Below are 72,089 nucleotides of genomic sequence, written 5' to 3'. Positions count from 1 at the left end.
GTAGGAAACTGTCCTGTGGAAAATTTCTGACTCCTATTTTCAATCATTTTAAAATTTCTTTTACTGAAAAATCCCCAAAAGAGAGTGCATCAACTGTGTTCTAAAAGGCTTACTTTGAAAGGAAAATTTTGAAATTTTTTAATGGTCACTGGTGCTACAAAGAAACTGTCTCTGAGTCTAGGAGGAAAAATCTTCATAAAAGCCCTGTCACCCCTAGGACTCCTCGTGACCAGTCAATGTATGTGACACCCTTCACCATTCATCCCAGAAAATCAGCCTCTAAATTTCCTTCATCCAACCTTGAGGTCATCACTCTGCTTGAGAACCTCAAACAACATATCCTGCTTCTAAAAGATGGCTTGATGATGACCATGACTTCTGATCAATAAGCCATCTTCGTTGCCAAAAGGAATTTGCTCGTACCTCCCATTCCTCCAGAAAATGAAAATGTACACCGAAAGGAGCCTAGAACTGAGCCAACCACTGAGGCTATTTGTGAGGACCCGTAATTTTCTTAATTTCTAGGTTTTAATTTCTTTTAATTATACATTTTTTCCACCTTTTCTTTATTCGAAAAATTGTGCAAATAAATGTTATGAGTAAATATAGCTTTTAAATGATTTTTCTAGTATCGGTTAGTTTTTGAGAAATTAAGAGCGTATATTGGACGTGGGACCCGCTAGTGCGGAAAGTTCGGTAAATTTCGGCCAACTAGGTTAAGTTTTGGATACTGGAATTCATTTACCAGGTGTTATGAGATATCTAGAGGTTGCCAAGTGGATTGTTGTAAGAGAGACACAAAAGTTAGGCATACATTTAATGAAGGTGACATGTGTCACCATATGATTAAATCTTGTTTTGACTTACTATTCAACCTTTTACCATTTACCATAATAACTTCAAAAATTGACCAAAATATCTTCATTTCTAAGCTTCATATGGCCGACCACCTTCAAGCAATAAGGGAAGAAAAGCTCTCCAATTTCTTTGCTCCAAGCTTGCTTAATCTTCACTTTTAACCGTTTAATTTTAGTTTTACTCCATAAAACCTCTTCACTTAGTGTTTGTGAGTTGTTTGGTGGAGTTGTTTGGAAAGTTAATGTGACCAATAGCTCTCTCTCTCTTGTTTTCAAGGTAAGTTGTGAAGAACCACCCTCCTCCTTTAATTGATGCTTAAATCATGCTTAGTGGTTGTATGAGATACAAATTTATGGGTTATTTCTTGATTTGTGGTTGAAATGATGAAGTTTTATTATTTTTGGAGATTTTTCTTTTTTAATATAAGAATGATTGTGTGGCTATCTATGATGATTGGAAATGGTCTATAATGACTTAAGGAGGTGGGAAAGGTGATTAATTGCAACCAATTTCTGTTTTGGAAGAAAATTGAAAAACCTAGGGTTCTTAAGGGAGCATTCTGTCCGAATTTTTAGGTCCTAGATAGAGGCCGAACTGGCCTTAGCTCAAAACATGAAAGTTGTAGGGAATTACATTTTAGAGGTGCCTAAAAAATTTCAGGTCAATCGAAGTATTGTAGAATGAGATAAGTTGAAATTACTATTGCTGTTCTGGTTTTACCCGAAATTGAGAACTGCGCCTGTAATTGGTTGTTTTGCCTGGCATTGCTTCCGAATTGGTTGTTGAGGCCTTCTGATGAAATTTATCCCTGTTTCTTAAATTTCAGCTGGTTTTGGAATTTCTGGATTTGGACTTGTAGAGCCTGAGTTATGATGTTTCCGCTAGAATGCATTTTGGTGAATCTGTTTTACGTTGTTGATGTAGTATCTTGAATTTTTGACCTGTTTGCACTCAAAACTGGGTTGAGTGACCTTATGTGATGTTGTAGCCCTGTCTTTTAGCTTCGATATGGTGGGTCTTGCACCCTCATCCGATAAGCGTAGTGAAATTTGTGCCATTACCGCAAAATGAGGACAAAAACTACTTTTTTTCAGGGCCAAAGCTAGTTACATTTCCGAAATTTCTGGTTTCCTCTAATGCTTATATATGCTTATGGAACCCTATTGTGATCGTGTTGGCATCGGTTTATGACTTGTAATCGAGTCTTCTTGTACTTAGTGGAATATTCTAGGGCTTGACTTTTATTTCCGGTCATTTTCCTAGCTAACTTTTGTACTTGGATAACCTTGAGCCTATTGAACGGCTGTGGTGATGAATGTATATTGAGTATGACTTTGGGAGTTGATTGAGGAAAATAATGAAGCCGTGATGGCTGGAAAAGTAAGAAATTTAGGGGAAGTGCTGTCCAATTTTTTTCTAGGCCAATTGGTTCCTTTAAGTCTGAATTGGCTTGTGATAGAAATGAAGGGCTTTTGGGTTGTTGAACCTAGGTCTTCATGTTACCTTTTTATTCCCAAAAATCATGTTTTGTACCCTTGCATTAGTAATTATTTGGCGAGACATACGACTAGTAGTCGAGCCTCACATGTGTATTTTGTTTACTCGATTCTGGATGTGAAACCTTCAATTGGTTTACTTTGATTATTTTAGGGTTTCTTGGCGATTAAAGCCAATGCGAAGTGAAAACTTTTGAGGTATCTGTACTTGAACCGGTGAGTGTACCACTCCCCTCCATTGCTGTTTAACTTGATTTCTGCTCTGCAATCTGTTTAATTTGTTTGAGACGAGGGTGTACTTTATCACACTCGTTCTCTTGTCTGTTCATATGCCAATTTTGGTGTCAATCTGAATCTGTATCTATATCTGATATCTGTATCTGTTCGGACGTCGTTTGGAAACTTGTAACCAACGACCTTTCTGTGACTTATGAGCTCAAATCCTGTGGCTAAGTTATTCGAGTTGGGCCGGCAAGGGCCTGGACGATTAGATAACGAACCACGGTAGTCTGTTTTGGGATCTTTGGGTATTGAGACCCTTGATTCCGGTATACTCGAGTATTACCATTTCTGTTTCTGTTAAGGTGAGCGGGCCCGGTAAAGGGGTGTTTGGTGGACGGAATTTGGTGTAAAGTGGGGTCTACGGACGTGTTAGTTCTATATACGTTGACGGAGAGTCAACCGGCTTGGATCAAGTACTGCGTTGGAAAGCTGGCTCCTGAGAGCCACCTGTATCCTTCCTATTTGAGTTCTTGTGTTTACCTGTCTTACTTTATAGCGAGCATGTGTATCTGGTTTGTATAACGTGAAATACCTGATTTTTCTGCTACATGTTTGGTACCTCATTGGGCGTAAGCTCACCCCCTCCTCGTTATCTTTGTTTCCCTTACAGGAACCTCTTTTGGAAATCATGATTTTGAGAAGCGAGTTGAGCTAGTTAGAAAATCTTTTGTTCTTTTGTATAGCTCCTCGAGAATGAGCAAACCCTAAATGTATTTCGTTTCACTGGTTCCATTTGAATTGTAAACCTAGTGACATGTATATATGAAAGCGTTTTCCCCATGTTTAAGCTTGGCGGTCTTCAAACGCTTATTTCTTTTGGGTTCTCTCGCGTAATATCGGATTTGTGTGATTCGACTCCGTAGTCCTGGCGAGAGCTGGGCAGGTGGTCCGCTGAACCCTTTGGTTCGCCTTAGGGTGAGGTGGGGCTGTCACACTATTCCAGAGTACCGTGCCTCCAGTTCTCAACCACAGGACAAGGGAAAAACTCCGGCAACTGAAGAAGAAATTGAAGAGGAGGACGATGATGATGAGGATGAGGACACTGAGAAAGAAGACCCTGCTCAGTTTCGTCTGGCTAGAAGAAGGCCTGGATCCTCCAAGATCACATTTTAGGCTCCCCTAGGCATATGCACCTCATGGTAGTTCATAATAGGCTCTTGGCATCCCTTGCATTTCAAACTTTATGTGTTTTGTATTAAGACTTCTACTTTCCCTTTCACTGCTGGTCTGTAAGAATATTTGGATATTTTATGTGCTTTGAACTCATGATTTGTTATTCCTATGGTTTTGGATGAATGTCTGACACTGTTTGTTGTTGGACAATATTGTTGGTAATATGGCCATGGTTGATTTAATGATGACAAAAAGGGGGAAAAATTGATTAGACATGAATTCTCTATGAGGGGGAGTCATCCTTTTCTGAGTAAACATGGATGAACATTATTCTGAAGGGAAGTTGTACTTAAATTTTGTACTTAAGCAAAGAGGGGATGATGCATTAAGTAAGGGGGAGCTGTATTTAAAACTTTTTGTTCCATCCATTGTTTTGACATTATCAAAAAGGGGGAGATTGTTCATCCCAGTCCGTATCTTTTGATGATTACAAAATAAATGGAAGTTACTAATATTCCCTAAATAGATGTTTTCAGATTTGGAGCAAAACAGGCTAACATATGTTGAAGCATGTGTCGGACGAACAAAAAGTCTGCATCGGCCGTCCGACAACCTTCCAGTAACTTCGGACGCATAAGGAACTCACTCTCGGACGTCCGAAATTAATAAGTCAAGATTCTCTAAACTCACTGACTTCGTTCGAACGAACAACACCTGAGTACCGGACGTCCGACAAACGGTGTGACACTTCGGACGCAAAGCATTGAAGCACTGGACGTCCTAAACATTTCAAGAAAATTTATTGAACTCACTGCCTGCGATCGGACGCAGAAAACCAGCCTATCGGACGTCCGACACCACCAACAGTTAGTTGATTCTTCAGCTGCCTTCTATCCGTTGACAGCATTAATTGGAGTATTTTTTGGTCTCTTATAAACAGGGAAAAGTCAACCACTTCAGAAGCACTTTTGCACATTGAGACTACATCAGATCTTGAGTGATTCAAGTGTGAGAATACTTCAAAAGAAGATTTGTATTCTTAGTTGTGTAATTTTCGATAAACTTTTCAAGTGTGTTTTAACTTCTTCAATAGTGTAGTTTTGTGAGAGTTATCCGAGAGATTGTAAAATTTCCTTGCTTGATCAAGTGAGGCTTGGGGCAAGGAGGAAGTGATCCTTCCTTTGTACACAAGAGATTGGTTGTAAGTTGATCAACTTGAAAAAACTTGCTATACAAAGTGATATTCAAACTCAAGTGGAGTTTGAAGCTTGGTTTGCTATTCTATCTTTTTTACTTACTGTTTTGCAATATAAATTGTCTATCTCTTCTACTCCCAAGCACTTGTGCTTATTCATCAATTGCTCCATTGTGTGGTCCTTTAGAAAAAGAGGGCAAGTTCTAGAAAAAGTGACTCATATCTTGACTAGTTTTTAAACCACCTAATTCACCCCCTCTCTTAGGTTGTTTTCGATCCTTACATACATTACATCTTACAAAGTGTTGCAATAGTTTTCTTCAAAAACTCTTAAAAAAATTACAATCCAAATAAAGGGAGATTCTACAGTTCTTTTGAGTATCATATTTACAAGTGAAATTCACCGTTCGATGTTAAAAGATATGTTATTGACTCTTTAATTAAACATTGTTAAATATTTAAAATTTAAACTATTATCTTTAATGAGACATATAAATTGAGTGAATGATATCCAAAAAAAACTATAGATTTTTTCCCAAACATTACCTAAATATAGGAATAAAAGCTTAAAGAAATCCACAAAGCAAGTAGCCCCTTATTACTGGTAATTCGCGGGCAATGGTTTGCGGCTACCGAGTCCCAAATTGGTCTAAAGAACGCCCAAACAGGCCTGTTTACGGCCAGCCGACCTAGTGCCATGAGTCAAGAGCTAGTAGGGAATTTAGTCTCAAAACCCAGGATAACGTGCCATTTGAACAAATTTATTTGAAAAAGTTTTGGAAATTCCTTTTAAGGGCTGATTGCACTTTGCATCGCTCAACAATTATCAGAAGTTGAAGATAATTAGTCACAAAAAATTTTAAATTTACAGTGTAAAGACTGACTTGAAAATAGTTGAAGGGTGAAAAGTATAACTATTTATTTTTATTTAGCATACATCATCGTATGATAAAGTGTCAAGGTGAAAAACTTTTCTAAAAAATGCAATCAAAATTACTAAATGGACTAAACATTTTTCAATATTTATTGACTCCATCCATGTGGCGACCCCACTTCCCCCTAAGGCGAACCAGAGGGTTGGCGGCCGTCTGCCTAACTCTCGCCAGGACTCACGCAAGCAATCTAACCCGAATCTTTTCAGTGAATAACCTAAGCTATTACAACAACGAATCTCCCAAGATAGACCAGTTGCTAAAGACACATTAACTTCAGCGATAACAGCATCTGAAGATAGCCAATCGACGGCTCTTAAACACTTCACGCGTTACTTACAAGGATTAAAGTCATACCATCCCAAATAAAAGTAATTTCACACAACAAAAACATATACATACCAGCCAAATGACAGAATTAGGGTTTACACATTTTTCAACTTCAAGTGGCAACCCAAAACAAGACTACCTTGTTTAATTTGGAATTCATTACAAACCGCAAATTGAATTTAAATCGTTCAATTACATTCACAGAAAATATAAGCAGCTCAAATTCTCTCAAACTTCAAGACCTGTAAGGAAAACAAATGAACGTGGGGTGAGCTAAAGCTCAGTGGTGCCCCAAAAACATGCAATCAATTAAAACAATTAACACGTATTGATTCGACTGAAGTAAACAAATAGGGAAGCGATAATACTCGAGTATACCTTAGACTGGTCGAGGGATTCACCCAACGACGTTACGTCCAACACTTATAGACTGGTCGAGGGATTCACCCAACGACTTTACGTCCAACACTTGATTTTTATAGACTGGTCGAGGGATTCACCCAACATGAATCCCAACGACTTTACGTCCAACACTTGATTTTTTATAGACTGGTCGAGGGGTTCACCCAATGACTTTACGTCCAACACTTGATTTTTATAGACTGGTCGAGGGATTCACCCAACGACTTTACGTCCAACACTTGATTACCAGGTCAGGATAAGAGGCCCTCCCACCCTTAAGGTGTGGTACATTCCCATGCCTAGTAATTTAGCACTTAGCAAGCGCAAGCAAGATATTCACGGAAAACACTTCAAGCAAGTCACCACTCGAAAGGCTAGTGTGATAAAGTACACACTGCTCACTTCGATGGATCAGCAATCATTTTTGGCAATTATCACATAACGAGTCGATAAAGCACTTTAACCAAATAGTCATAAAACAGGTAGGGACACTCACCAAGAGTGAAGTTACAGGTCATGCTGGGAGTCAAAATCCGCTTCCTCGCTAAACCCTAGAAAATTCAAGTTTTAAAATTATAAGTTTTCTATTCCAGTTCTGGGTTTGTGAGTGTAAAAGATTACCTAATATATGACTAGTGTATTTTTTTCTCGAGATAAGTCGACCATCCACTTAATATTAAAACTGGCAAAGGTAGTAAAATATTTTTCTTTCTCAACATGCAACTAAAACTACTTTACTTGAATAAGTTTCTTACTGAACAAGTTTTTCCCCAGACACTAGGTGGAAACAAATTTTTAAGAAAAGAAAAGGGAATAAAGTAAGACTTAGGGTTTTAAAAACTAGTGAAATTATTTTCTAAAAACATTAGGGCTAGTTTAAACTAAAGGAAGAAAATATCGAGTCGGCAAAGTTTTAGAAAATCCCTACACAAAATTTTCTAGCGATATCGTACAATACTAAGTGTTATCGCTCCATACTAGCGCGAAGATATATTTAAATAGCTTGTTTGAAACTTGCTCCAATTCAGGGACCAAAACGGATTTCTTATTCCGATACTCAAGCACATTACATCTTAATTGGCCATCATAGCGAAAATAACATTTCAAACAGAAATCTCACTAGGGCTTCGTCAATCATTAGCCCTAGGATTCCACAAATTCATTTCAGATCACATTTAAACAAAATAAATGCAAGGCCTCCAAGCAGTTCCATCAACTAAACCACAAGGGTTTTAAAAGTACTGACACTCGAATTTTAGCATTATCGTATCAAGCTCAATCTCTATAGCTTAGTATTATGACAAAATTATTAAAATCAACTTTGACCTTTTGAATACAAATATAACACTTTCAGTTTCTATTCAACATTTTACTTTTGGAGCTTGTTAACTTTATTGTTATCATTATTATTGTTATCCTCAAACCTACCTATCTTCACGTTTATAGCTTGTGCAACATTCCAGTTAATATACTTGCCCAGTCGATTATTTAGTATAACTTATGAATACCCCATTATCCTTTGTAACTTACTAGACTTTAGTTTTGCTTATTATTTTTATTTATTCTACTTCTCTAGCGTTTCACGTTTTGAGTTCTTTAAAGTATCCCAAATAAAAGCGAGAGACTATAACTGTGGTGTATATATATGTGTAACTTCAACCATTAATCCTAGAATCTCGAAACGTCGTAGAGACTCTAATTTCTCCCTTGATTCAATAGTCAAGAAAAATTCCAGCAATATAACGGTTTAACTTATAGTGCTTTGTCCGTAATTTTCTTCAGTTTTTACTTCGACTTGACAAGCAAAAAGGTGACTAGCAAGCTACAAGAAAATCTTGATCATCTCATATGAAAGTTTCAGCTATAACTCGAAGGAAAACTGATCGGATGCTCAACCAAATACACATTTTCCTCAAGTAATCTCTTCAATTTATGTTCAACTTTTTCACGCAAGTTCAGACCAAGCCGATATAGAAAAATCACAATTCAAACAATCAATTCCACCAGGGCTTCATCAATCATTAGCCCTTAGCATCCAACAATTATTTCTTACAGCAATATAGTCCAAAATTTCAAACATTCAAAATCTCTAACATGTACCCGTATTCAAAGACAAGATTTGTAACACGATCTTTGTCCAGGATTTTAACCAAACTTTCATGGTTAATAAACAAGTACAGTTTAAGAACTACATTTCCAATTCATGTTCTCGGAAATTTTCATTTCACCAAAACAGATTTTCTCAGCTCCTTAATTCATCATCCGACTGCACAAAATTAACATGCAAGGCCCTAATCAGCTTAATCATCCAAGTTTTAATTAGCTAAACACGATTTCATGCTCAGATTGTCGAAATTAAGCAGATTACAACTGCATTTTTCATCTCAAGCTCACGGCAGAAATCATTTTCACTGAATCAGATTTTTCTCAAGCTCCTAATTCCTCATCCGAACACACAATCCAGCATGCATACTTTAATCATTGTGTTATCAACTTAGCTAATCACAACCGTATGCTCAGATGATCACAAATAATCGAATTTGAAACTGCATTGCCTAATTAACCTCTCGGCAAAGCCGATTCTATCGCACATCAGATTTTCCTTCCTCAATTCATCATCCGAAGGCATAGAATTAACATGCATGTCCCTAAATAACTTAGTCAGCCCCTAAACAACTCATTCTAGTTCGAAGATTACCTCCGATAAGCGCTCAGCTCACGCACGAAGATGCTATCAGATTTCCTCCTCTCTCGCTCTCGGCTTGCGCACGCGACAGTTGGTTCTGGTTGTGGTTGGTTGAAGCTGTGGTGTTGTTGCTGGAAACAAGTGCAGCTAGTTACGGTGAAGAAAAGGTGAGGAAGGAAGCTCCCGCACTGTTTCTTCCTTTCCCTCTCTTGGTCAGTTCCGAAATTTCCAGCTCGCACGAACTAGCTCTCACTCTCGGACGAAACAGAAATGTTGCTCGCGGTTCCTTTCCTTTCTTCGATGATAACGAGGTGAAGTGTGAGATGAGGTTTTGTGGTGGTGTGAGGTGAGAGGGTGGAGAGTGAAATGGTGCGCGGTAGTGATGGAAGTTGAGTGTGGAAATGGAGAATGTTTTTCATTCGGCCGAGGGTGATGAAGTTATAAGGATTGTCCGAAATTGGGTTTTGTGGTTGCATGGTGATTTTTTGAAATAGTTCAAGGGTAGTTTAGTCATTTCACATTTTCACCAATTATCTCCTTGAGTCCTTAGTTCTAATCAAATACAAAGTATACCCCAAACGTGATTTAAACACTAATAATATCCTAATCTTGCTAAGATTCAATTATCGAAATCCTTACGTCCTAAGTATACTTAGGATACTTGTATCGTTTTTGTCTAAAATTTATCGATTGCATCTTAATACTAAGGTTTCTATTTACACTTAACCTTATTCGGGAATAAAATTAGCTTTCGAAATTTAAGGGATTTATTTTTAAGGAATAAACTTAATATAACTCAAGAATTATTAATTTAGTGTAGCAAAGCTAAGTAATTTAATAGTTTAGCACAATTATATTATTTTGCACATGAAAATTATTTTTACGTACTTATTTAAAACAAATGAAATAATGCTAGAATTTATGAAAGAATAAGAACTACGAATGAAATATGCACTGATATTTAAAAGCAAGTGAAAGTAATGCTAGAAGGGATTAAGGAATACGAATACTAGATAAAAATGAAATTGAAGTATGCATTGGTATTTATCTGCAAAATTCAAGGTTCTCACAATCCATGCCACGCCAATCACTGATGAGGACTCTTGGCATCCATTAGTGCCTCTGTTGTAACATTAGCGGTTTGAATTGCATATTATTTACACCTTAATTATATACATTAATTTGCTCGTATTATCAACACACTTTTTAATTATATTTTTATTTCATACACATCATATCAAAAAAAATTACAATATATTTTTGACAAAATTATTTCAAATAATCTCCCGTCCAAACACACTATTGAGTAAGTTAAGCAGGAATTGTATCTGTAAAGTACTACTCTACAATCTACTGCCTATCCCATTCCCATCCAAAGGCCCACGCCGCTCTTTATCGGTCAAATTTTATACTACTGTGACGTAGGTAGACAAAAAACTCAGCCAGGATCAGAGGTACACATCGTACAAATTCACGGGAATCGTTATTAATTTGAAGTCCACCACCAAAATAAAAAGGTTAGTTTACACTTTTCCCCCCTGAAATTGGGGATTGTTTTTATTTTGCCCCATTAAATTCAAACAATAGGCACATTGTCTATCTCAAAATATTTTGTCAGGAATAGTAACTAAGAAAATATTTAGTTTCGAGTACTTTCCCATGGTTTTTTTTTGTATTTTGAGGCCAACATGTTGTTCGCTATACACGTGAAAACGAGGGGGACAAAGTGTTTTATATCAATGTACACAATTCAAGAAAACTTAAGAATGGCCACCGGTAATAGTGAACCGATGACATTTCTCATAAGTCTTTTATCTTTGTGCAAAATTTATATTACGTTCCAAACATTTTTTAAGAATTATTAGTTTGTAAAAAGAATCATTAGAACTTAGAAGTTACATACACATTTTTTCATCTCTATAGTAATTAAATCTCACAGAGTTGGGGGAGGGATTAATTGAGTGGTTCGAAAGGAAAAGGGAGTGTAAATAAGAGATCCTGCATTAAAACCCTTTCACTTACACTGAAAAGGAAAAAAAAAAATCTGATGGAGTCACAATGACTATAACGACTCATGTTTAGAGAAACAAAATGCCTATTTTTTAAATTAAAAGCAGCAAAGTAAAATAATTCCCCAATTTTAGGAGGGGTAGGCAAGTGTATTTTTATTTTAAACAATGGACAATGCCTATTCTACACTATAAAGGGGAGGGGAACCAGTTGATTATACTATGGACTAGAGGAAAAAAGCTCATGCAGTCATGTTGACCTAAAGGTTTCGAACCCCCACAATCTAAAGAGGGATTAGATTAGTAAAATCCCGATCCACAGTTCAAAGAAAGATTTTAGGCCATCTTACATATGATAAGTTGGTTAGGCAACAACAATAAAAAAAAAAGAAAAAAGAACAGAGATTTTCTATTGCGCCTACAAGTCCAACGCAATAATTTCATGGGACAGGCTAAAAGCTCTTATTGCATAGGCAATTCCCCACTAAGAACAGCTGGTCGGTGGTCGCTAAACTTGGGATCCAGACCTGCTGACGACTAAATATAAAACATGTGCAATCTATGTATGGGGCCTATTGAAAAATAAATGGTTGTTAAGGCTCTAGTACTTGACCTTTTAATGAACAAACTTTTTCAAAAAAATTTAATAACTAAGAAAATATTAATGACACTTTCTTAGTTGTTAATGACACTTTTCAACATTTTGATCTTATGAATTAGACAAAAGTATCCCTATCTTTCACTGAAATTATGATCAATTTCTTTTTAATTAATTTAGAATTAAAATGAAGAGCAAGAGTTTTTTATGCTTTCGCATGATTCAAAAAGTTATTAGGAGAGTAGCATTAACATTTTCTTACAATCAAGAAAAAAGTAGACATCTCCGTTTGTTTAGAATATGTGCAAAAAATAAAATTAAATATTATTCAACTTACATTATAATTATAAATTATAATTATTTTTTGTTTTACATAAATCATATCACAAAAAATTTTACAGTGTTATTCTAAATATTTTTTTTCAGATAATGTCCTATCTAAATACTTTGTTTCCGGCTTAGCAATTCAGTTTCCGTATGGGGTTAGTAGTTACCACTCCACTGTTCTAGGCTAATCATTTGTCAAATTAGTGGATCACTGGATTGGCTTTGATTCCCAGTACCCCGAGAGAAGATTGAAAGTCATACCCACATTCGAACGCATTTTACAAGGTTATTTATTATTTTTCTTAAGAAAAATGAAACTAACGCCGTATCGTCCATTTCACACGCAACCGCATTTTCCCCGGATTCCTCCCTGAAATTCCACCGCGGGCTGCGTGGTCTGTGGGCCCCACTCAAATTAATCCAACTAGGATACTACCTCTCAACCTGACATCTCCACATATTTTTATCTAGGGATAATTTCATAAGATTACATGAGGTTTTTTCTAATATTAAGTTCTCTTGAGGTCTCCAAAATCTACCTCTCCTCGTAGTTTGACAATGCTAGATATCTCTTTTCATGGTCACAAATTAAAAATATTATCGTTGCAATCTTAATAATTATTTAACTAAGAATCCCAAACAAAAAGAGAATTTTTAACCCAAAATATATAAACAAAAAAATGACTATTCAATATTAGTTCATATTTGTCTGTATCCAAGTGGTGGAGTCAAAAAGGAGGTGATTAAGTTAAATTTTATTAACGTCAACCACTTAAACCAATTTTGATAAGTAATTTATATCTTAGAAAATTTTATGGGATGAATTTAAGGAAGTTGAGCCATGTTTTTAGGAAAATATGTTTTAATACATGATGTATTAATCTTAAAAAAATCTTGGTCGAGAAAAAAATCTTAAAATAGAATTAAAAAATCTTGGTCGAGATGTCCTCCCGTGTTAAAATGAGATCATTTTTAACAAATTTTGTCCTCCCATGTTGGTCGAGATGTCCTCCAATGTTGCCTTGTTAATCGTCTTGCTAACCAGCTAAGATTTCAAGCATAATGCAGAAATAGAAAATTTATTATTTTCTTTGGCTATTTTGAAGTTTTAGGATAAATAAATGAGTACTACTTTCTAAGATAAAAAAAATATTAATAATAAAGAAAATCTAAAGACATGGTTTCTACTTAAGATTTATTAAGTTTACTCCAGTAAGAATGACAAAGTTTCGCATCATGGCATGAATTAGACACAAGACAATTCTCCCCACTTTTCACAGAGTTGATTATGGATTCTAGATTTTATTAAGAATTTGTTAGGGGCTCAAGCCTAAGTAATCAAACGGATCTTTAAAATTCATAGGGTTAGGTAATAAAAATGTAAGAGCCTGTTTATATTGCAAGTTTTTAATATTTTTATTAAAAAAAATATGCTATAGCAAAATAACGTACGTGAGCTAAGCAGATAATTGAAAAAGACGGTAACAAAATTTTTCAGCAGGCAATCCAAACAAGAACGTGCTTGTATACTTTAAATGCACTAAAACCGGGTTGTATCCTCATACAGAGTGGCATGCTGAAACGCAATAACTGGAATAATTGGATTGGACTTAGAAGGGCTTTTTTTTTTGTTGAGGGATTGGACTTAGAAGTTAAATCCAATCAAACAATAAATATGGGAAACAAAAGTGCTAGCATACTAGAAGAATTCATAGACTAATAATTGATCACAGAACATTTTGACAGTTGACCAGACCGTATCGATCTACACTCCACAAATGCTGTAGTGTGCAGTAGTCAAGGGTACAAATTATCTGCCCCGACAAGAAAATTGTTCGCGTGTCTTTATGCTGGAGCTTAGCGGATGTTGCTGCGGTATGTTTAGATGTCAAAACAGAGGTGTGGAAAGTTAAGAGAAAAGACATTCAAGCATTTGTGGCCACAAACGGTAGGGGAAATGTGTTGGCTGGGCACGTGAAAAGGGCTTTTGTGACGTGCAACCGGAAGAGCTATTGGGCGTTGAAGGGGACTCCAACCGCGAATGTGAAATGTGGAGGGGGCGAAATTAAGCAACTAGGAAAGTGAGGGTTTGTACGCGAAAGTACGGCAGGGAAAAAAGGCGCAAAGCTTACTGGATAAGCTAAACAGTGTAGGCGTATTAGAAAGGAAGAAGCGCCAAAACCGGAGCAGGAGGAATAGCAGAAGATAGGGATTTGTTATGGAGCTGGCGGCCGAAATAGATGCTTCGGATATGCAGTGGGATAGTGAAGGAGAAAGCGAAAATGTAGTATCGCTGATGCATGAGAGTGGAACACCTTCGAATTATAAAAGTTGCAGCAGTGAAAGGAAGGCCATTCGTCGGACGGCGGAAACAATGGTAAGCCACTCAACTCATTCCGTGAAGAATATGGTGAATTGGCTCTCGGATGAGCAGCGGCAGGCTGTCAGAGAGTTTGGATTCGGGTCAATTTTGAATGTGAAGGGAGTAGAGGTTGACGAAGAGATGTTGAACTAGCTGGTGGATAACTTTGATGTAGATCGGAGGACACTGAACGTTCATGGGTACTGTCTACAGGTGACAGCCGAGGATGTGGAATGTGTACTTGGCTTGAGCAGCCATGGGAAAGATATTGAAAGCGAAAAGCGAAGGCAAGATATGGAGACAGAGTTGGAAAGAGAATTGAATATCAGAATAAATAGCGGTGAAATTGTAGTAGAGGAATTGAGGCACAGTATATGTAGTTTGCATAACGAAGGCTTAGAATTCAAAGTGAAGTTCGTACTGTTTGTTGTTGGTAGGTTGTTAGCACCAAGTTTGGATGACACAGTGAGCCGGGATCTGGTGGCTGTAGTGGCTGTAGTGGCTACAGAGGAAAATACGAAAAATTTGAACTGGTCGAAATTCATACTAGATAATTTGGTGAAGAGCATCCGTGATAGAGACGGCAACGGAATAGCGGGATATGCACTTTTCTTGATGGTATAAGAAAGACGCACCATTTTGTATTAGAGATAGGAATTGCTGGAATAATGAAATTAAACTTTGATATAAAGGACCTGTAAATGATGGTAGGCGTTTTTGTCCGTGCAGATTTACTAACTGGAACGATTCTATATCGAGGGTGAGGACGAGTTTCGCAAGTTCCAGCCGAGAGGGCCGAGGCTAAGATTTTGGGGAAGGTACGAGATTAATGAAAACGTGCGAATATTGAGGAGGAATCACATATTTGAGGGGGAACAGGTAATGTAAAATCCTTTCGTGTGAATTGTTGTTGAAATTGCAATCTGCATTTTGTGACGTTACTAGTAGTACAAAACTGAAGGTTTGTAGTGACAGGGCAATGTGCAGTTTTACAATAACATAAGCTCTAGAGAAGACATTGATAGAAGACTGAGTAAAATTGAATGTGATAATAAAGATGTCAAGGATAGTATTGGTAGAATGGAAGCAATGATTGAATGTCGTTTTGAAAGGCTGAGGAGCATGTATGAAAGTGGAAGGGTGTGCAAAACAAACCGGACGCTTGGTGTGGAGGGTGGACAGAAGGACGATTGGCGTGATAATGTTAAAAGAGGGAGTGAGTTACATAAAATTAGTCCTACAACGCCAGATGTTAGGTCTAAAAGCAGGAGTAAAAATGATAGAGTAACTACGAATAGAACTGTAATGGGTGAAAAGAGTGCATTGAAAATTACAAAGTGGAGGAGTAGAAAGAGACTAAGGATGGACAATACGGAGAAGCCTGTGTGGGAAGACAAACAAAACAGAAGGCAAGGTAAAAGAATAAAGGTATGCATCGGTTTGTGCCAAGGTATTTCGTAGCATTAGAAAAGTAAAGTATAAATTGTAGTTTTATGTACAGATGGATAGCAGTGGGATGAACGAGTGTCAAACGAAGATGGTTGCTTTATTGGCAAAGGTGAGTATTCCAACGTTCCAGAATTACTAAAGTATGGGAAAATATAGAAAATGAAAGATGACATATTTTTGTGGTAGCAGGAAACGAGGCTGGCATCTATCGGCGAAAAATTGAGTGAGGGACGAGCAAAAATACTGAAGTTCTTGTTTGACACTCAGCTGTCGCAAGGGTATGTACTGGATCATGGATTTGTTAAATCAACAGTTCAATTTTGTTTTATCCTTTATTTGAAATTGCAATGGCAAAGGGGACAGAAAAGTATTTGTAATTTTAAGGTTGACTAAATTTGTAGTATGATTATCCCCATAGGGGAGAGGGCATAGGAACGAAAATCTTGGAAGCAGTTAAAATTGGTTTACAAGTGAGCATAAAACTTACAATTTGTGTGCTGTCAATCATGCCTGCTTATATAAAAAGCAAGGATAGGTAACATGCTTGCATATAGAATAAAAGGTGAGTATTCCAGAAGTTTGAGAATGGAACTACAATGATAACTCAATGACGCTTATGGTGAGTACATAACCGCCTTAAGTTAACTCAATGACCCTAAGGACCGATTGAGTCATTGAAACCGTGATTGCTGGTTGTATTAGTGAGGAAGAGCGAACCTACTCTGGCCGTTTTAACTCGAGTCATTGAAAATGATGATATCAAGTTTGTAGATTATGAAACCGTAATACACATAGGGAAAAGATTAATGTACCCTGTTGTAATGACAGGGAAGTACTGGTGTCAATTAAGGGGCAGACAGCAAGTCGGGATGCAATGGGGTCCTTGCTTCCTGAAAAACCCATGGCATGTGATGTGAGTAAATCGAGGGATTGAAATTGGGTGGTGTTATGTGGAGTGTTTCATGGAGAACGAAGTGATGTGACTTGAGTTTGGTGCAGATAATAAATTGCTATTGTCCGATGAAAACAGCAAGGCAGCAAAGGCGTGATGTAGATCAGTCAATTCGATGGTGGTTCATGCCAACTTGGTTTCAGGTACAAGTGTTCGGCCAAAGTTGGGGGGTGTGAGTACGTACATTCATATTAAAATGTCATATTTTACTGTCGTGTTGTAGCAAGAGATTTTGGAGTTCAAGAAATCAGCAGACGAGCTCTATTGTACATATCTACAGGAATGTAAAGTAGGAGGTAATATAAAAAAGTATGAGAAGGTACGAGAAGCTGCCCTGTTATGTAGCATAATGGAATAGATACAGATTCCCATGATGATGACTAACTAACCGCTGCTATGCTTCAGATATTCGTGCCAATGTGGCACGATGAGCATTGGTATATGTGTGTGGTGGACATGGCAAGCGAAGAAGTATTAATTTATGATTCAATGAGAGGACACGAGCAAACGGATATGAATAGGCGCAGCTCCGTGGAGACAATGGTAAACTAAGTTGGTTTGTCAAACATTTCATGAACACGACCATCACCCTTACAATTGGTGGCAGTAAACTTAAAATTGCATATGTTTTTCTTGTATGGCCCTCAGATTGAAAGGTTGGAAGCAGCGCTGACTTATGGTTTGGAGGGGCAGTATTCGTCATGCCTTTGGCTGTACAAAATAAAAGCTGCAGCCACATGTCCACAGCAATTGAATGCGTAAGTTGCATGTGCATAGGTTTGGAAGTTTTTTCCATAGTTCAACAACGGTTGTGTCTAAATTTGTGGTTATGGTTTGTAATGCAGGTAGGATTGTGGGTTATTCATGCTGAAGTACATGGATATGTTATCAAGTGGAATTGGAAGCTGGAAATGGAATTAGGTAAGGAAAAAGGAATGGCGTTGTGTGCTGTAACAGTAAGTGTGTTTGCTTGCTTTGGTTGCGAACGATGGAGATAGTAACAAATTTATCGGTGTAGTACAATTCGGAGCAGGAGCGGCATAAAGTAGCACTGTCTTTGGTTCTGGATGATGCCAACGTTGTCCGTCATCAAATTATGCGGAAAGCAAACATGCACAGGAGGTTGGAGATGAATAAAGTTGAGGTTGGATGAAGATGGCAAGATAGAGAGACAAAGTAGCGGCATTTTGTGGAAAGGGGCATGTAATAGGGGCTGTCATACTCGGATGCACGTCGTCGTAGCCCAAAATGTAGAAGACGGAGACAGAGAGTCCAAAAGCTGCCATAGTAAGGCAAGCGGTTGGTGTGTATCTATGAGTTTCATTAGAGGAAGGGAAAGCAAAGTTCAACCGAGCAAACTCGCCGGCGGTGGTGTTGGGAGACCTTGCCATGGGGATAACGAGTACCACAATCTTCATGTGGTCGAGAGTTAAGAGAAGATTTGTGGTTGGTCATGACTAACGTACAGTGATCCATGGTATGCACTCATTAGAAATAAATGAAAAAGATTGAAATATTTGATTTGTGGTAATTAATAATTAACGCGTTTAAATTTATGTTTCGCGAGAGTTTATGAATTAGGTGTCTTGACGTATATGAATCAATTTGTCTTAAAACGGAGTTTAAACCTGCAATAGGTTAGTTTCTTGCTTTGCATTCTATGCTAACGGGTAAATGGCACTCAAGTATAGTATCGATCCGATTTTATCGAACAAATAAATTAGCCATACATAGCTGGTGTTTTATTGCAAACCGTGTTCAATTAAATTTTATCCGATAAGTGAATTTGAAAGTATGGGATATTGGTACTCTGTTGTCATAGTGGAGGAAATCCATAAAGAACCGGTGTTTTATTGGAAAAGGGGTTCAATTTACATTTAGCCGATAAATGAATATTTTTTTAACAGAAAATGGTTACCTTGTACTTATAACGGAGAAAGCCATAAAGAACTGCTCTTTTATTCGACAACGGGTTTAAGTACATTTCATCCGGTAAATACATTTGTGTTTAAGGCACCTGGATACTTTGTCAAAAAAACATGGTCGCAAGCCATAAAGAGCTGATCTTTATTCAACAACAGCTTTAACTATATTTCATCCGATAAATACATTTCTATTTGATGCACGTTGGGGACTGTGTCAGTTTAACGGAAGAAAGCCTTAAAGAGCTATTCTTTTATGAACAACGAGTCTATTTTTATGCTTTTCGATAAATGAATTTGTATTTGAGGAACTTGGGTACTGGTGACTGTATGAAGGAAGAAAGGCATAAAGAGGTGGACTTTTATAACACAACGTCTTTAACTATATTTTGTCTGATACAAAAATTCATTATTCCCACTATATCCTAAAATAAATTTCTAAATGCACTGTAAAGCTTTCTCGGTGGCCCTGTGTCATGTACTTTCTCAACTTCCAGCAAGTTGAGAAATCAGAAAACTGGGCTTTCTTCCGTTCTTCACCCATAATTCACCAATAACTAATATTTTTCCGTTCTTCACCTATAATTCACCCGTAATTCTCTTGTTCCGTTCTTTACCCGTAACTAATATTTTATATAATTATAATTATATAATTTATTAATATTATATACACATATATATTATACGGGATAATTTCACAAATCTCCCCTGAATTAGCGTATGGAAAAATGGGAAACTGGATAATTTATGGAGGAAAGCCATAAAGAGTTGGTGTTTTATTAGAGAATTGATTTATTTTTATTTTATTCGATAAATAATTTTTTTTATGGAAAAGGGTACTCTGTTCTTATAATGGAGAAAAGCCATAAACAACTGGGGTATTATTGAAAAACGAGTTTTTATATATTTTATCCGATAAATAAATCTATTAATGGAAAAATGGGTGCTTTGTTCTTATAATGGAGGAAGGTCATAAAGAGCTGGTCTTTTATGAGAAAGTGATATATTACGGAAGTGACCGCGATTTGGTTTATGAAATTATCCCAATAAATTTAGAATTAGTTTATTTATTTATTTAAATAATTATAATATATATTTATATGATACATTATATAATTGTACTAATATTTTTTATAATTATAGAGAATATTATATATTAATTAGTATAATTTTTAGTATATATTATTATATTTATAATAACAAATATAATTATAATTATATAATATATTATTACTACATACACATATATATTATAAATATATGCACATATAATATACATTTATAAATATATATGTGGAATCTCAATGAGCTGAAGGTTAACATTTGAGTAAAATTGAGCAAATAGTTCAAGATGCAAGAAAAAAATATCAACTTATTATTTGGAAACGCAACTTATTATTATTCACCTTGTAGGAATGCATATGCAATTGTTTTAGAAATTTGTCTTGCTCAAATATTCTATTTATTGGAACAAGAAAACTAATCTTTAGACTTTGATTTAAAAATTGAAAGGGCAAATATGTAAAGTTGCATTCTCATAAAATTCTTTCTTTCCACATCTCTCCAACTCTCAAATAAGGGAAAGATATTTGTTTTCTTTTCTTTCGTTGAACTCCCAAACGAAATATGCATCTTTTCCTTTCTTTTCTAAGTTATCTCTTCTCTTCTCTTCTCTTCCTTCGTAAACTCCCAAAGTAAGTCTAAAGCCGATATCTAAATTTTTGTTTTAAGAGAAAGAGGTATTTAACCGTACATTCAGAAACCTAGTGCTCGCGCGTGACGGGGCAAAACAAGTTAAGAACCCTGTTACTGGTGGTCCTGACGAAGCTATCAATATTGCATTTCGTGTGAATTTAACAAAATTCTGCTGTTCTACGCAAACCAGATAGTGAAAAGCTATGGAAGTGGGTGTAATGAACAATAATTTCATGTTAACAATCAATTGAATACCAAACCAAGAGCACCACCACAGCAGTCTTGCTCTGCTACAAATTGCTTCCATACCCTGCACGTGTCTCTATACCCTTGGCATATTTACAAGAATATAATAGCAGTATTTGTTGCTGGAATCATAGAATCCAGCCAATTACATTTTTTGCATGAAACCGTTCAACAATAAATGCATCGCTTGCACTGTCTACACAAACACGACTCTGGGCAAACCACAAACTTCCCATGAAGTTTCTCCAGTTTCAATATTCCAATAATAGACTGAACCATTTTCTTCATGCAAGACAACCTTCCAGCCTGAAGTCACATCCCCAACAAGGGGTATGTCCAAGCTGCTGGGTATGTTACCTGTTCCGTCAAACCATTTGCATCATGGGAAACATCTGTGCCTGCGTCATGTGCATCCCTTCAATAACGTATTCCAATTTGTCCAACGAATGCATCAATACAGACCCACAAAAGTATTGTAAGTTCTCTAAGCCTGTCAGTAGCATAGACATCGCCATTCAAAAGTGAGGCAATCTTAAGCTCCTAGTCCAGCAGCTAATTTTCACTATCCAATGACATATTCAACCAGGCGTTAGCTAAAGGAATACATTACTCATACAGACTTCGTGTTAGTTAACAGATTCCATTGTTGGACTTTATTTTGGTACAGACGCAAAGCAAGGAGCCTAGCTCAATTAATGTCAACCATTGCTCCCTGACCAACTGTTAGTATTGCACGTATCCGAGAGGTTAACCAGACGGACAGATTTAGTGAGTGATATTTAGATCCTTAATGTTTAGACGAGAAGTTGCCAACAAACAATTAGAATGAAAACAGGCTAAACTTACTACATGCCAACGTTTGTAGCAGGAGTATATGGCTGACGCATCCTGCATTTGACAGCAATTACAGCCATTATCTGATAATTTTTCCTCATGTGAATTCGGGAACCTGCAGACAACATACGTTATTCCCAACTTCGACATTTTTAGAATTTGCATAAAAAAAACTCAGCGACGGCCCTTTGCAAACAAAAACAGAAGTAAGGGAAGAAAGTAGTACCAACATATATGAATTAGACAGGCCCAGTGTCTCACTAAAGCACAACAGTTTTGCTTGTGTGTCCCATCAGAAGAGAGGTTCTCTCCTTCCAATGGTTTGGAGAAGCTTCCATACAGTGAACGGTCCATAAACTGATCTTCCTCATGCTTTCAAATTTTCCTTTTTTTCTTGCTCTGTGCATATGATCAGACGCAATTTTAGCTATCATAACGAGGTGTTGAACTATTGTGAACATATTCGTAAACATGAATACAATGGATACCTCCGAAGAATATCTGTTTGGGGCTTCCCGTTTGCGCGTCACTTGCTTTGCTATGTTCTGCAGTCCAAGCTTGCTGACAACATTAACATAAAAGTTCCAATCCACACTGCCTTCTGTTACGGGTGATTGTCCAAAACGGTTTCGCTTAATGAAATCTTGTACATTATCAGCACTGGCCAATTTCTTCAGGTGTCGTACAAAATCTCCTTCAGGATCTGCAAATAAGTTTTGTATTAGGCTAGCTAAACACCCTGTGCTTACCGTAGCAAAAGCCACATTTCAAAGCATCGCGAACCGCGTCTTACCCAAATAATTGTCTTGTACAGTGTAACATGTATAAGAGGTGGGGAAGATGGCATTGTACAGCTGAAGAATGAGTAATATGAAAACAGTTAGCCCTGATCATGTTATTTGTGCATACCGGAACATATACAACATAACGATCAGTGGGTATGGTGCACTTACAGAATTAAGGAATGATTTATATGGAGAATCATCGACTAATATCGTGTTAGAGCTGTTGTACGACTTATATTCTCCCCACACATGTTTCAGGTCCTTAAACATCACCGTTTTGTCTGGATTTTCCCTAAGGCTGGTTTGTGTCATAGTGCACCGCGACTGATCCTGCACAATATTGATTGTTCCCGACTTTCATTTACTAGAAGTCTTACACACGGACTGACTACACATAATCGAAGTAATTTGTGAATGACATCTCACCCAAACAAATAACAGTCTCTGCTCCAAACGTTCATTCATTTTTTTGGATAGACTGTCCAACACTGGTTGAATATTGTGGCTGCAGAAAACACAAATGTCTTGAATTTCAATGATAACAGAAAAACTTGTGGACGTTCCAGTTAATGAAGTAATTCAAATATAGGTTGGTGGATACCTTAGATTTGATGACCAAACAGCCACCTCAAAATATGACAAACAGGCCTTCAAAAATTCAAAGCAATGTGGTCTGAAGTTAAAGTCCCGATTTCTGGTCATCCTTGTAAATACACTGCCCAGAAGCACTCCATTCAAATTAAGAATAAGAAACTTCTTCTTTGAATCATTGGCGGATGCAAGTTCTGGCGGGCTTTTTGTTACCCTTGTACCTTCGACTGGGGAAAAATTGAAGGCATACAGCATTTCAACACATGGATTTTGCATGTGAGATCCAATTTGAATGTCATAATGCGAAATCAAACAAGAGGAATTGGAAAGTATAAAGCAAAGTTCTGGGGTAGAGAATTTATTACAATGTCGTGAGCAGCAGCCCTGCAATAATGGAATAGCGGGAGTAGAAAAGCAATTTCTGAATGCGATGGTCACGAGGAGATGCATCGGAATAGAGGTACATACACTTTTTATGGTTTCCTTTATACAATGATTAATTTCGTACCAATAATTTGCTACAGCCCTAAAGAATTTAAAATTTAATATTGCCTTCATATGCAACGAACTAATTACAGTAAAGGTGAGACATAATGTACCGTTCCCTGTTTCCTGATGCCTCACATCCTTGGTAGCATCATCTTACAAATCTCCTCTGGTTACAGCCTCATGTGCCTGTTTATTTTCTATCAGGAAAGCAGCATAAGCGAACAGGTCCGCAAGTTTCCCTAAAGCGATCTCCCAGGCAATAAATTTTCTAGCAATGACAACATCAAGTTGTACATACATTCAGAAACAATGTCAGACGCAATAAAGTGAGCTTACCACAAGGGGTTGTCCATTTGTGCACTTACAAATTGTGGCCGACACCCCTTTGCCCAACATTGCGCAAACTTCAAGGTGAAAACCCCGCAACTTGCCGTGTCTATCCGTATTAGTTTGTGTTTTACAAGAATAAATGTCCAGGGTTGATTTTCGTGGAAAATTTTCACCAAAATCCATTCCTAAAAAGGAAATAAATACAACAAGTATCGAATGTTAGAAATATGCTACCTTCTTCGGAAATGAAACTAAGGTACGATTTTGAAGTTTACTCACCACAGATTGCATCAAACCTTGGTAGAAGGTTTTGTAATTGTCCATAGAATCAACAATGTACACTTCTTTGTCCTTGACATGTGCAATCATGAGCAACATACCAAAAGGGAGATGTGTTCTCTTATTCTCCCTGCTTTTAATCTTCCTAATCATGTTGAGCATTGTTGCAATGATCAAATTGCTTATGTTGACGGGTTGTTTGTGTAACATATGCCACAATATAACTCTTTCTAATGCACTAACGGAAGTGATACTTCCGGCTTTAGGTACAATATTATGAGTTATTATCATATGTAACAGCCGTGGCAACACTTTCATATACGGCGCATAAAACTTAGTTTTTTTGCCCATGTTCATAACTCTGTCACCATTTTGCCTAATCTCTCCAAGAAATTCTAGGTCATTGTACCCCTTCACAGCAACCTTATCTACATTCTTTGCGCTAATCCGTTTATAGTCAACAGTGTATCCACTGTCAACCAACCCAAACTCTGAACACAAAACCTCAGCAGACAATTCCATGTGTACATTCCTAACCACTGAACACAGAACAGACTTCTGCTTATTTGCCCTACAGTTAGCATAGAATTCCCTAACCATTGCATCATAGCACTTGTCATTATTTGCCATCAAATTTAACAAATTTTGGGCATTAAGATATTCCGTGATATCAATACACTCACCAGCGAGAGCTTCTACGTCGACCCACATGCCTGCATACACTGGAAGACTCATACAGGCCTCCATGTTACTGCCTATGCTTGCTTCGGGATGCGATTCAATTGTTGAGTACTTTGAGCAACAAAGGAAGCGAACGCGATAAATCCGATTTATTTGGACCTTGCCGCCTAAAACTCTTCGAACTGCTCCAAATTTCAAAAGGGGGGGAAGTTTAAATCAAAGCTTTTCAGTGTGTTTACACAACAACGGAGCTTTAGATGGGCTTAACAGGAGAAACGATGCGAAATTCAAGAAAGACAAGCTTTTTGTGGGATAATTGATCAGGCGGGGACGGGCGTGGAGGGGAGGCAAACCCGATTTAGTCAAATGAAAATCAACCCGATTCGGTATTCGAGCGTGTATTCCGAAGCGGGTTATGCGCAAGCCAAATTACAAAGGGTTATATTACAATCTATTAATAATAACAAATGTAATTATGTATTTATATAATTTATTAATATTATATACACATATATTATAAGGGATACTTTCAGAAACCTCCCCTGAATTAGCTTATGAAAAAATCAGAAAATGGATAATTTATGGACGAAAGCCAAAAAGAGCTGGCATTTTATTCAAGAACTTGTTTATTTTCATTTTAATCCGATAAATAAATTTGTTTATGAATAAATGGGTACTCTTTTCTTATAATAAAGGAAAGCTATAAAGAGCTGGTCTTTTATTGTAAATCGAGTTTATTTTTATTTTTTTCGATAAATAAATTTAGTTATGAAAAAAAGGGTACTCCGTTCTTATAATGGAGGAAAGCCATAAAGAGCTTGTCTTTTATTGTAAATCGATTTTATTTTTATTTTACCTGATAAATAAATTTATTTATGGAAAAAAGGGTACTCTGTTCTTATAATGGAGGAAAGCCATAAAGAGCTGGTCTTTTATTGTAAATCGATTTTATTTTTATTTTACCCGATAAATAAATTTATTTATGAAAAAAGGGTACTCTGTTCTTATAATGGAGGAAAGCCATAAAGAGCTGGTCTTTTACGAGAAAGTGATACTTTACAGAAAGTGACCACGATTTGGATTATCAAATTATCCAAAGAAATTTTAGAATGACTTTGTTTATTTAATTAAATAATTATTATATATATTTATGTTATGCATTGTATAATTATACTAATATATTATATGAGTATAAAGTATATTATATATTTAAAATATTTTTATAAATGTATATTATATGTGCATATAATTATAATATATATGTGTATATAGTAATAATATATTATATAATTATAATGATTCCTATTACTTATACGTATACTAATACATACTAAACATTATAATAAATATATACTATACTTCGTACCATATAATATATTAGCATAATTATATAATGCATTATATGAATATATATAATAATTAATTAATTAAATTGACAAAATCATTCTAAATTTTCTTTGGATAATTTCATAAATCAAATCATGGTCACATTCTGTATAGTATCACTTTCTCTTAAAAGACCAGCTCTTTATGACTTTCCTCCATTATAAAAACAGAGTACCCTTTTTTTCATAAATAAATTTTTTTTTCAATCTAATCTAGCATCATTTCCTATGTAGTTAGTAAACTTCTCACTTCAGTACAGTATCCGTCACGTAGATCACTGTTGAGGAGTTCCCTCTTTACCTTCTAACTATCATCCTTTATTCTTACTTTTCATACACTTTTCTCTACAACGGTGTTTTGTTGAGTTTGCATATGTATGCAGTAATGTACTGAAGGTACTTTTACGTGTATATGTACATTGCTAAATATAGACCGTAACGAGCCCTGCAGACTACCGCCCAATCTCCTCCGACGATGGTGACACATTTGTGCGGTCAATTCAGTTGCCAAACATAATTAATTTGTACACGATGGTGACACATTTGTGCAGTAAAAGGAGTTCTTAACATTCAATCTTATACACTAACGATAAGGTAGGGCAGCACAAATTGCTCCAATTTCTTCATCGTAAGCGCAGCCTTCACATGTACTCTCCTCCACGTCATCGGCATCCATAGGCCATGAAGATGTTTTCCTCTCATGTGTCATGGCACAACAAATGGGCGTTGGGTTTAGAAACACAGGATTCTTGACCCATATCATCCTCAGCAGTGCTCGCAAATTGTCACGGCAAAGTTTCGCTCTGCCTTTCAGAATTCTGGATTTCTTCATCCCGCTCAGCAGTCTCATACCTTTGCGCTTTAACTCATCCCCACCAACAAAGATGTAAATTATTCCCAACGCATATGCAGCATCGGCATGGCCTGAATTGGCAGCTTCTTCTAGGCATTCCAATGCTGAGTCCTCATGCTTGTCCGTAAAATAATCAACCTAAGCAGTGCAAGGTTGATATTACAGTCTTACGTAAAACTGATTGAAATATTAACGAAAAAGTTAAAATGTGCAGGCGGAATAGTGGCGGCGGGACAAAAATTATTTACTGGGGCCCAAAGCTGCAGTAACCTGTTGTAGGCCAATCTTTTGGAGGTAAAGTGTGCAGACCAAAATCACAATGAAGTTCAAATGAAAGAGATGATGTGAGCTTAGTCTAGAAATTTTGTAACTCAAGTATGCTTATGGAATATTAGTTCATTACTATTCCATTTAAAACATTACCGAATTTTCCCACTTATTGCGTCTTACGTTCCAAAGCAACCCAACTTGTCGTAACGTTGAGCAGGAGATTTACTGTACATCACTAAATTGTTCATTAGCAACTTCAAATAAAAAGGCAGAATATTCAAGCAAATGGGAGATCGGCCCGATGCTTACCACTCCTTTTCGATACAAGGCTTCTGGATTTTTGCTTTCTCTACACTTCTTCAAGAACCTCGACACTTTGTCATTTTTTTGCAACGGAACGATTTCAAACTTGTCGAGTGACACCCGCTGGTAAATATTGTCTGCCTCCGAAACTTCATAAAACAACTTACAGCTGCAAAATAAGAGAAATGATCCATTAAACTCAAACGAAAAGCACATGTCAAACAAGAATACACCTCTTCCTGTTTGTATCATCAATAGCAGAACGAACCATAGTTTTGCCCGGAAAAGATCAGTGGATGAAGAAGATACGACACGTGCAAGCACCTCGGATAGCACCTCGGGTTGAAGGGAGAGGATGGAGGTTCTTGAACTCCCTTTTTGTTCGTTGGCCATGTCCGGTTAACTCCTTTTATTGGGCACAGTTGAGTGAATCCTTTTACTGATCATTGGTAGTTATTTCAAACAGTTTCTGGGAGACCGACTAACCGTAGTGATAAACGAACAGAAATGGGAAAGTGGCGACTTCTCCTGCAAACGACGCAACATTCTGTCATCAAAAAACTCTCATCCGAAACAATTTTACAACCCGACCAACGTATCTGTCAATACGATTAATTCATCCGAACCGTAACAATACACCGATAGCAAGGGAACATGAACAGTCATGAAGTACACGTACATCGTAAATTGACGGACGTTCATCGCAGAGCAAAGGAGATTCCACAGTGATAAACAGTGAGGGTTAGTTCGTACCTGTAATGGGTCGTCAACCAGCTTCCAGAAGTCGCTAGCACAGATTTGGCAGACAGGTCCGGCGGGGTAAATGGCAACCAAAAGGTCGCGTCCGATGCATACACTCCAGCCAGACTGACTCCTCGTATGCTGCCACGAACGTCCTAACTGGAACCCATTAATTGAGAAAATGCATAAAGAGCTGGTGTTTATTCGCCAAGCGCGATAAATGGCATAAAGAGTTGGTGTTTATCCTCTGTAAGGCTTTTCTCTATTATAAGAACTGAGTATTATTTTTTGTTATAAAACTAATAAAGTAAAATACTATAATTGAATTGAAATATGAGAGAAAATGAGTAGAGGATTGTACCTGTAATGGATTGTAATTTCTATACATAATATAGCAATAAATCATGAATTAATTCTCTTGGGAATACAAAGGGACATCCACACTTTTAGTTGTTTCATAACATTTTTTTATTTTATGTAACTTTCACATATTTGATTTATGTTACATAGAAAACATACTAGGTTTCCTTTTGGCCGCTATTAAACCATTTTTTCCTATAAAGAGCTGGTATGTTTCCAAAAAAAATTTGATACAAAACGTACTACAAAACATGTCAGTTTCCCATACTGTACATGTCCGGTATTTGCTGCTATAAAGAGCTAGTATGTTGCCCATAAAAAGTTGGTACAAAGCCCGTTTCAAAACCTGCCCGGTTCCCATAAAGAGCAGGTATGTTATGCGTTTTTTCTTTTGTTTTATTAACGTTAACATATTTAATTTTTTTAAATACATAAATTGAACTTTAAGAAATTGGCGCGATATTACTTCTTCTACTGCCGCCTAGGAGTAATAATTTTTTAATCACCTTCATTAGATATTAAATTTCTGTTATTCTAGTTAAATGTAATTACCAACCAGCAGATACATTTGTCAATTAGTTAACGTAAGTAAAATTTAAAAGGTGATATACTAATATTTTTACAAAAGAAAAACTAATAAGTTTTGTATATAACATAAATTAAATACGTGAAAGTAAAAAAAAAAAAGGCAATTGCACATAAAATATATCCGTTTTGTATAGGTTTCCTCTATTACGAGTTTCTTCCATTTAATTAGTTTAATTAGTTACATATTTTATGTTAAATAGATAACCTACTAGTTGACTTAAAATTTATGAAAATCGGCATTTTTCCTGGCACATCTGGTGCTTACAATTTTTTGTATTGTACTTATAACCCCTCAACTTTAGTAATCATTCTAATAATTTATTCTTCTTTCAATCTTCTACTAATACAAGGATCAAAGGGGCATCCATGGAATAAAAATACCTTCTCACACATGAAAATAATATTGTAATCAGATTTGGACTGCATTGTTACCAAAAACTCAAAAGTAAGGGAGGTCAGTGAAATTTTGAGAACCTCAGGGGATGCCAGTGAAAGTGTCAGAAACCTCAAGGGAGGTTTCTGAAATTATTCCATAAAAATACCTTCTCACACATGAGGAGAAGATATTGTAATCAGATTTGGACTGCATTGTTACCAATAACTCAAAGGCAAGGGAGGTCAGTGAAATTTTGAGAACCTCAAGGGATGCCAGTGAAATTGTCAGAAACCTCAGGGGAGGTTTGTGAGATTATTCATATTTATTGCATTCGTTCCGAAACATCAACTACACATGATGGGAGACTCCAAGTACTTAACCAAACAATAACCTCATTCCAAACCCAAATAAGCAAACAAATGTGTTGACTACTGTTGGAGAAAACCTATTCCCTCCAACCCCCAAATTCTTGTTAAAGGCGCTGTCCGTCGACACCGTGGGAGCGCCGTGTCCTTGTGTTTGGCAGAGATAAAGTTAGGCGGTGTAGCGAAGGAGATTAACCTTTGCGAATGGCTTCTTTGTCTTCAGCGGGGTCGGTCAATAGCACGGTCTGGCCTACATTATATTGCAATTGTGGTCGAAGCTGTGCAGTTCGTGTTGTCTGGAAGTCTGAAGCAAACAGGGGGCGCCACTACTATCGCTGCGCTAACGCCCTGGTAAGTTCTTCTGTAGAACTGTTTCGAACAAAAATTTTGGATTGCTAAGGTAGTTGTATTGCAGAGGCCTTGTCGAACGTTCATTGGCTGGTGTGATGAGTTTGCATGAGCCACGGGGTTTGAAGTTCCTGATCCCGCCCCCGTCACCAATACACCCGCGACGGAGGTGTCTGCCATCATAGCTGAACTGAGAAGCATGCAAAGGAACGTGATGATCCTTAACATTGTTGTGGTAGCTGTGGTGGCGGTAGTCCTTGTTCTGGTTCTCAAACCGTGAATTAATGTGTTGGTGTTGATTACATTCCCTCCAAACCCCCCCTGTATAGTACTGGACTATGGTGTCCGTAAGGATAGAATGGGCATTTAGGCTCGTTTACAGCCTCTTGTATTTTTGGTTGCTACTGCTGTGGCATTGCCTTTTGTCCATCCGTTGTCAACCGGTGGTTGCCGCATGTGCGACTGAGTTGGCCCAACCGGCGGAGTGTTACTGTTTAAATGGTGATTTTGCGTTATATAACATACTAGGTTTCCGTATTTGGTTTTTGTTTACATTGTGCATTATGTGGTTTTCCGAAATGCCTGTTCCCTTTGTCCGCCGAAATATGTGTGCGGATGAGGTACTAGGGATCGTTGATTGATCGATGAACGTCATTAGTCACTGGGATGGCAATCGCTGCGTTGTTAAATATGAACTTCAGCTTAGCCAGGCAACTGAACAAGCTGAATCTTACGTACAACCAATTGGGATGTGGCACAGCATTGTTAGGTTTATCACAGCGAAATTTGTGGAGTTGAACGACGAAACAAGTTCTTACTTATGTATTTGGATTTAAGTACATCCGCTTACATATCCGACAAACGGTGCACTCTTAATTTTCAGGCCTTGCATATTATCATCCCCTAATCCCTACCCTTCATACGCTAACAATCAAAACCATGCATGGTACGCCCAATAACAGCAAGGGCCATGAACAAAAAATCACCCACAATCCAAATATGATGTTGAACAAAAAAAATTAAAAGCACACTGTTGTACCTACGAACATTCACTCGAAACACTCCACAATAAGACCAAACATAGGGTTTAAGGAGGCAACCGTGGTAGCTACCCTGAGAAAGCTGCGATATTTTTTACGCCGCACACTGAGGAGAAGACTATCAGTAGCATCTCTGTCTTCAAACGTGATCTCTACAGCTGATGGATTCCAGCAAATGGTTGCGGTGTGAAGGTTGTTCGCAATGGCAACGTTGCGTGTCATACTGGCGGGATACCCCTGTTCAGCCAAAAATCGTGTTACAGACCAGTCTGCAAAGTTGGCCCCGAAAAGGATCCACACGTCGGTATGGAGCAGTGGTTTTAGACCGAGGAAATGTGCAACAAATTCCTCCTTGTCCACAAACTAGGCATTGTAGGTCATGATGTAAAACGCCTTCAGGTTCTGCATAAGGGGGAGTGGACGACAGCGCCACTTGACCAGCGACCGGAATACTTCCTCGTTCGCAATGGGGTTGCGAACGGGGATGCAAGACACCAGCATCGACTGCGGAAACTCCGCTCCGGGAAACCTATCTAACCGAATCAGCACTTCCTCAACTATCCACTTCACTCCAATGTGATGAAGTGGTAAGACCTCATCTTGAAAGTAGCCGACCATGCCTCCGTTGTTTAGGACATGCATTTCAGGAAGTCGTCCAAGTGCCATGAGTCAGTCTGGAAAAGGATTATGTTACGAGGAGGCTGGTCGGTTCAGGGGTTAGAACATACAGAACGAAGCGAATCTTTCATCTAGTTACATGTTACAGGTGGTAAAGAAAGATACGAAACTTATAGAAGGTGGTTGTATGAAGCTGAAACGGCATGCAATAGCGAAGGCTGTTGTGTGAAACCAATGCGGGGGTGAATGGGCATGCAAGGAAGAAGTTTAGTTGTGTGAAGCTCTTATAGGAGGAGATATGGATAACGGACCTGAGTTTAAATGGAGGAGCTTGCAATGCATCGACTGAGTGGTTAAGAGCAGTTTGACCTCTTTCAGGCATCCTTTTGCGGACTACGGTTAACGAACTGTATCATTAGTGAGCCTAAGTTAGGTTAGTGCGATAATAAGTCACAGTTGGCACTGCATCTAAATTTTTATTTGGAAAAATTAGAAGAACCAAATCGCATGCATATTTCTGAATTGCACTACTCCGCTGTAGAAGACCAGCTGTGGACGGGTTCGGTAGGAATATGAGAACAGAGTACCCATTTCCGTAGACAGACATGTTTTTCTGAATACAATAATAACAATGATTTTTCTAATAAAATACCAGCTTTTTATGTGTTTCCTCCATTAGAGCAACAGGGTACTCATTTTCCCTTCTACAAATACATTTAGTTGTGGGTCGAATAACAATGCAACCGTTTTCGAAGAAAATACCAGCTGTTTACGGCATTCCCCCATTACAACAAAAAGAGTACCCATTGTTCCATACACAACTTAATTTAAGGGATAAAATACAAATAAAAATATTTCTGAATAAAACACCAGCTATTTTCTGCCTATCCTCCGTTATAAGATGACGGTACTCATTTTCCCATTAACGGCTTCAGTTTCTCCTTTGGCTGAAACAATAATAAATCCATTTTGGTAGCAATAATAATTATTTTTATGGCTTTCCTCCATAAAAATAACAGGGTACCCCTATTTGCTTGGAACAAGTTTGTAGCTTGCTTATTACAATAAACGAATTGAAGACGGTTAAACAAAACCGACTTTATGGCTTTCATGTTGCATAAGTAATACTACAGTGCACATTTAAGCAGAATACCACTAACCAAATTATGTATTTGAGTTATAAAGTAACCCTTGTCCACTTCAACATACGCTTTTCTTGGGTTTGCTCCATTGTAATCGGAGTACCCATTTTTAGGTATCAAAGTGAATTTGCTTGAATTCGGAGTATCGTCCCCCGAAAATAATTTGAGAAGGTTAAAATACCAGCTCTTTAAGTCTTTCCTCCTTCATGACCTTTGACTACTCGTTTTTCCAAAACGCCTTATGAAGTTGGGACGACATAAAATGCCAGGCAGTTCTCGCATAAAACACCTGCCATACTTGGCTTTCCTCCATTCAAGTAAACAAATATGTATCCTAATATAGGTTGAATGGGCCATGCAAGAGAGATTTTTTATCATCAGTAAGAATACATTTGTATCACTTACTGTATCTTAATCTATGTTGGATGGGAGCCTACGGAAGCCGTTGTACGAATTAGTGGGTTAATAAGACCCAACTAGGTTCAACAACTGGTGAAAGGCACACCAGTTGTATTTTTTAAGGCAGCAGAAAAATTGGCTCGGGTGATCATACGAGTCACATGGGTTACAAGGAGCTTATGTTAGAGAGCAAATTTAGCTCGGTTGGGGTGTAATTCCCCAAGATGACAAGACTGGCGCCAGTCTTGCTTATAGGAGAAGATGTACAAAGGTGTACGGTTGGACAGATAATGAACGGTAAGGCAACAAAGATAGCCCACCTTTCAATGTCAATTCCAATGGCAACGTTTTTGAATGACTACTGCAGCGTGCCCCTTCACATTTGCTTAGGGCCGGCAACACTGGCGGTGCCAATCGCGTATGGCGAAAGGACGAAAACATGTTCCCGCCTTGAAATTTAGTCCAATCTTTACAAGCCATATGCACTGTCCAGCCGCAGATATTAGCCATGACACATCAGCAAATTCACAGTTTTCTTTACATTTGATAAACTTAAGTGTTAGTAATTCACAATTCGCGGCTTGTGAAGATTAGCGAAAGAATTAAAGAGTTGGGTTCAGCAAATGGGTTGATCATTTTATTTGTTTGCAAGGGTAGAATAAGCGATGTTGTTCATTTTATTTTGTCATGGTCCCCTACGAGTTGATTGCGTAAATTGAAATTTACAAATTCGGCTGCTGAATCATCCAAAAAAAAGTTTCATTATGCTCCTTAATTATCCAACAATTATTCCATAATTTTTTCCCAAACTTGTGCGTAGTTCGACACAGTAGTATTTTGACACGTCCTAGGCCCGGGATTGTATTGAAAATGAAAATAATATTTTTACATCTTTTATATTGTGGTGCAGAATAATAAATAAAATATATATACATATGTATATATATACAGAAAATTTGAAATAAGTGATGCATGACATGCTAAAAAAATTGTAATGTATAATGATTTACATAACAGAAGGATTGTTAAATACAGTGAATGAGAGGGTTAGGTTGGTTGGGAAGATTAGAAATAGTTTTAAAAAATGTATCGATATCCGACAAATTATATTAAGAAATACCCATCTACCAGTACTTGCACTATTATAAAATTTATAACTAATTTGATCATTGCATTTCTTGACAAACAAGTGTAAGTGGTATGTCGTGGCCATAGAATTGTTGACTGTGAATATTTACGGTAGCAGTTCTGATAAATCTGAACACAAATTTTAAAAAAAAAGTTGTTTACTAATATGTTCGGGTGAGTTTTAAAAAATGTGAAAACGCATCTTCATTTCCTTCTTCTTTTATCTGTCCCCTATCCATCATACGCCTCCTAGTACTTTCATATCTTATATCATGGTACAACTCTCTCTAAATTTTTTTGCATCATGTTGTTCATATTCCTATAATCCCCTTTATTCTTCTCTCCCTTCTCCGCCCTTCCTTGAAACCCATAATTTTTCAACCCATCTTGTAACTTTTGAACTCCTCACCATTTTCTTCCCTCCCTTCTCCCTCTATATGTAACCTCTAAATTCGAATCCCTGCGACCCAGTACATTGTATCTTACGTGTCATGATGGAAGTATAAGAATGATAATTGATTGCATGTGGTTGCAATTATATATACGATTGATAATTGATTACATGTGGTTGCAATTATTTTGATGTAACAATGGACGTGTAAAATGATAATATCCATAATATCATCAAGTACTACAAACGACATGTATATATATACATATATATGTATATATGTGTGTACTCTACATAGCAAATTCATATTGTCGGACTGAAGTATATATATGAACGTTACATGACCATACTGATTATTGAAGTGTGAATAACACAAAAGGAGTGGTAATCGTCGTACTTTCTTAATTAATAACAAAGTACGAAACAATGTTATATTTGTTATCTGATACAACAAATGTTGAAATTCCAAATAATGAAAAATTGAGTGCTAATAACTCCATTTTCAAATAAGAAGTGACTTCCATGGCTTTGTAATTTGAAAAAGTAATGACGCCCTTAAATATGCGAAGTTGGTATGAAGTTGACAAGTGGAAGGGTAAATAATAGGAAAGCATCGTCAAACTTATTAGTAACAGAAAAAACTTAGCTGTTAATATTTTATGAAGTTAACTTAATAATCTTAAGTAAAAGAGCAAGTTTAACTAACAAATAAAAGGGAAATAATGTCATGCATTTAAAAGATCAACAAATGTGGCAGTATTAAAATCCAAAGTAGTGCGTACAATATTGTGATAAAACTTTAGTTTGGTATGGAAAGAATATAAAAAAGGTACCATTAGAGAACATTATAGATCAGTACAGAGAGATTATACACTCCACATTCAAAAAAGTAACATTATACTTTAAGAGAAAGATATAGTGTGAGGACCCGAATTTTTCTCACTTATAATTCTATTTTTATGGTTTAATTAATTATTTGCTCACCCGTTTTCTTCGAATATTATTTTCTAACCCCTTTAGACCTAATTACATGGATCTATAGCTTTATTATATTTTTAAAGTGTCTCGTTTCAAAAATTAATTTTTGAAAGCCTGTTAAGTGAAAATAGTGCACGTGCGTTTGGAACAATAACCGATTTGAGGATACACTGAGCTTGAAAATTTGGAGATACATGCATTAGTCTTAAAATAGGTATTTTTATGATTAAGTACTCAAGTGATAGTTAGTTGTACCATCGTTATAAGAATTTCTTAGAAATTTCGCTTTATCACGTTTAATTTGAAAATACGCGTTCTCACACGCACGATTTAATTGAGAGATTTTAGACCATTATTTTGGGACAATTAAGAGTAAAAAACAATAGTATGTATACAAGTGCATTAGAGGTTTAGTGCACTAATGAAACAAACCCGAGAAGAAACGAGCACGAAACACGCGCGTTCGCGCGCTATTGAAAGGTTGACTTTTGGAACCAATTTTGGCCACAAATATCAAAGCTTCCCACGGAAGCTTATCATCAGCCACCATTCTTCTTTTCCTTCTCAAACCAGCCGTGCAACACCAAGAGAAGGAGACCAAAGTTCCTTCTTCATTTTTCCTCTCAAACTTGCACCAAATCACTTGAAATTTCTACCACAAACTCACAACAACTTGGAGATTCACCTAGGCACGGAGAGGGGCTTCATTTCCATGGTTTTCTTGGGCATTCATTGGACAGAAAATTCTGTCCTAGTTCATCAAGAGAGGTAATGGACGATCAACCCCTCGAATCTTAGTTTACGGAAGTTCTATTACACGTATATACTCATGCATGTTAGTGGGTAGCATTATTTTTGAGGAAATTGGTTGTGTGGGCTCTATGAACTCCCACTTTTGATGGAAGGACTGATTTGATGTTGGATGATGAAATTAATGGTGGTTTAGTGCTTATATTAGTGGATTAATGTTGTATTGTTGGTAGAAAATCAAAAGAGGTGCTTGGAGCAAAAGTGACCATTTTACCCCTGCCTTGTCCGACCCCTTTTGTGCAAACTTTTAAGGTTCTAATGGCTTGTTTCTGTTGTTTACATGTTATATGAAGTGTGTAGAAAGTTTCATTGAAAAATAACATGATTTGGTTGGTCAAATGAATTGATTTCCAAAGTTAGCAAAACTGGAAAATGATTCCCGTATTGCCCAGGCAGTCATTTTGTATCAGCCATAACTCTTTCCTCCAATGTCAAAATCAAGTGCCGTTTGCGGCACTGGAAACTAAAGAATCCCAGATTTCCATTGGTATAAAATGGATGACCTAGTTCCACTCGAGTGAGCCAATCCATTCATTTGAAAATTGCTGTTCTGTTTCGTTGCTCTTCAGGAGGCAGGACATGAACTGTAACTTGATGCTCAAAAAATGAGTTTCTTGTGAATAGATTTTGAAAATGGTTTCTTCTGAAAAATTCTATCTTTATGAAAGAGCTTTTCAATGCCACCAACTGCGCTCAATTCTGAGTTGAATTGAGTGATTGTGTCCATATTTCGAAACTGATGCAGTGAGTAAAAATCCTCTTTTTGGCTAGTAAAGGCCTCACCCTTGGTTGGGACTTGTTGTTTTGAAATTCTTGGTGTTAATCACCTACCAAATATATATTAGATTCTTATTAGACCTGGTTATCACAAATGAGATATGTTTTAGACATTTTATTGGCTAAAGGTTTTAGAAAAGAAAATTTGAAGTACAAGGCAGATTTGCCTTGGAAATTCTTGAAACTTTGATGGTTTTGTTAACCAACTTGCCGAATGAATTTTCCTATGAAATTTGACAGAGGAATAACCCTTATATGGTAGTATAATACTGCTAATTTTGGTGCCATTCCGAGTCTATTTCAATATCCAACTGAAGTCCCAAAGTTCATGTTTTAAATCTGAAAATTCTTGATCAAGGAGGAATTTTTAGCCAACTTTGAGCTGCTATATCTTGGCGCTCAAAACTTTGATTCTTGTTCCGTTTGTTTTGTTTTAAACTTTGAATGTAGCTCTAATTGAGTTCCAAATTTCGGAGGCTAGTTTGTATTGTGAGAATTTTGCCAGATTTTCAAAGTTGGTCAAAAACCAACCCCGAAACTGTCTTAAGTGCCAAAACAACAACTTTGAGCCTCTTTTTGAATACCTTCCATTTGGAATCATGGAAAAGTATATTCTAAGAACTTTTAGTACTTTTGAAGAGGTTTCCAATGGTATCAAGTTTTCCAATTTTGGACCTATATAATGCAAGATATGATTTTTTTAAAATCGACACCCAAAGTTGAAATTTGTCAATTTTTTAGAAAATAAGATTTTTGAAACTTGCCTTCTTTTCTCGATATCGATTGAACATTTTGAACTCGATTTCGTGAAAAATGCTAGTCTTTCTCTTTAGACTTTAAAACTTCACTCTTGAGCCTCGATTATGAATAATTAAGACCCAATTCATGAATTCTCTTTAGATTGTACAACCTTCTTTGATAAGTAGGGGTTCTAAGTGATAGTGTATAATAGTTGATGGTTAATTGCTCAGACGCTCAAGGAGACCTTCAAGAGGAACTCGAAGTGGACGCCCAAACGCTTGTTTGAGTACTTAATCACTTGTTTTGAATAGATGAGTGTTCCATATAGGAATACGTAATTGGAATAAGTCTATGACATGCTTAACCCATGGTCATTAAGTGTTAAGTGCTATATGTTAAGTATTTACCACGCTCATGCATATTTGAATAAGATATACTTGAATTACTCGACATGAAATACCTGAAGTATGTATATTTGAACTATTCGATATGAAATGCTTAAAGAGCATATTTATGTGATTACTTGAAATACTAGATACGAAATGCTTGGAAAGCATATTTACGTGAAGTGTTTAAATGATTAATTATGCTATGGCTGCATAAGTCGGTTGGAGTGAACCTCCTCGACTCTTAAGTGGTAAAAGTGAGAAACGGCCAATGGCGGCCTACTAAAATGACTAATGTCTACCAATTAACCGTAATTACTTACTGTTTACCAATTTACTTGATTACCATGAATTCCGTGTTCATATGAAATTACGGCATATTCCTTACATGTTTAGACGTTAAGTGTTACCTATACTTGCTCTTGTGAAATTGTCAATGTCTTAAGGCGAGTGTGTACTTTATCTCACTCGACCTACCAAAAGAATAAATTTTTACCGTTCGCCAAGTTATTTGATTACTTGTGCATGTTGTAAGTTCTAAACTGAACTTGGGCCCTGCCCTTGGTTACTGACCTACTCGAGCCAGGACTGGGCTCGATCGGGTAGGTTGGAACCTTGGACCACCGTTTCGATATACTCGAGTACTACCACTGGAGGGATAAGGTGATGGCCAGACAAACCGAGGGGATCCGGAAGTTATAAGGTGCAGATGACCGAAATGGTTCCACTGGAACATCATATCCTTCAATGTGTGTTTATTTTGCATAATGATAACCGTTTCATACAAATGTGCCGTACCTGTGATATGCTCAAATTACTTGTACAATGATTATTGTCTCAAGTTAATATGCCAATGTGTAATCTTGAACCATACATATGATATGTTCAATTACTTGATTTATTAGAACTGCTAGAGTGTCTTGGAACCTCACTGGGCTGTGTAACTCATCCCACGTTTTGGGTTTCTTTAACAGGGTTCGAGACCAAGAGTGCTCGTGAATTGTACTAGATTGCCTTCTTTTAAAAATTTAAAATTGTATTACAGCAGACGGCTGTAGTAAATATTCTTTTGGATTGTATTAAGCTTGAGAGCTGATTAATTGTAAGTGTGAGATATTTGGAGTACTTTAATTATGTATTGAAGTCATTGAAGTATTCCGAGTTTTTGAATTGTGGATTGTAGTGAGTCCTGGCGAGAGTTGGGCAGGCGTCCCACGGATACCCTTTGGTTAGCCTTAGGGAGAAGTGGGGGCGTCACATATAAAACATGTTAACCCTAAAATACAACTTAATTTTTATATATCTGACCCAAATTTGATATTAGATTGTAATGAGAGTGGAAAACCCAAATGGTACAAGGTGAATTTTGGTAGCAGTGATTATTTTATGTATTGTTATATCTGTCTTCATATGTAAAAATATGGATTGCTACAGTATATACATAACAATAAAGCCATGTATATATATATATTGTAGTACTTGAGGATATTATACTGTGTTATTAGTTTTTCATTTTCATTCTGACATACTAATAATTCATGACATTGTAATAATTTTTTAATTTTATTATGATACATAAAGTTAAATGTACGGGGTCGCAGCGACATGAATTTAGAGGTTAGGTATAAGCGGAGGAGGGAGGGAACAAAATGGTGAGAAGTTGAAGAGTGACAGGAAAGATTGCCAAAAAAGTATGGGTTACAGGGATGGATGGAAACGGGAATAAAAAATAAAGGGGATTGAAGGGATACGATATAGATGATTGTGATTTTGAATATTTGTAAGAAGTCTAAAAACACATATTGCGGAGATTTTTTTAAAAATACGACGTTAAAATTTGTAAAAAATGGTAAAGTACATGCATTCAACAATTTTAGGAGCACAAGATAGGAGAATGAATTTTTTTTTTAAAAGGGAACAAAATGAATTGGTTGAGAACTTGAGATTCTTGTTTTTTATTATAGGTTTTTTATATATGGACCTTAACATAATATGTTCTGTCCAATATTGATGCATTGAATTATTTAAGAAATGCTTTTCATCTTACCACCCATGCCAACTGTCTCCTTAAATGCATTAAAATTTCTGTTACCATGTACACGATTCTAGATTACTTTTTTTCCGAAATATTAAGCATCTCTTCTTCAAAAAGTGTTAGTATAGATATGTTTATTATTTTGTACCACAATATATGAATATATGTCGAATGTTATTTTGATTTGAAATATTAACCCGTGTCAACATAGTAGTGTCATTGGAGTTGTGGTAACTCGTATTCGTTTATCGTCCGGACCATCCATTACAGGTGCTTTTCAATTTTAGTTGTTAATGTCCCTAAATTGCGGTTTGTGTTTTTAAATTCAAATTTTTTCATCTTTTCTAATCCAATTTCCCCCCTTGCTATAATGATATGTTCGGAGACATTTAATTGCTTACGACGCGCAGGTTGACCACAATACTGTTTCCTTAGTCGTCCAAGTAAAACTGAAAAGGGTATGTATGTAAAGGCCAATGAAAACATGCTTAGCACACGCGTCGACCGTCACTGTAACACATATTTCCAATTTGCAACCCTATTTAGAAGGTACAAGGGCATTGCACGCCCAACCTGGCCACAGCCGTCCAAAATGTCTAACTATTCAAATTTCTCGCGAAAAAGACGCCTACGCACCTACAAGGCCGCAACACTTAACGGCAAAGCTGTTCATAATCGCGGGTGGGGCGACAGGGATTTTGTGATAAGCTGCGCCGTCACAATATTCGTCCAAAATCCAACTCCAACAGCCGTGCGATGGGCAGGCTCCATCGCTACCGGCCACCGCGTGATGAAGAACACTCGCAAGACCTGCTGGTTGATCGGAAAAGCCACATACCACACATTTTCCTTACACAGGGGGTAAACGTTGCAGAATCAATGTCGACAATTACTTGTGCTTATTTTGCCCTAAGTCCTCATTTGGTTTATACATATATATAAATGGCTGACTTGGTTCTACATTAATGCACAGGAAGTCTATTCAATTTATCCTAGAGGGTCGTCAGTCGAAATTATGGAGTGGTGGAAGAAGCTGCCTCATAAGGTGACCGCGAAAGTTGTTAGTGCTGGGTTTGGGGATTTTCTGAGCCACTTGCCCGTGGCCGATAGAGATAGGAAGTTGCCTGTCGCACTTGCGGAGCGATGGTGGGACTCAACAAACTCCTTCCACTTGCTTTTCGAAGAGATGACACTGACACCCTTGGACTTCACCTGTATAACCGGTGTTGCAGTGGGCGGCTTGCCTATTTCGTGGGATTACAATGTTAGGGAAAATGCCAATTACATCAAGGAGCAATTGGGTTGGGTGCCAGCTTTTGCTTCTGGCGGTGCCATCAGAGTTACCGATATATTGTCATTCTACAAAGACAAGGCGATTGACGAGAACGACGACGTCCAGCTAGCACATCTGACTAGAGCTTTCTTTCTATACATGCTTGGACGCACTTTACTTAGCAACACGGCCGAAACAATTCACCTGTGCTGTCTGCCTGCGCTGGAGGACGTAGATCGTATAGGGGATTATAATTGGGGAGGGGCGGGGATGGCAACCTTGTACAGATTTATGTCCGCCGTCTCCCGACGCCTGACGAAAAGACTTGGCGGCTACAGCTTCGTTTGGGAGGTAAGTCCAGAATTGCCTTCACTTTGTGTCAATTCGACATTTTCATGTTCCGTTACATAAACTTTTTTGGCAGTTAGTGTTCATCTCGAACAGTGGACATAATTTGTACGACCACGTGTAGGTGTGGACTTATGAAATTCTTCAGATAAGTCCGTATAAACTGAAACAGGACGAGAGGGACGTATTGCCCAGAATGTGGCGATGGCGCTCGTGTAATAGAGCCAACCGACAATCACCGTTTACGGTCGAACATTTTCACCGTGCAATTGACACCATTAACCCGGAAAACGTTAGTTCCCGTACTTAGAGCATCCAATAGTTTCTATCGACTAAGTGTTAACAGTTGTTATGAATTTGTTCCGCCTGTTTAACAAACCAATGTTACATCGCTTGTTAATTGTGTGTCATAGGTCAACTGGCTGCCCTTCCCTGCAATGGCATTGCCGAGTTGGTATCTCAAATCCAAGGAACTAACTGCAACGAGATTGCTTTTGGATGGCCCCATGGGAAGATTTTACTACCTGGGCGAGAGGGTTATTAGGCAGGTGTATATGCAAAGCAACCTCCCCATCGGCCATCAGATATGTACAGCACTGATACAATTTCGGAAAACAGGCTACATGATGTGCTTCATGGACTGCCCATTGCAAGCCTATACCCAGATCCCCTTCCATATGCTACGTATGACGAGTTTGTGCGCAACAGGCTAATGAAACCAATGACTTTCTCCACGTTGCCACCCAGTGGGAAGGAGTGTGTAATTCATATATATGACCAGTTGCCACTAAGTGAGGCTACAACACCGTCACTGAAACATCCAATTAATTACCCTCCCTGGTCTATGTTGTGCATACAAACTGATGGATCACTGGAGGAAGAGGGCATTCACAGAGTTGGTGGCGATGTAATAGGGTTGCCTCTTCCATGTGCTGTTGGTGATGTGGTATGGCATTCTTCGCCCTGTACTTCACCCGCCATTTAATTTGAGCAATTTGTGTAAAATTAATACAACCATCTGTGTTGTTTCCGCTTAGGTGCCTAGACACTGGTACGAGGACCTGCTTGTTCAGTGCATGGGTCTGAGAAAGAAAGTCTTAGAAAAAAGTGCAGAAATATTTCGTTTCGCATCCAATGTGTCGGACAACTCACAAGTGGTGGACCAAAGGCTACATCAAATACAGGTAATTTTGGAAAGTACATTGAAGCTCCAAAAGGGGACAGGGAAACGCTGCCTTCGCGGTGGAATTGGTGGCCGGGAATCCTGTGTTTCTAAGCGTCCGAACACAAGTGCCGAGACGCAGACATTTACGGATGAGCTTGGTAGAGGCAAAGCTCACGAATGTCAGGGAATTCATAATGCCAAAGACTGAGCACCCATGGCCCATAACCGCAAACAAGGTTGTGTAACCGGAGGAATGAGTATGCAAACTAGTTGGGAGTCCCCACCAACAAAGCCAAGCTGTGAGCAATCGTCACGTGTGTTGTGTAATTCTAATACAATTTTAAACTTGAACACGAAAAAGGTTAACAGTTGACAGATAATTGGTAACGTTGAACTTGTTTGTCTAAATTTGTACCGTTTAACTGCTTTGATAGAAAATTTGTCACCGTAAATTTCCCACAACTAATTTATAGTCCTGTTCTTATTTTTCGTCTGTCCCAGATTTTTCTTCACCTGCAATGGAAGTTTGCAGTGAAATTAAATATTTACAACAAAACAATTTAAATGGAAGTTGTTGTTACTATAAATCTATCACATTTAATGCATTACATTTTTTGAACTTATTTATATCATGACAGAAAAGCCTTTTGTATGAATGCAACTCCAACGCAAGAATATGAGTTCAAATTTCCACACAATTGTACAGTAATTAGTGTGAGGGAGGCTGACAAAGCATTGCTACCTAAGTGGATTGTTCCAACAAGGTATACCAATTTTTGTTAAACTATATCACCGAAAAAAACTGGTGTATCAAAGTTGTTCGGATGGAGTGTCAGTAAACATGTGGAATTTTTTCTATAGTTCATAGGCATTTAGATTACGTACATGACGCGGACATTGCATAATTGTTATAATTAATAAGAAATTCATTAATCGTGTGCAAACAAGTTACGTGAAATATTGTACTCCAATGGAAATGTACAAATGCTGTAAAAAAAATTAATCGTGTTCAACTCTGTTTCGTTACTTTGGGCACAAGACACATTTCCCTTTTTCTTTCACTTCAACAACTTCCTCTGCAAAGTTCCAAGACTAAGCTCCTACTGCACATTTTTCCGAGAGTAAACCCCCTCAAAGAAATTATAAATATCTATCTATAATTACATAATATATATAAATACTAATTAACTAATATTTTACACAGTTATAACGTATATAAGATATTAAATTTAATCATTTTGCAAACTTATATGCATAATAATAAACATATTTATTATTATATAAATTATTAATCTTACATACACATATATATTGTAAGGGATAATTTCAGAAACATCCCCTGAATTAGCTTATGGAAAAATGGGAAAACGGATAATTTATGGAGAAAAGGCATAAAGAGCTGGTGTTTTAGTGCAGACCTGGAGTACTTTTTTTATCCGATACATAAGCAGGGTTTGAATTCACTGCGCTAGTTAACCAATTTTTCATATATAAACAAATTTACTAAAATTAAAATAGCGTATTTCAAAGTTGCGCTTCTATTTCGAAGTCAAGTACTCTTAAATAGCTAGTACTTAATTTATATAATGGAAGAAACTCATAAAGAACCGGTATATTATGGACAATTTTTTTTGTTCACTTTAAAATATTTCATTTATATTAAATAATTCAAAAAATGCTAGTTTTCCTTTCGTAAAGATGTTTCTGTAATGGCTTTTGAATTTTATTTGCAAATATTTATGTATTTAACATAAATTAAATGATTTATAATAAAATGTTCATACAAAACGTGGTACTTCATTCATGTAATACAGAAAAGCCATAAAAAGTTGGTACTTTATGGGATATTTCCTTTTTAAACTATTTTTGATTTATATTACGTAGATAACCTACTACTTTTTTTTTTCATAAGAAATTACTGTACCATTTTTTGAATTTTACTTAAAAACATTTTTAACTGAAACAGCTGCCACAATAATGGCACAAAAATGGTGCCTTACTCCCTAATCCAGCTTTACTTCATGTATTACTCTCTAAGTTTGTATTATTGTTGCTAGGCTTCATTAATCACTGTAGATGCCTTTTTCTCCAACTAAACGGTAATAATAAACCCCAACATCAGTAATAAATTCCAACTTCATACCATATATTTGTAATTTTGGCCTTCATGATGTCAGCTAAGGGACCCAATAACTCAAAGGCAAGGGAGGTCAGTCAAATTTTGAGAACCTCAGGGGGTGCCAGTGAAAGTGTCAGAAACCTCAGGGGAGGTTTCTTAAATTATCCCTAATAAATATATTACAAACTATATCGTAATTGATAGTTATTGGCTAATTAAATATATTAGTACAAATGTATTAGTAAAGTTACTCGAACTAATTAATAATTTCTATTAGTAAATATGTATAATTATTAGTATATTTCATAATATTAATTATATTACATAAATTAATATACATATATAATACATATAACTAATAATACCATTGTTATTGGTGCACTGAAGAGACGCATAAGCATTGTGAGCAATGAAAATAGATGGGGAGAAACAGAAGTTACTGTTCCTACACCTGAATGGAATGATGGGCAAAAGAAAAGACGTTGGGCCTTACGGTCATTGATTAGGATAGCAAGGAGAGGAACAAACAGCCCATATCGTAAAAGCAGTTTATAGCAGCAGCGTAAGGCACCAGTTTACAAAAGCTGGGCAACTGAAGCTGATTCCCAAGTAGCCACTTTGGAAAACATCTACCCCACGAAGAGATTTTGCGCAACATACGCTTCCACTTAATTTCCTATTTACAAAAAAGGACCGTAACAAGTTTGGTTCATCTAATAAATAATTTGTCAACTACTTACTCTCCTATTAACCAAGTGCAGTAGCACTATTTGCTACAGTAGTGCTTACGACGCGACGCAACCATGACAGTCATGCATCTGGTGATCCTTCAGTGCATCACCCCTTCGGTGGAACTACAATGACTTACCCATCTAGACCTAGCAACCTTGAATACTCTTCACCCCACCGATACATAACAAAAGACAATCCCTCAAGCCGGTGTTGCTCTGTAACCTGTCTGTCGTCACGGCTGCTACTTCCATGCACAACCATACCATCTCTTTCAACCTCTGCATTTCACACCTAAAAGAATATATAATAGGATTTACACATGCAACAGCAGTGAAATAAGAACAACAAAGCCATTTTCCAACAGCTACTGCATCAGTACAATGACTGTTTACTACCTTTGTGTAGCTGTGGTCATAACAGCTTACAATGGCCCATGACACATTCAAACTTACATTATTTACACTTCAATGGTAATGGAATCAAATTTTTTTAAACACCACCACAACTTGTACCCAGCATTCCCCGCATTCACGAATACCTTGTAGCCTTCTCATGCTCAAAACAAATTAATGCGAAGGAAAGATACAAACCGTTCCCCTTCTACAATTTCGTACTTGTTTCATGGAAAGACTACTCTTGCACCTCTACTCACCAAAACCTGCCTTATTTATTGCGCAACTGTAAACCGAAGCATCACAACAGTAGTGCCTCATCTTTCTCCTGAACTTCTTTGTTGGCCACCTGTGTCCCTTCCACCGCTACCGAATGGTTGTGGTACAAATGCTTGTCCTCTCCATTCGCCTGAGTCGCTCCAACCCGTACCAATTTCAAATAATTTTTCCAGCGAGTCATCCAAACAATTTTTCATATAATCATCATGAACTGCTGTGTTGTGTGAATTCTTTTTGTATGGGCATGTTCGTTGATAATAAGAACGAAAAATACCCACTTCTTCATTATTACCTTCACTGTCCACTTCATGTATTTTATCAATTAACTATTGTATAACTACGTATGCAATTTCGATAGTACATGCAATGACCACACTTTTCTTCTTTGCTTCTGCATGCTTGTGATCACCTTTAGACCGGGACACCCTGAGATCTAACAGCCCGAATGTTCTTCTACTTCTATCGTTCCTCACTCTTGAATCCATTGCAAATCCGTCTCCCCCATATCCCCTGTCAATCCACTTCTCCTTTAGGTCCACAGAATGCTTGTCAAACATCTGCTGCAGGTCATTAAACGCATCATCCATGTAGGAGGCATAGTAACACATAGTATTACAGCTGGACTTTAAAGTGCCATATCTGGCCATTTGTGTCAGCTGTTCGTCTGCAATAAATGCTTTCATTCCATTATCAGTACAGTAAACTCCCTTTGTCCACCGCTTCGAAATGCATGCTTCTGGGATCCTGTTCATTACTTCTACCACCATCACGCGAAACATGTGAGCACAAGGAATCCCCTTTGACTCGAATTTCATGCAAGAGCAGATTAGCTTCTCCATTGACCTATCATAATCTACCCTCCAACTTATTTCGTGTCCATCATATTTCGAGTAATAATATGTACAACTCCCTCCCTCCTCGCTGCAGCCCTCAGAAATTAGAAGTCTTTACCTGTTCAAATGCTTCCTCACCATGAAGAACACATTCCTTGTAAACACCTCCGATGCGCTCCCCTCTAATTCGGGCAGGATTGTGGTTAAGATTGATTTTGTGTTTTCGCTTGTGTGAATTGCTTTGCTCTTAGTATGTCGAAGCCATGCTATTGCCAAATCAAAACTTCTAACGAATTCATATAGTCCCATTTTTTCATTCAAGTACTCATTCAAAAAAGCATTCATTTTCTCACACCTTTGAGTACTTCTCATACCTGCGAAAAAATGGCCGCTTAAATAGGTCTCTGCACATAACCTTCTCCTAGGGTACAACTTCTTCACCCACTCATTCTCTACCACCCCACATTCATTAACTATCCTAGCCCACCGATTCTCAAACTCAAGAGTGCTACACTTTCTCGCCATCAGGTTATACAACCTGTTATTAAATTCCTCGCAGCGAATATTGCTCCGTGCATTTCTATGCAAGTGCCACGAACATAGCCTATGACAAGCATCCGGGAGAAGATTCTTTATGGCTCTTCGCATTGCACTGTCCCCATCTGTCATCACTGCTACTGGCTTTTTACCTTTCATAGCCTCTACAAATGTACTTAGCACCAATTCATATGTTTCAATCCTCTCATCTGATAGCAGTGCACAGCCAAAAATAATACTGTTCAAATGGTTGTTTACCCCTGCAAGTACAACTAGTGGCTTGCGGTATTTATTTGTTTTGTATGTTGTATCAAACACCAATACATCCCCAAATACACTGAAGTCCGCACGAGATTTAGAATTTGCCCAAAACAACCTTGCCAATCTACCTTCGTTATCTACATGATATTTATAAAAGAACATGTCATCGGCATCCTTCTTCACTGCCAAGAACCCAAGTGCCCCTTCTGCATCGCCATTAAAAATATTTTTTTTACGTTCTTCGTCCATTCGGTTGTACAGATCCTTAATGCAAAATCCCACGTTACTATATCCTCCGGCTTTGATAACAAAATGTTTCATTATCTGGCATATTCTGGCCCCAACCAACTTTAGACTTTTTGCCTGTGCATATTCTGCATCGCTCACTTTTCTATGCGACCTAATGTGTTGCACACTTGCCTCTGATGCTAGCGGGTGATTGTGCTCCATAATGAAACGTGTCACCACATACTTTACCGATTCTATGTCATATTTCACGCGAAAGCAAGCCCCACACCCGGTTCTTGTGATTGGTTTTGCTTCTCTTTTCCGGTCTTCATAATTAAACCACTTTTCATTCCTATAACCTTCACAGCAACATACCCATTTTCTAAATCTTGAAATGCCATCTGCATCTCGTTTGGCATTACTTTTATGAATCCCAAATCCGCTTAGTTTCGCATACAAATTATAGAATTCTCCAATTTCTTCTTCCGTGTCAAATGTTAATTTCATTACGTCATCCACGCCTATTGCGCCCACCAATTCATCTGCCTCCTCATCTTCGTGTCCTCCTATTAAACTACCGCTTTCTTCAATGAATGTGTCTCGGTCACACTCAGGTTCTTGGTTAAGGTCAAATGACCTTAACTTGCCGCAACCATCCATCCCCATTTTTCCGTTCTCTGTTTCCTGCACCATGTCATGAGTTTTAAGCGCCCCATCCTGCCCCATAGTTACAACCCCTGTGTGGTTGTTCAATGTTTTTTCTAACCATGGTCGCTTAACATTTTTTTTTCAACCTCCGCATATGCTTTCGTTTGTAACATAAATACTGATCGTCTACTAATGGAACAAAACATATATACACGATCATTTCAGTTAACAAACCATACTTTACCTCACAACTTTCACAAAATGCAGACGATAAACATTACTCTAACATTCATATACACAGTTTTTATAAGTGTAGCTGATGCAATTATATCAACCTTTAGCACAAAATACCACGATCGACACGCATTTTCATTAACACCCACAAACTCAACCTCTACTGTGTGTTTCTTTAATTCTTTTCACATAAGCATTCGTAATGCAGTACGGGGCCATTATCGATGTCCACACAGCCATCCAAATCACTCTGTTTTAAGACTTTAGTCCTGTTACAACGTCTTCTTCACGTCTTCACTCATTTCTGCTTAATTTCCTTTACACAATTTAATACAAATTAGAGGACCAACATTTCCTATGTACGTACACAAAGCTCGGTGCACAAATAAACTGCGATAATTTCCTGGTTTCCTTTCATCTTTGTTCGAAGACGCAGGGTCTTACACCCCGTATTTCGTATTCCTTATTCCTCTATCATTGCCTCTTACAAGAACTGTAGAAATCACCCTACTAGACGTACAGGTGTTTTACTCGTTATTTTACTCCATTTTTCAAAGTTATGAACAAAAGTACTCACCTTTGATTTCTCTGCTTCTGTTCCACGCCGCTGCATTCTGTCACCACAGCTTCGGAAGGGCCTTCCTCAGATATATCTACCGTCACCGCCTGCGCCTGAATTTACGCCAGTAGACACCACCTCTGTCTATTCCGCCTTTACTTCTTCTTTACCAAATTTTTGCCTTCGATTCCGACCTCACCACCTGTCTTCAAACACACGCATCACTGCGGGCCCCAACATGGCTGTGTGTTTAGTACCTAATACGCTTCCTCTTCAGTGGCCCCAGCGTGGCTTTGTTTAGTACTTCTTACGCTTCGTCTTCGATGTTTTATACAACAGAACTGATACCGGCGTGTTAATTTTTATGCTTTCCGATAAATAATTTTGTATTCAAGGAAATTGGGTTCTCCTGACTGTTTGATGGACGAAAGCCGTAAAGAGCTGGTCGTTTATAAGACAACCGTTTTAACTAAATTTTATCCCATAACCCAACATTTGTATTTAAGGCACGTTGGGTACTCTGTCACTGTAATGGTTGAAAGGCACAAAGAGCTGGTCTTTTACTCATCAACGGATTTAATTTCATTTTATCCGATAAATCAGTCTGTCTTTATGGCACCTTGGGTATTATGTTGTTGTAATGGAAGAAAGCCAATGGGAGCTGAAACTTTTAAACTGAGACACCCGTTTGAATATAATAATGGTCCTCAAAATGGATTTAATCTTTAGTTGTAGTGCAGGAAAGCCATAAAGAGTTGGCTCTTTATTCAAAAATGCATTTGAATATGATATTGTGCGATCACTAACATTTGTATTCAAGGAAAATGGGTACTCCGTTGTTATTATGGACGAAAGAGTTGAAAATTGGGGTTGTTTTAATAAAGTTAACGGGTTTATTTTTACTCCTTAGCCCATTATATTTATGTTAATTCCGTTTCACCCCAATGCATTTTCAGCTTGTGCAGTACGCTACATTTCCAATGTCCAAACCACGGTTATAGGTCATCACTTCCTTTTCTAGAATTATTCCCTTTCGTCGTCCGTACTTGTTAGGTTGCAACGTGGAGGCTTCTTTGCCATATTATTTGCTTTCCACACCTGTCTTCGAACTTTGTGAATACACTACAGAAATTACCGGAGCTTAAAATGCTATTTATTCTTTTTTTTCCCTTTTGTATAATAAAGTTTAGAAAGACTGAAAGCATACCTATTCTAATGTTAGGATAAAGTTTAGAAAGAGTGGAAGCATACCTGAGAGGTGCAATCTGTGAGTGGGTCTTAGTTAAGGCTTAGCAGCAACTCCTGTGTAGTCCCTTTCCCCCGTTCCCACATCGATTCTGAGAGGTGTGTATGTGTGGTACTTAAGGTCCATGGACATACTTAGAAGTCAGCAATTGCCTTTTGAATATGTTGGTGGAATTACCTTAGGTAACCATGTGTATTTGCCGCTTAAAATTGACAAAAAAAGAACAAATGGAGAGGTGCAATCTGTGAGTGGGTCTTAGTTAAGGCTTAACAGCAACTCCTGTGTAGTCCCTTTCTCCCGTTCCCACATCAATTCTGAGAGGTGTGTGTGTGTGGTATTTAAGGTCCATGAACATACTTGGAAGTCAGCAATTGCCTTTTGAGTATGTTGGTGGAATTACCTTAGGTAACCGTGTGTATTTGCCGCTTAAAATTGACAAAAAAAGAGTGGAAGCATACCTATTCCTCTTTTTTTTTTTTAAGAATTTGATTTGGACCGTCAATTTTAACCTTAAGTAATTGTCAAAAAAAAATAATTTTGACAACCCTACACCCTTCCAAAAAAAATGAATAAAAATATCTGTTTGAAGATCTGTTTTGCTACTAAGGAATTGTTTTTGCATTAAGTTTTTGGTCCTTGCCCCCAAACTTGAATGAGTGAAGTAACTAATTATATGTTTTGCTTTTTTATGCAATAGCGAAAGCGTGTAAATAAGATTTATTTCATGAATGAAATCCATAAAAATAATAAAGAGTCGAATCATGTTCAAATCCCGAAACACTACAAAAAATTTCAAGAATAATGACTCTCAACAATTGAAATAATCAATTGAAATTTTCATTAATAAGGGACAAAAGGTCGATACAAAGCCCTAGGATATGCCTATTTATAGGCTACAAAGACCTAAACTAGGGAGAAAACAAAAACACAGGAAAAAATCCTAAATGACTTAAACTTGCGCTCAACTTTCGCCCAAGTCCAAACAATTTCTTCGTGGGCTCCAGTGCCGAATTTCATCGGAATCGGTCTCCGGAATGGATCCGCAAGGCTATATTGAGGATCCTTCCACGGATCGTCAGTAATGACGCCTCAAAACTTTTTCTTTTGGCCACCTCGACTCATGTTTCAATCACAACCAATATTAATAATAAGATTACTAATTGAAAACAAATAAAGCTACAAATAAAACCAAAAAATCTACTCTAAATTTGACTTAAATAATTTCTTGAGATGGGGATGTGGATCCCAGAACTCAAGGGGCAACCCATTCCATATCACTTTCTAGGAAATTATTTTACATGTTAAAATTTTAAAAACAGTAAAAAGCTTTTCAAATTCTGTGTCACATACTATAGTACTAATTTAATTTATTTGACTAAGAAATTCATATTAAAAAAAATATTTGCTCTTTTTTTTTCTTCAATTAATTATACAAAAGTAAATTATCTTACATCATTTTTTATCTTGAGAAAGAATTTTATATTATAATTTTATCCTTGAGAGTATCCTTTCCCATTTAAGAAGTTGAAAAACCAATTAAGAACAAGAGAGTGCTCGAACTTATGTTTGCGGGAAGATGGCGATGCTTCATTGTTTTCCCTTCAAAAAAAAAAATTACAATTCATTCATTCCAAACATGAGTAAAATTTAGTTTTGGTATCTAAACTTTAATCGTCAGAATTTTGACATTAAAACTTTAAAACAAAATAAATTTATACCCAATGTTATAATATTTAAGTATATTTGATGCATTTGATGGAATTTTTTCAAATCCCTATCAGAAAAAGTCACATGCTTTACATGTATGGCAACAAAATTATAAAAATAAAATGATCAACAAATTTGTAAAAATTGAAAAATATAGACTGACAGATCAACAATGTTGCAAAGATAGAGTGAAGTTTTTCTTTGAATTTTTTTCAATTCAACATTAGGTTCTGAGACTTTTTAAAGTTGTTTTTCTTTTGCATCGAGTTCATAGGTTATTTTTTGATTTTTTTTTTTTGAAAATTTGTTTATAATTTCATTGTCATACACGTGACAGCATGTAATTTTTTCTAGCAGGAATTCAAAAAAATTACATCAACTATACCAGATGTTCTTAAATTTTGTAGCATTGGATATCAAATTTATTTTTATCTAAAATTTAGTCATCAAAATCGAGTCAAAATTTAGATACCAAAACTGCGTTTTACTTTTCCAATCCTCCCTTCACAAAATACATTTCAATTAGAATAGGCACATCTAAATTTGTATCACATTGTTTGTGAGTCCTTATTTTTTCTTATTGACATCTCATGCATTGCCCACTGAGATATCATATATTTCATTTCTGCCTTCCTAAAATTAAAATGCTTATTCCGCCAGTACTACTACTCGAACCGTCGTACGACTACTATTATACTACTAGAGAGAGTAAAGAAGAAAACGACATGGTCCGTAGGCGTCGGTTTAGTGGAGTGGGGATGATTTATAGTGGAACGTAGACCCATAGAGGTAGAGGTAGTACTAATTGTCGTTTCTACTTTCGAGTGGGCGACCCTTCAGCTAACGACGCCGTCTTCTTTTTCCCATTCCCGTGTGGTTAAAACTTAAAAGACGGTCCTCCATCCTGGTCAAGTTTTCATTTTTGATTTCTTCGTTTTGGGTCAATTTCAGAACACCCCATCCAAAAGTAGCTTCTCCTAGAATTTGCTTCCTGAAACATTGAATTGGATCAATTTCTCCCTTGTAGTATTTAATATTTTCCAATCAAGTTTTTTTCTTTTTTTTTATAATTGGGAGGTTTTAAATTTAGAATCTCCCGCATTTAATCCCTCCTACCTTATCATTTAACCCAACCCTCCCCCATTTTCCAATCAAGTACAATCACATAATAGCCCGATTTTTCTTTGCATTTTTTCACGTGAGATGCATAGGGTATTGTGGAAGAATTACACTAATAAAAGTTAGATGGATTGTGATTTTAACAAATTCCTTAATTCAATAGGCCAATACAAATACAACTATTTCAGTAATTTGTGTAAAATCCAAAATCAAAAGAACTTATTACATAATGATTGTTTAATTTCTTAGAGTCGAAGTCCGTGACATAGTTTCCTTCATTTTCAGGAAAGAATAAACCATAGGAAATCCCGTTTGGTGCATGCAGTCTTCTTTCTCTTCCTTTCTTTTTTCTTTTTTGGTTGTAGAAAAAATATTTATATGTACATCAATTCTCAGACTCACGAGCAAGAGTAGCGATTTGCCTTTATTTTTTGTACATCAATTTCTCTTCCTTTCTTTTTGGAAATAAGGCAGTCTTTCTCACAATGCATAATTGAGTGAGAACTCAAGCCTGCTATGCCAATTGTATTTGATTCAAGAAAACTCGAAATTAGCCTTCTATGCCAATTCTATGTGATTTGACCAATCAATCGAATACTACAGGGTACGAATTGATTTAATTCAACACTCAAGAGGCCAACGGAGGAAAAGGCATTTCCAAAGGGGTTATTTGAAAATTAACCCTTTCATTTCCCCCATTGCTCCTAAGAAAAAGTACATATATTACCTGCTGCAGCCTGGCTGCCTTCGCTGCCCTTTTTGCTTTAACTTTACCACTCTCCACTCCATCCCAGCTCTAAAGAGTCAAGACCAGACATCCATTCATGAAATTACCAAAATGCACCCGTAGCCCATCTTCTACCTCATGAAGCAAGAATCTGTTTCTCGGGTAAAATAGTAATTCTGGAGTAGAAATGGGGAGTGTGTCGTCGGAGGAAGGCTCCGATCAGCAGAGCGAGAGGTGCGGAAGCTACAGTCTCAGTGCTGACGTCAGTGAGTCCGAGAGTTCCGGCAGCTTCACCTGTCGCCGCTGCTACCACGACGGTGCCGCCTCCTCTAGTTCCTTAGCTTCCTCTCCTCCGCCGCCTAATCAGGATAACAATGTGGTCGGAAACTCTGTATTTCTTGCTCCCTCTCTGATCTTTCCTGGGATTCTCGCCAAGGATGCGATGCTTCAGCCTCAGAAGCGCGAAGCCGATTTGTCCGGTTCGTTTTTACATTTTTTTAATATTTGTATTCCTCGCCATTTTCACATGAATCAGTGTGGGTGCATTTCTCACATTTTTATATTTTTTTGTACGCTGTTTACTCGAGAGCACCGGAGGAAATGTTGTATTTGACTTTTTTTCCCGTCATTTTTGGCACCGATTGTAGAAATTGAGATGATGAAGGAAAGATTTGCTAAATTATTACTTGGTGAAGACATGTCCGGAGGTGGTAAAGGAGTCTGTACGGCCCTAGCTATCTCGAATGCCATAACAAATCTCTCTGGTCAGTCTATGTCTAGTATCTCACAATCTCCGTACAATTTCTGTGTTTTTTTTTAAATTTTTAATTAAAGAATGTGAAAGCAATTGTAATTGAAATTGGGATGGTCATTTTGGACATGTAGCAACCGTATTTGGGGAACTATGGAGATTGGAACCGTTGGCGCCTCAGAAGAAGGCAATGTGGTTTAGAGAGATGGAGTGGCTTCTGTGTGTGAGTGATTCAATTGTTGAGTTTGTGCCGTCAAAACAGCAGTTTCCTGATGGAGGGATGTACGAAGTAATGGAAACTAAGCCGCGGTCTGATTTGTCTATGAATCTCCCTGCGCTCAAGAAACTTGATGCCATGTTGATTAGCATTCTTGAAGGGTTTCAGGATACAGAGTTTTGGTATGTTGATCGGGGGGTGATTGTGGCTGATCCCAGTGAATGCAGTGCCTTTGCGTCATCTGTATCCAGTGGGAGGCCTTCAATTAGGCAGGAGGACAAATGGTGGCTTCCATGCCCGAAAGTCCCTCCTAAGGGTTTATCTGAAGATGCAAGGAAGAGGTTGCAGCAGTGCAGAGATTGCACGAATCAGATATTGAAGGCAGCCTTAGCGATAAACAGCAATGTACTTTCTGAAATGGAGATTCCTAGTGCCTATTTAGACTCACTGCCTAAGGTCTGCTCTCTACTAGTTTGTTTTATTTGTTTGTTCCGTCTTCTTTTGTCTTTTGCAGTTTTGTTGTGATGAACGTGTGTTCGCTTGTGTTTAAGAAACATTTGTCTAGATGTAGCGAAGCATGCAGAAAGTGCATTATATCCACCTTATTCTTATTCTTCCAATTGTCCATATTTCTTGTATGTACACAAGAGTGTCTTATCTTAATTTTGGCATGCCTTATTCTATTTGAGCTCAGTGTTATTTCTTTCTATTTCTGTCCCAGTTGACATGCTTACCGAATAACAAAATCAACTATGCTAGAAGTCAAAATACTTATAGAGGGTTTTTTATTTGATAAATGTAAGATGTGCGGATGTGCATAGGTCAATGTTTGGATAAATAAATTATCTCTTGATATTCCAATGCCATTAGACTCTTCAAGCTATTATCAACAATGACTCCAGTTTACTTATAATGTGTCATGTGCTATAGAAGATGTATTCTTGGAGTTCAGTGGGTTGAGTGCGGACCTATAGCATGCAATGCATAATTTAATGTGTCACTCCAATTGCAGGATAAATGTTTGAGTTGCTTCATATGATTGGATAAATGATGGTAAATTGGTGAAATAACTTTTACTTTGAACACCGAAGAATAGGAATGAAAATATGCCAGACACTTGCATATCATCCGTTAGCTCTTTGTTTTCATCTGGTCTTTTGTCAACGTACATAAATATGGTTTTCATCCCAGTTATGATAAAGAAGAAAGAAGAGATAACGAAATTTTATTACTCGCTACTATATACCTCACTTCTTATATTGTTGAACTCTTTCTCCATTCTTTGTTCTTTTCCTTTGGTGGTGTTAGCTGTGTAAATCTTGCCCCATATTCAGAAGGTGGATTTCATGTGCAAGAAAAAGAAAAAAAAGAAGGTTAAAGCATGTCGTCTATAGAGTGGTTCCTGTAGTTCAGGTGCTGAAAGTTGGCTAACTCTGGATTGCCGTATATAGTTTGGCAAAGATGAATAAGAGAGTATGGTACTAGCAATGATTGTTTGGAAGATGTGTGAATAAGGATTATTTTATCCACATTTACTTGTATCTTGTAGGTGAAATCTTATTGAGTTACTGTTGCTGTCTTATGATTTGTTTAATCTACTGGTATTGCAGAATGGGAAAGCTTGTTTGGGTGATATGATCTATCGTTATATTACTGCTGATCAATTCTCCCCTGAATGTCTTCTGGATTGTCTAGACTTGTCATCTGAACATCACACCTTAGAAGTAGCAAACAGAATTGAAGCGGCTGTGCATGTTTGGATGCTGAAAAATAGAAAAAAGCATCCGAAACATCAGAAGCCTAAGCGTAAATCTTGGGGTGGTAAGGTCAAGGGCCTTGTTGCAGATGCCGATAAGAATCAATTTCTGGCACAAAGGGCTGAAATCCTCTTGCATAGCCTGAGGCTTCGTTTTCCTGGTCTGCCTCAAACTGCACTAGATATGAACAAAATCCAGTACAATAAGGTAGTTTAGACGCATGCTTTTACGTTTTTGTAAATTCTGAGCAATAACCTAAAATAAAAAGGAAAAAAAAAGAAGAAGAAGCTAATCTATACAAAATAACCTTGAATTAGAGGATATTAGAATAAAACTGAAGCTTTTAGGATTATGTAGCTGTCTATATATTTTTTGACTTGTCTATTCAATATCCAAATAATCTTTGCTAATAATGTCCACATAAAGCCACGTGTATCCTTTCAAGGTCATATGTTTAGCTAATAAAATACAGAAGAGTAGAGTCTCTACATTTGAAAATTGTTGTTAAGACTTCTTGAGTTTATTGTAGATTTGAGTTTGGCATAGTAATTTTAATATCCCGATGGATTGGGTTAATAATTGTACTTGACTATACATTAAGTGGACCTGATTTTGAGGAATTACTCAAACTTGGAAAAGAGATAGACATACAGAATGTCATGTGATGTAGAAGTAAGAGTATATGTAATATTGGTGTTTACTACATGCATCTCTTATGCTCTGGTGCAGGATGTTGGGCAGTCAATTCTGGAAAGCTACTCAAGGGTAATGGAGAGCTTGGCATTTAATGTAATGGCGAGGATTGATGATGTCCTGTATGTGGATGATGCCACCAAGCGCTGCAATGCATTAGAATGTGTGTCCTTTTTCAACAGGGGAGGTTTGGGTGGTCTTCCCATCCAAAAGCGTATATCGCCAAGTCCTTTCTCCATTCAGCACACCCCCTATACCTCTCCCTTTGCAACTCCATCATTTTGTTTGTCCCCTCTAGTTGGTAGTAGCCCTGGAAGAGCTGTTTCCCCACGGAACGCTAATGGTTTTAGGGAACCTCAAAATCGTAAGATTGACAAAGTAATACCTGCTGACTTGGATAAACTCTGGTCTTATGCTGGAAGCCTTAGTGCTAGGAGAATTTCTGAGAATGTTCCAGAGCGTGATTGAATTATTTTTCAACCATCTGGAGGAGGCTACTTCACCTCTGGTGCAAATGGATAGTTCCCTTTAAAGTCCGGATATGTTGTGTATCTGCAGTGCAGAATAGATGAATAGGTAAGATCATGGGTTAAACCTTTGGCCATGAGTTATCTGCTGGTACTAGATGGAATGGTTACAGTAGTTGTAGTTCTAGAGTAAATTTACTAATTTAATAGAATCTCTTTTATGCTTAGCAATGGGGTACAGTTTGTGGAAGAGAATTACTAGATTACATAATTTGCTATCCTCTAAAGAGAGATAAACTTGCTGCTCTACTTTAGAGTACCAGCATGGTGATGGTAATGCAGCGAAGGAATTCTTTAAAACATGACATGCTGTATAGAAAAGAAACTTGCTCAAAATTTAATCGGACCTTCATGTCAGTAAAAATCCTCTTGTAAACTCCTCCTTGCTTTGTGTGACTTGAGCTTTTACTTGCTTTGTGCTCAATATGTGAAACTATAAAAACAAATCGATCAAAACATAGATCTATCGACTTCATATTTAGTGGGGACACAATTCTAAATTAGATAAATAATGTAAAAATTTTCTGGCTTGCTTGAGAACAAATCTGCCTTAATAATGCCGAAAAGCTTGTAGGAGAACAACTGAGAGTAGATTTCAAGGAAGAACATTGTAGGAGAGCACTTGAGAAAATAACTTTCAAGTAATTGAAGAACTCTGCATCCTTTCTGTCAAGGTGTATGCTACTGTCGAGAACACAATATTGAGTGAGATGGTGAAATTCTTCCCGGTATATAATCTGTGTACTACAGGGATTTGGAAAGGAAGGAAAAAGCACATGATATTAAAAGCAGAACATTTAGTTAAACCATTAACATAGTCCAAAGCTGTTAATTGGATCTTTATTTGTACAAAGTAAATTTTAATTTGGGCAAACTTTAACTATTGGGATTGGCTTGATATCTAGGAGTCCTCCCTACTGCTAGGTTTAGGATTCAAAAGCTGAGTTTGGCAGTTAGGTATGTGGAGGGATTGGGAGGTGAAAAAAAAATTGGACAAGATTCGATGAAGTCCAATTGTCTAATTTTATAATAATTAAGCTTTGGCTTGAATAATATGATTTAAATCAATTGGACAGTTAATTTGTTGACTAATTAAAATTTTGAAATTTCGATGTCTACAAATACCAGCACCTTTAAGTCCATTGAGGAGCTAGTTTGCTAGGCATAATATACGGCTCTTGAATTTATTGAATTATTTGGTAGAATGAGCAGCCTTCAACATTCTATCAATAGAGATCATGCATGTCATTACCGGGTATGATTAGGCTCAAATTGAGTGACAAATCTAGAGAGCCCATTTCTGGAGTCCATGTGTTCTTGGGTCTCTGTGTGGCGCGCATGCACTGGACCATTACCCAGCAGTTCTCTGCACTCCCAGAACTGACTCTTCACTTCAACGAGCAAGTCAGCTTACCACACACATACAGACAAGTTTCCTTTGCAAATTTATTTTATTTTATTTTTTTCTGAAACGAACGTTAGTTTAAATAACATCACAACTTCAGGAAACATGCACGGTTTCAAAGCCTTCCCAAAATTCTACAATAATCAAATTAAAGTCAATTTGCTTAAGCACTTGAAAGCTTTGCTGCAACTTATAATCCAACTCTGTTTGGATCCACTAGTTTTTCAAATATTATAAAATTTTTTAAAAAGTATTCTAAAAGGTAATCTAAAAAGTAGTCTAAATTTTTTTTAATATCCAAAATATATTCCAAAATATATTTTAAAAACTCTACTATTTTTAAATATTCCAAAATATTTTCTAAAAATATCCATATACTTTAAAAACTCTGCTACAGTAAAATTTTTCAAAAAAAAAAACCCCTTCAAAAACAGCTAATCGGGCTTCAAAGAGAATTCTGGTGACCAAATATTGAACTCCTACTTGTTTTTTTTTTCCAATAGTGCAAGTGGAAGATCTCGATCCTGGGACCTCTCATTTAGCTCCCTCCCCCGTAGTACTCAATCCATTCCTCCTCATTCCCTAATTACTTGATTACTGTTATAGGTGTGAATGACCATCCAATTGAGTTGATATCCATCCAAACACGCTCGCAAATGAAATTTTACTTATAATTTATCTCTCTTTTGACAATTTCTATCTCTTATTGTAAATTTGAATTATTTTTTATTTACATATGGTAACTTTGCATGGTGTGAATTTAATTGTTACATGGGTAAATCTATTACTTTTTGTCTTGAACTGAAAAGAAATATGAAGTAGATGTATAATCATATTCATGAGAAACTTTAAGAGCTTTTCTACCAGGTGTCCATTTGGCACTTGTTAACACACTTGAAATTCACTTAACCTATCATGTATGTACACATACTAATAATTATTACCCTCCTTTGTATTTATATCATTTCTATTTAATCATACCTATTCTCCTTGGTATTTATTTACTTTCCCAAATTAATCTTATATTTCCAAAAATATGACATTTGAATATATCTTAACCGGTGCCCAATTGGCATCCGTTAGACAAACCCAAATTTAATTACTGTATCAAACAATACCTATTATTTCTTGTTTTTAATGCATTATACTATTTATTGAGTATTACCACTTTGTACTAAATTTATGTATAAAAGTTTTAAAGACTATTATGGTAGATAAATGTCTGGAATGCAATAATTTTCTGATATAAATATGAATAATAAGTAAAAATATTGTTGTTGATTTATTTATGCATACATAACTATCACACTTAAAAATATTCTGTGCTAGCGCAATAGCAAAATTCTAGCTAATTATGTGAAATGAATATTATCATACATTTATTGTATTGAGGTGGCATTTAGTTATTGTGACGATCCCACCTCCCCCTAGGGCGTACCCAAGAGTTTGACGGACCGTCTGTCTAACTCTCGCTAGGACTCACTCACGCCGTCACGAAATTTACAAAGTAACAATTTCAACAATAAGGGCAATATCAATTACAACCCTAGACATATACAATCATGGACATCAAATACCCATACAATCTCTAAATACAGCCGAGGAGTTAAACTTACAAAATAAAACCAAACAAACTCGCTATGTGAGCACCCGAAAATTCCTTTAGAATTTCCTCCCATTTTTGAAAAAATTAATTTATATGTCCTTCTATGTTTCTTTACTTGATTATTTAACTATTTATTAGCTCTAAATTTCATGGTGATTTCATTAGTTGAGCCAAGAGTTTTACTTTTACTTTTCAAGTTAGAGTAAGTTAGAGTTTTGGTGTATTTTGGTAGTGTGATCACTTGTGAGGTGTGTGTACTAAATTTGGTGAATAAGAATGAGTATTAGGTAAGAAAAAGTGTGTGATTAGAAGTGTTAATACTAAGTGAGTGAATCATAAGTTAAAACACTAGTACGCGCGAGTTAGGGAAAACGGCTTGAACCGATGTGCACCATTTGCTATCGAGTGAGTACACCACTTGAACACTACTTTATTACCTTAATTTCCTTACTTTTATTTCAGCAAAATTAGCCCTAAAATATCCTCCATTCAGCCGAAATTCTTGACCAAATGAAGAGGGGGAAAAGGAAAAAAATAAGGACCCATCTTGTAGTGACACTTGGCGGAAATCAAACCAATTTTGACCAAGCAAATTTTCTTTCCTTCTTATCTCTAATTTGGCTCATCATTCTCCTTTATTTCTTCATGTTGGCCGAAAATAAGAGAGGGAAAAAGAGAGAAAAACAACTTCAACTCCAACCTTGATTCTTCTTTGTTGAGCTGAAATCACACAAACCAAAACCGATTAAACTTGCCTCTTGGTGATTGGAAAGCTTGGTGTGGTGAAATTTTTGGAAGATAGTGGTTTGTTTTTCACTTGAAAGAAGCTTTTGGAAGGTATAAGGCTTGAACTTCCTCTTCTCTTGCTTAATCTTGTTAAATGTGGTATAGAAGCTTTCAATCTTGGCTTGCTATGGTTGATTTCCTAGTTTTTGATGGTGTAGTAGAATTTTCAGCTAGGGTTTACATTTTTCAGTTTTGATTAGTGTTGTTTACCTAGTAAGTGATGTTATTGAGCTAGGATATGGATTTGGTGAAGGGATTAATGGTTTGGTTGTGACTTTTTAGAGTAAAAGTTGAAGTTCCAGCATTTGTAGTGATTCTGCCCTGTTTTTGGAACCAAACTAACCTGCATATTCGTCCATGATAAATGTCAAATCAGTTCTTTCTCAAAACATGAAAGTTGTAGGGAATTGAGTTAGCTTTCTATCCAGAAAATTTCAACTCAATCTGAGCACTGTATCTTGTGAAATGACTAAAATACCCCTAACTGCCCAAATGCCCTGTTTAACCGACAGCTTTCTGTTTTCTCTGAGATTTCAATTTTTGACCCTGAAAATGCGAGAACTAGGTGTTGATGTCTTCATAGGAAATGTAGATCTATATCTTAGATTCGAAACACCATAAAATTTACCTTGATCCGATATACCTAGCTACAGTTACGACCAAAACACCGAAGGATGACAAAACTGCCATTTATCAGTTCTTCTTTAAACTGGTTTCCAGCTTTGGTCCATGGTGATAGGTTATTATTTGGTTTGTTTGGTTGGTTTTGAGGCCTTGAATAAATGAATGTGGTTGGTTATCACTTGTGGTTGGATTGGAGGGTTGTTAGTGATACAAACTTGACCCAGCAAGAACCTATCTTGAAGAACCAAGTCGATCAGGCAGCGGAAGGATCTATCTTGATCAGGTTATGGAACAATAACTACCTTGCTAGACCTAAAGAGAACCCGTCTCTAGAAACCTAGTGGATTGGTTATTGGTTAAGGAACAATAACTACCTTGCTAGACCTAAAGAGAACCCGTCTCTAGAAACCTAGTGGATTGGCTATTGGCTTGAAAGAACAAGATGATGTGATCATCTTGCCTTGAACACCACAAGTATCCAAGCTAAATACTTGATACAGTTCAAGAAGAAACTCAAGTTCCATCAAGGAACTCCATAAAAGGAGACAACTCTCTTTTTACTAATTCATCTTCAATATCATCTGTCTCAATAGTTAAATAAAGTTGGCTATTTATAGCCTTACAAGACTCAAAATCCTAATCTTAATTGGAAACAATACAAGCTTCCTAATTTGACTTGACACAACTTTCTAAATAAATTTGGAAGCAATTAACTACTTTTCTAAAACTCTAATTCAATTAGAATAGGAAACTAACTGACTCAATTGGCTTAACTATGGTCAACATGACCTTAGCCTTTATTTCCCTTAATAACTCAAGACTAACTAACAAGTATTGTTGGAAACTTACTTAAATAAATAACAAGAAATAAGCATGACAAATCTTCAATGATTCTTGAACCCGATTGCACCATCAACCATCAATCGAATTTTCTTGAAGGGAATCCAAATCTTCATGTTCTCATCAGTATCCCCTGTAAGGAAAACAAAAACTAAAGAAATGAGCTAAAAGCCCAGTGAGATTCCCAAACAAGTAATCAAGCAATTTAAACAAGGACATTATTCATTGAAGAACAATTAATCGAGAAAACATTCACAATATAAAAGCAATGAAAACACACACATTAAAAGGATACGTGCTCACGTGGAGCCATTCGTTCATTCATTCGCCAACCATTTTCCTTATCCCTCCAATTTATTTGAAAAACATTTGCAAGTAAAAACTTCTCCAGGGTTCTTGACATTCATTCATTGATTTCATCTCCCACCACTAGCCAATTCACTGGCCAATTCTTCACCAACTTTCGTGGTCATATTCGAGTATACCTGTAACAGCCCCACCTCCCCCTAAGGCGAACCAGAGGGTTCGGCGGGCCGCCTGCCCGGCTCTCGCCGGGACTCAGTCATTCACTACAATCCTCAAACAGATTACAAGATAAATCTCAAATATTACATCACATTCTCCAAAAATTACATGTCATAAGCGAAGCGGAAACAATTCCCAACTATACATAAAATGATTCCAAATCCAAATTGTACAAAACATAGGCCATCCAATCACGTGCACAAGTACTACAAGCCCTTCCTTCGCCTTGAGCCCTGTGGAGGGGAATAAAATATTTTTGGGGTGAGTTAGAAGCTCAGCGAGTAACCAGAAAATCAGTAATCAAATCGGTTTAACAATATTTCTTTTCAATGATGTCATAAATCAAATGATAAGTTCAGAAACAATTACAACATTTACAAAACATTAAATATGGAGTATCAATAATTCAAGAAACATGTACAATGGAAAGCGATAGTAACATTCATGAAAAGATACGTTCGTTCTCCTGTCATTTCCTTTTTTTTTTCATTTGAAATTGCATCATTTTCCACCAACCTCCACCAACCTACAAAGGTAATACTCGAGTATACCAAACGTTCACCCAGGTCCCTAATCGCCCGACCGAGTCCGTTTCTGGCTCGAGACGACCGGTAACAAGGGGCAATGGCCAGTTCAGCCCAAAAGGCTTACATTCATGCGCAAGTAGCATTTAATCATTTATCATGAAAATTTCACATTGATTTAGGTCGAGTGCGATAAAATACACACTCGCCTAGAAAGCTCGTTTTGGAAATCATTCAAAGCACATAACACGTTATCAATCAATAATACAAGTCATGAAGTCAAGGAAATATATCAAACAAGGAACACTTTCATATAAGCATGCATGATATGCAAGAAAACAGTTCAAAAGTAGCTTTGGAAACAGTTCAAAAGTAAATAATGTAAGAAACATTTCACAAGTACTTTGGAAATAGTTTAGGGTCACTCACCTCAATGGCTCAGAAATCATCCATCATATAATATTGCCTTGCTCAAATCCAAGCCTTAGATCACAAACCCAATGCAAACAAATCCCTTCAAAGTTCGGACAGCACTTCCCCTGAATTTACTAACTTTTCCGGCCATCACGGCTTCATTATTTCCTCATTCCAACCCAAAGGTACACACACAACAACAAGTTCATCCAATAGCCATTCAGAAAGCTCCAAGTAGTACTAGGACAAGTCAAGCTAGGGAAAAGTCCGGAAATGAAAGTTAAGCTCAAAACCAGAAAAACAGTTTTGATGTCATTTTACGGTAATGGTACCAAAGGCGGTACGATGGTCGGACGAAGGTGTAAGACCCACCGTTTCGAAGCTAAGAGACAGGGCTACAACAATGTAGAAGGCCACTCAGTCCAAATCCTAGCACAACTAGGTCAAATATGCAGAATACCAAACCAGAACCGTAATTGCAGGTTTACAAATCACACTATGCTGTAATCAGTACAACTCAGTCTATACAGGTCCAAATGCATTGATTCCAAAGGCATGCGGTAGCTAAGACATCAAGCTACATTTCATCAGAAGACACCAACATCCAAATCCAAAACAATTCCAGTCAAAACAGACGATTACAAGCGCAGTTCGCACATTCTGATCAACCCAGAACAGCAACAGTAAAATCGACATATCTCATTCTACACTACTCCAAATGACCTGAAATTTTACAGGCACCTCAAACACATCAATACCTACAAATTTCATGTTTTAAGCAAAGGCAATTCGGCCTATAACCATATGATACAAAACCGGACAGAAAGGGGGTTATGAAACCCTAACTTCCTCAAATTCCTTCCAAACCCAAAATTGGTTGCAATTACCAATCATTTACATCCATTAGAGTCATAACCCCTCATTACCAACCATCATAAATAACCACCACATCATGATCACATTAAACCAGAAAATTCCTCAATAAAATAAAAACTTCACCAATTCATCTCAAACCAAGAAACAAACCACAAATTTCAGCACTTTAGCCACCACTAGGCACAAATTAAGCATCATTAAGTGTAGGAGGAAGTGTAATCACCACTTACCTAGTAAACAAGAGAGAAGGAGTTGTAGAATACCTTAGCTTCCTTAAAAACTTCACCAAACAACTTACTAGCACCTAATGGAGGGATTTTATGGAGTAGAAACTAGTTTATGTGATTGTTTTTGGAAGCTTGAGCTAAATGGAAGCTAAAATGTTGAAGAGTTTCTTTCTTCTTTGCTCAAGAGAGAACCAGCCATGGAGGGGAAGAAAAGAGTGAATTTTAGTGATTTTTGTGAGATATTTAACTCAATGGCAAAAAGTCAAAAAGGGTGAATAGTTGTCTTAGGCTTCAACCACTCACAAAGTGACACGTGTCACTTCATTAAATGCATTTCTATCCTTTTGTTTTCTCTCACATCAATCACATCTCATCCTCCACTTATCTCTTAACACCCGATAAATTTCACTCAGTATCCGGAACTTAACCTTATTGGCCGAATTTTTCCGAACTTTTCGCCCTAGTGGGTCCCACATCCGGAATACACTCTTAATTTCTCAAAACCTATTTGATACTAGAAAAATCATCCAAAAACTATATCTGCTCATTAAAAATATCTAGAAAATTTCCCTACGAAAGAAAACGCAGAAAACAAGCCATTAAATAAATAAAACCCTAGAAAATTAGAAAATTTCCGGGTTCTCAAACTCATTTTTTTTTTCGGGGCGTCACAATACCAAAACACTGTCCCAGGATCACCAGCCGCCTGACCGAGTCCGCTTCTGGCTTGAGTCGACTGGCAACAAAGGGCAAGGGCCCAATTCAGCCAAAAGGCTTACATTCATGCACAAGTAGCATTCAATCATTGAAAATTCACTTTGGCTTGGGTCAAGTGCGATAAAATACACACTTGCCCATCGAAAATCCATTTAGAAATCCTTGGAAAGCATTTAACATTCAAGCAAACGCTCACAAATAGTCACATAGTCACTTATTGTACAAACACACAAGGAACACTCACCAGTCTAAGCAGAATAACGTCAAAAGGTTTCTTCCGGATTATGCCCTTGATCACCAACAAACCCTAAGAATAACCAATCCCAAATTGAAGTGAGTAAATGTAATTCAAAGTTTTCGAGATAAAACTAATACTTTTCATCTTAGTTGATACCAAATCTTGGTAAAAAATAACTCATATACTACTATTGAAGTGCATTCAAGGATACCTATGTAACTTAAGATCCAATTAACCCTAAAATCAAACCTTACATTTCACTAATATTCATAAGAGCAAGTAATAGAAATTTGGGTAGCATTTCCCCTATTTTCTTACTTTTCCCATCCAAGTACAACTTGGATTCACAAGCTAACTGATGAGAACATGAAGATTTGGATTCCCTTCAAGAAAATTCGATTGATGGTTGATGGTGCAATCGGGTTCAAGAATCATTGAAGATTTTTCATGCTTATTTCTTGTTATTTATTTAAGTAAGTTTCCAGCAATACTTGTTAGTTAGTCTTGAGTTATTAAGGGAAATAAAGGCTAAGGTCATGTTGACCATAGTTAAGCCAATTGAGTCAGTTAGTTTCCTATTCTAATTGAATTAGAGTTTTAGAAAAGTAGTTAATTGCTTCCAAATTTATTTAGAAAGTTGTGTCAAGTCAAATTAGGAAGCTTGTATTGTTTCCAATTAAGATTAGGATTTTGAGTCTTGTAAGGCTATAAATAGCCAACTTTATTTAACTATTGAGACAGATGATATTGAAGATGAATTAGTAAAAAGAGAGTTGTCTCCTTTTATGGAGTTCCTTGATGGAACTTGAGTTTCTTCTTGAACTGTATCAAGTATTTAGCTTGGATACTTGTGGTGTTCAAGGCAAGATGATCACATCATCTTGTTCTTTCAAGCCAATAGCCAATCCACTAGGTTTCTAGAGACGGGTTCTCTTTAGGTCTAGCAAGGTAGTTATTGTTCCTTAACCAATAACCAATCCACTAGGTTTCTAGAGACGGGTTCTCTTTAGGTCTAGCAAGGTAGTTATTGTTCCATAACCTGATCAAGATAGATCCTTCCGCTGCCTGATCGACTTGGTTCTTCAAGACAGGTTCTTGCTGGGTCAAGTTTGTATCAGATACGAGCGAGAGCGTGAGACTGGTACATGCTAGCATAGTCTAGTTTTTGAAGTTTTACGATTGTACTCGCGCTAGTGCTCGGTTAGGGTTGAATGTGTCTGGAAGTCACAACTTTTGTTATATTTGGGATTGTATGAATGTTTGAGATAGAAATGAATATAAGCATACGTTCCAAATTTGGGAACTGTTATTTCACTTATTCTTGAGGTTATATCTTATTTTATTTGAAGAGAGTGAACGAGTCTTGGCGAGAGCTGGGCAGGCGGTCCGCCAAACCCTGGGGTACGCCCTAGGGGGAAGTGGGGTCGTTATACGCTAGAGAGCTAAGGAGTACCTACGCGAGCAACTAACAAAACTTAGACAAAGTCTATGTCTTCTCCAATCCCACTCTCACGTTCTTACCCCTGTAAGGAAAACAAATTTATGGAATGAGCTAGAATCTCAGTGAGGTTCCAAGAAAATATGCAAGTAAACTAGCAGGCATGATATAATGTATAGCAAAGCAGGTAACTAGATAGATCATGCAATAATGTGCAGTAAAGATCACATTCCTGTCAAAGAATATAGTCTACTATCAGGAGAAGGTACCAAGGCAGCTTGTCCAGGGTCCGTTGACACTCCGTCAACCATGGAATTTTGATGTCCGTAGATCACCACTAAACGTTCGTTTTCGTCCACCGATCATCCCCTTACCAGGTCCGAACGCCATCAAGTACCCATGGTTCGTCAATCTCCTCGACCAAGCCCTTTGCCGGTTCGATTCGACCAACTAACCATAGGATGGGCTTACAGCCCCAAGTATTCAAGTATTCATGATCTGGGTCCCAAGTATTCAAGTATTCATGATCTGGGTTTAAAACCCCAAGTATTCAAGTATTCATGAGTGGAGTCGTTGGTTGTGACCCAAATCTCACGCAAGTAAAGATTGGAGACATTAGCTGTTACCTAACGCTCCGTATTTAAGCATGTCACGAGTTCAAGTCATGAATTCAAGTCACGAATTCAAATCACGAGTAAACAGGTTAGGAACTTTGTCTTTTACCCAAGGTTGCCCAATTTACCCGACCGCTCTAAGGCTGATCTCAAGCAAGAGGTCCAACGAGGGCTCAGTTCAACCGTTACCGACCTACATTCACGCATATGCATGAGTAACCCAAGTTCCCACTTACCCGACGTCTCGGATAAGGGTCCAAGGGCCCCAGTTCAACCACTACAAGAAGATATACAATCGGTCTACAATCATGCACATGTACATGCAAGTCCGTACGCAAGATCAAATATTTCAAGTCAAGATACTGGTCACTTGTAAATCAAATTGCTTGTACATGAATGAACAAGATATCAAAAGTTTAGTTGAGTTAAGTAAAGTGCGATAAAGTACACACTCGCCTAAAAAATGACAAATCAAGTGTCTAGCAATTTAGCAACAAGTAGCATGGAACGCTCACCCATTAATCATAATCTCTTTACTTCAAACCCCTGGTTCTTTCTCTTGGTCACTCTCGAGTCCTATGGTCATGTCATATACCAAGAGTCTAGCCAATTCATACCAATATAAATGCAAACTATGAATTTCGAATCTTCACTTAGCCAAGAAAGCAATTTTGCAGGTTTATCCCTGTATAGCTGTCAAAAGTACAAGGTTTTCTTATTCAAATCTAGGGGTAAAATCTCATGCATGATAGATCAATGTGTCACGTGTCATATGAATTAGGAACATATCAATGATAGCCAAAACTTGTGAAGAAAACAGGACAAGAATCTCGAGATTCAAAACTAGTTCGAGTAATCAGATTAATGGCTACCTTCTCATCTAGCCATACTCAAGTACAATCTTAAAGATGCCACACTATTCCAAGCCACAACATTTAAAGGAAATTACTTCTAAGTCAACTAAGTAAACTCACCCCAAATCATATAGTTTCCAGTTCAATTCAAGGGGAAAATTATATATTAGGTCAATGATTCAAGTAAAAGATAGTGCGAAAATATTTCCTTTCCATCCACGAATTTGAGTTTAAAACTGTCCAAAATAGTTTGGTTGTTAAGCTGGAAATTCAACACTTGAAACAAGAAAAAGTGAGGTTGTTACCTCCTAAAACCTATCATTTTTCATTCTCATGCTAGGATTATGGTATAATCAAGTATTTAAGGCATTAGCAAGAGAATTTCACCATACAAAACCAAGAGAAAAGCCAAACACAATTGCTCTCTCTCTCAACCAGTTTCGAACAAATTTCCAGCTTTGGTGACATTCTTTGAAAAGGTATAACTTCAGTTTCGTAAGTCAAAAAATCACAAAACTTACACCGTTAGAAAATAGACTCGAAGCACTAATAGGATTTAGAAGACATTTTCATAAAATTCATCTCATAGATTAATCAAATTTCAGGTTATAAATTACTGCTATCACAAGTGCAGAAACAAAACAGTCATGATTTTCAAGAAACTTTGCAAATTTACCGGTCTTTATAGAAATTAAACCAAACCCTGAATTTTATACCGTTCGAAGCTCTATGAGTCTAGTTTCAAACGCAACAAATGGAACTCAATTCTGACTTTTCTATGTGAAGTTATAGCTAATTTTCCAAAGCTGCGCAAAGCTTCTTGCCGAAATTTCCAGATTGCTAACAACTTGAGAAAATGAAACTTTTTTTAATAAAATCTCACTCTCTTGGCTCAAATTCAACATACATATGAAGATTAAGGTTCAATAAAGTATCTTAAGCAAAAATCTTGCCAAAATCACCATAAAATTCTGGAAAGTAAAGCTGAAAAATCTCTCTCTCCTAATCGGCCAACTCTAGCAGAAATTTCAGCAAATTTCCCCCAAGTTTTTCCAACAAAACTTCCAACTTCCAACCTTGCTCCCCGATGGATGGAGGACAACGAAGAGAGCCGCCACCGGCGTCGAAGTTTACGGTGTATCAAAATCCAGCTTTTTCAGCTGCCCTAACCT

At 37.1% G+C, this 72,089-nt stretch overlaps 4 protein-coding genes across 4 annotated transcripts; 2 read left to right on the top strand and 2 right to left on the bottom strand.

Moving 5' to 3' along the window:
- Positions 1–26,811: 26,811 nt before the first annotated feature.
- Positions 26,812–28,047, bottom strand: LOC113709978 (putative F-box protein At1g67623). The gene is made up of 3 exons (XM_027232826.1): positions 27,923–28,047; positions 27,661–27,823; positions 26,812–27,219 (listed from the first exon to the last, which is right to left on the bottom strand). The coding sequence occupies exons 1-3, from the start codon at positions 28,045–28,047 to the stop codon at positions 26,812–26,814; spliced, it is 696 nt and encodes a 231-aa protein (XP_027088627.1).
- A 13,845-nt stretch (positions 28,048–41,892) lies between these two features.
- On the top strand, positions 41,893–43,042 carry LOC113709979 (protein MAIN-LIKE 2-like). The gene is made up of 3 exons (XM_072065688.1): positions 41,893–42,501; positions 42,623–42,800; positions 42,912–43,042. Exons 1-3 carry the CDS (start codon positions 41,893–41,895, stop codon positions 43,040–43,042), a joined length of 918 nt encoding a protein of 305 aa, XP_071921789.1.
- Positions 43,043–46,660: 3,618 nt separating this feature from the next.
- Positions 46,661–49,770, bottom strand: LOC113709980 (protein FAR1-RELATED SEQUENCE 5-like). Its single transcript, XM_072065687.1, has 4 exons — positions 48,393–49,770; positions 47,547–47,849; positions 46,910–46,919; positions 46,661–46,805 (listed from the first exon to the last, which is right to left on the bottom strand). The coding sequence occupies exons 1-4, from the start codon at positions 49,768–49,770 to the stop codon at positions 46,661–46,663; spliced, it is 1,836 nt and encodes a 611-aa protein (XP_071921788.1).
- Positions 49,771–55,301: 5,531 nt separating this feature from the next.
- LOC113710589 (rop guanine nucleotide exchange factor 1-like) lies at positions 55,302–59,396 on the top strand. Its single transcript, XM_027233685.2, has 5 exons — positions 55,302–55,763; positions 55,932–56,048; positions 56,170–56,708; positions 57,863–58,216; positions 58,739–59,396. The coding sequence occupies exons 1-5, from the start codon at positions 55,472–55,474 to the stop codon at positions 59,168–59,170; spliced, it is 1,734 nt and encodes a 577-aa protein (XP_027089486.1). The 5' UTR covers positions 55,302–55,471; the 3' UTR covers positions 59,171–59,396.
- Positions 59,397–72,089: the final 12,693 nt, after the last annotated feature.

The sequence above is a fragment of the Coffea arabica genome, chromosome 9e (genome assembly GCF_036785885.1).
Source record: "Coffea arabica cultivar ET-39 chromosome 9e, Coffea Arabica ET-39 HiFi, whole genome shotgun sequence".
NCBI lineage: Eukaryota > Viridiplantae > Streptophyta > Magnoliopsida > Gentianales > Rubiaceae > Coffea > Coffea arabica.
The sequence above is the reverse complement of the archived record's forward strand: the minus strand, read 5'-3'. Positions and strand labels throughout refer to the sequence as shown.

Coding starts and splice junctions, on each gene's coding strand:
- LOC113709978 (XM_027232826.1), bottom strand. CDS start 28,047: ATGGCCAACGAACAAAAAGGGAGTTCAAGAACCTCCATCCTCTCCCTT. Junction 27,824..27,922: donor CTTTTCCGGGCAAAACTATG/GTTCGTTCTGCT, acceptor CTTATTTTGCAG/CTGTAAGTTGTTTTATGAAG. Junction 27,220..27,660: donor CCTTGTATCGAAAAGGAGTG/GTAAGCATCGGG, acceptor TGCACTGCTTAG/GTTGATTATTTTACGGACAA.
- LOC113709979 (XM_072065688.1), top strand. CDS start 41,893: ATGGAGTGGTGGAAGAAGCTGCCTCATAAGGTGACCGCGAAAGTTGTT. Junction 42,502..42,622: donor GCTACAGCTTCGTTTGGGAG/GTAAGTCCAGAA, acceptor GACCACGTGTAG/GTGTGGACTTATGAAATTCT. Junction 42,801..42,911: donor CCCGGAAAACGTTAGTTCCC/GTACTTAGAGCA, acceptor TGTGTGTCATAG/GTCAACTGGCTGCCCTTCCC.
- LOC113709980 (XM_072065687.1), bottom strand. CDS start 49,770: ATGGGGCAGGATGGGGCGCTTAAAACTCATGACATGGTGCAGGAAACA. Junction 47,850..48,392: donor AAGCGGCCATTTTTTCGCAG/GTATGAGAAGTA, acceptor CATTTATTGCAG/ACGAACAGCTGACACAAATG.
- LOC113710589 (XM_027233685.2), top strand. CDS start 55,472: ATGGGGAGTGTGTCGTCGGAGGAAGGCTCCGATCAGCAGAGCGAGAGG. Junction 55,764..55,931: donor GCGCGAAGCCGATTTGTCCG/GTTCGTTTTTAC, acceptor CACCGATTGTAG/AAATTGAGATGATGAAGGAA. Junction 58,217..58,738: donor ACAAAATCCAGTACAATAAG/GTAGTTTAGACG, acceptor GCTCTGGTGCAG/GATGTTGGGCAGTCAATTCT.